The sequence below is a fragment of the Lycium barbarum genome, chromosome 8, assembly GCF_019175385.1.
Source record: "Lycium barbarum isolate Lr01 chromosome 8, ASM1917538v2, whole genome shotgun sequence".
In the NCBI taxonomy this organism is placed as follows: Eukaryota; Viridiplantae; Streptophyta; class Magnoliopsida; order Solanales; family Solanaceae; genus Lycium; species Lycium barbarum.
This window is the reverse complement of record NC_083344.1, coordinates 95,127,150-95,199,238: the sequence shown is the minus strand read 5'-3', so window position 1 is coordinate 95,199,238 and position 72,089 is coordinate 95,127,150. Positions and strand designations below refer to the sequence as shown.

The window sequence follows — 72,089 nt, the reverse complement described above, 5'->3', positions numbered from 1 at the left end:
TAGATAATTGAAATATCTTTCCAACCGTAGGTCGTGGGCCCTCACACAACATCGGGATTAAAAGTTATGGCCATTTTAAGATCAAGACTATAAGCTGCCAAATGGCTCTGCGGGCCCCACTTGAGAAAGTCGGTGAAACCGACCTAGGAGGGGTATAAATACCCCATCAACCCCATTCTTTTTAGAAAAATAACATTCCAAAGAGTCCTAGAAATTTCTCCACACTCCCCCAAACATTATAGTCTAATAAATCAAGAATTTAACAAGATTACGCCAAACTAGCCCACGAAAGGTGATTGTTCTTGCTTCTACTTAAGTTTTGCGTTGGAGAAAGTTTTTGTGGCTACGTTTCTTCAAGTATAAGGTAATGTTTTCATCCTATCTCTTATGTTAAGTTTATTTGAAGGTTTAGCAAGCCGGAAAAGTGAAAATAGTTATGGAGGAAAGGTCATAAAGTGTTATGTCGTAGTTGTTTTGTTTATGGGCTATTTTGAACATGTTGTGGCCGTGTTGTTGGGCTGGTTTATACGTATAGAAATGGTATCTAACATTTTTGGTGCGTTGATGAGATTATACTCCTTGATTGGGATGAAAGAAAGTGTATATTGTTGTTGTATGTTGAAAAACATCGTGTGGGATGTTTATGGAATATATTGGTATAGATAATACTGTTGTTGATGTTGGTATTGTTGTTGTTTTTGATTGGTTGCTGAATTGTAATTTTGGGCTAGGCATATAAACAGGGGAGATGCTGCCCGATTTTCGGCAGAATATAGAATAGTTTGATTTGAAACTTGGAACAAGTGTACAATAAAGAGTCTAACGCTAGTATAACTCCTCTTAAATGTAGACTTGCCGGCTCGGATGAATAAGCGTAGCTAGTAGGAGGTCGAACAGGTATGTTAAGGCTAAACCCTTTCTTTCTAAAGGCATGATTCTTTTGTTATAATCCTTTGTGCCATATCCGTAATATCCTTGCCTCCACAAATACTAGAAGCCTATGAATCTCATGATCCTTATGATATTATTGAGCTCATTCATGATCCTTGAGACTATTCTTTGTGATTGATCTCGCCTCATGATTCTTGTTCTATCGAGGTGAGATATAGCGATGACAATTCTATTTCTAATGCTATCTAAGTTCATGGCTCTAGATACTCTCATGATATTATCTATTTTGATCTTACCATGGTTGATCCTTCAAGGAATGATATAGTGATAATGGTAATGCTAATGATGATGTTGATTTCATTTATGTATTTTTATATGTATGTATGTATGTATGTATGCATTGCATCCAACTGATTACTTGGGTATGATATCGAGTCCCGAAAGGGCCGGGTAAGATACCACCGAGTCCCGAAAGGGCCGGGTAAGATACCATTGAGTCCCGAAAGGTCCGGGTAAGATGATACCGAGTCCCGAAAGGGCCGGGTAAGTTACCACCGAGTCTCCAAAGGGCCGGGCAAGATGATACTGAGTCCTGAAAGGGCTGGGTAAGATAACACCGAGTCCCGAAAGGACCGGGTACGGATAACACCGAGTCCCGAAAGGGCCGGGTACGGATATGATAGATGTATGTATAGTAAGTGTAAATGTATGTGAATGCATATGTGTGTATGTTATATATGGATATGTGTTATACCCCATTTTAACCGGGTTAAATTAGAGTACAACATATTGGATATTCCTATTTTTTGTTTTATTTTAAGGAGTCGCCACCTAATTGATTTTAAGGTGAATTAGGGCACCTAATTATTAACTAAGGTAAAGCTGGCTAAACCTGCGTTAATAGTCTGCTTAATCAGTATGATTCTAGGTAAGGGTTCTATATTATCCTAAAGGGAAGGGGTTAGGCATCCTTTAGAATCCGTTAACTACGGTTATCCGGCCAAACTTAGGTTAATTAATTAATGCTAAATAAGATGCTTGAAATTTTAAGAAAAAGGGCTACGAAATGTTGCTAAGTTTTTTAAGAAAATATAAGAATGTTGCTTAAGATAAGATTTAGAGAAAATATAATAATTTGCATAAAAGAAGATTTTAAATGCCATTTAAAATAAAAACTTATAAAAGTTGATAAGGCTTTAAATAAAAATGCTATTTAGAATGAGATTTGTAGATAATATAATAATTTGCATAAAAGGAAACTTCAAATGCCATTTAAAATAAACTTATAAATGTTGCAAAGACTTTAAATAATAATGCTATTTAAAATAAAATTTGTATAAAATATATAAGTAGAAGAAAACGCGGTTTTGTGCAATATTTTAATAAATATTTGAAACAACTCAAATGGTGAGATATTAACTGACTTTGCATTTTTAGAAGTATAAACAAAATTAGGTTTTATTAACTACATTCGGCTAAAAGTATGCATAATTTAGATAAACCTTAAAAGATGTCTACAAAATATTCTTTAGTTCCTATTTGCGTGTTATTGGCGTTTTAAAATTCCCAAGATAATAAGAAGAAAATATGATTCCTTTAACTCAAAAGTAATGAATTTGCACTGTTGAAAATCAATTATTCTAAAAGTGAATATTATAGATACTATAAATAGCTTTAATATAAAAAGAAGAAAATGGAACTAATTATTAGTTTTTCCTTAAATTAACTACCCATTACTAAAACTAAAACCCCACTAATTTCACTAAGGCTCGTCTAAATTAACAAAACAAAGTGTTAGTCATACAATATAAATTAAATGCACAAAAATAACATAGAGGAGGGAATAAGTTAAATGGGCTCAGCCCATTTTCTAGGACGGCTGCGATCTGCTACTGTTGGGCTTTGGCCCAGTAATTTCAGATGGACTGATGGAGGATGACTCGAGGAGATTATGTTGCAAATCTAGTGGCAGTGTCGAGTCTCAAAGCGAGACTACTTGGGTAGTGAGAGTCTTTCTCGAAGACTCCATTTTGCTTGCGAAGTGTACATGTAAAAAAAAAAAAGGATTAGGAAAGGAAAACATATGCAGTCGATTAATAAGAATGAATTCGTGTAACAATTAAAATGAACACATGACTGAGAAGGAAGGGGATCGATTCCATGCTTTACACATATAGCAACCAGACAAAAAGCGAAAACAAATATGAAATTGAATAGACTAAAAAAATGCTCGCAGACAGCACCTGGACAATCTTAGTAAACAGGAAAGGAAGACTAAACTAATCTACTCAAACAACACTAAGACTAAACTAATCTCCATGATATTGGAAATATAACAAAGAGGAAGATAAAAAAAAAAAAAAAAAAAAAAAAACAGAACCCAAATTTGATGCAATTTTAAGAGAATTTTTGAAACAAGCTAGTTCAAACTTCTCATCCAACTTTCTTATTTCTCCAATACCGCAGCAGCCCTTAAACACAAACACAAACAAACGAAGCCCTCACACTTTCAAATCTAACAATCTTTCTCTGTAACAATGGGGCTTCGCTTTCTTCAAACAAATCGTTAAGTCTTTACGAGACTAAGCAGTACAAGAAAGGACTAAAAGCTACTGATACGATTTTCAAGAAATTTCCTAATCATGGAGGTAAACCCAATTCTATTGTTGCATATCCAGAATGAAAGTTAAAAAAAAATATGTTGTTCCTTTTCACAGTTCCATTGAACATACACGTCAGTTGTTCAATTTAAATTCTTTGAAACATCTATATGCATGATGATTTTCTCTTTACCAAAACAAATATGCATGGTGACTTTAATGAGCGCTAACAGGACTTATATCTGAAAACACAAACATTAGCTCCAACCAAACATGGAACCAAATTACTTTTAAAAGATCAACTCCATCAGGCAACAAACGGTGATCAGTCTCTTAATATTCAAAACCAAAACAATGGCCTTTTAACAGGGAATCAATCAACTTGTTTCTAGCAAGAAGAAACTTGATCTCTAGGACCAATATCTATTTTTTAGTTTTAAAAGAAGTGAAATTGAGTTAGGTAAACAAAGAATGCATCCACCTTTAAGCTAAAATAGTTTTAAACCTGATTCACATAGTCCAAATTAATTCTAACTGAAGCAGACTGAATGGAACATATACAAGGCCTTAATAAGGCTTTACATGCGACTCGAGGACGATGATTTGTTCCTAAAGCTGTGCATTTTGAAAAGATAGGTACTTTTTCTTACAGGAAAACCAGCAGCCTTTCAAGATTTTGAAATTATATGACTTTAAGATTTAATCAGACTCCAAAACTGGAACGCGACATATTGAATAAATCTAGGCGTATTCTTATTAAAGAAGACAAGTAATCAGATTTTGACTTCTCAAAACTCTAAACAAGGCACTCAACTGAACTGCAACTCACATTAGCACGGGTATACTCATAGACTAAGTAAAAACACAAAGTGAGAGCATAATATAAGTTAGCCTCATGCTGTGATCACACGAAAAAATGAAAACACATAAAACTGGAAAAGAAGGAATCTCGACATACTTTTTTCAGCTTAGACAACGCGACATAGGAAATGCAAACAAGGCCAACAATAATCCATAGATGAAATGGTTCCTAGCAATTCTACTTGATTCAAAAATGAGGTTTCTGATATCAAAAAGGGTACTGGACTACTGGTTTTGTCGAAATATATTGAACGAGATCTTTACACTTAAGAGATGTATACATTTATTCATTCACCATAATTCCGACTCTATTTCAATGCTCAAAACAAAGAAATGTCATTTTCAGCATTTTAACCATATGTCCACTTCCCAATCCTTTTCGAAATTGAACATTCAAATTTTAAAACACTTAATTCGTGATTCAAGCCAGGGCAGGACCAACATCAGTAGTTATAGCTAAACCACGTCTAGCTAGGCGCATGTTAACTATCATTAATCCTAGAACAAGATATATTGATTAATACTAACCAAATAATCACCTAAACTAACAAATACATGAAAAACGAACTATCAATCCTAAACTAACTAACACAGCAAGGGCAAAATATCAACCTCAACTAACAAATACAGGACAAAGAACTGCAGATAAACACGAAACATATCTTAAACTAACACAGAAGCATACCCAACTAAACGTAAACCGAATGTAGCATGTAAATACATAAACAACTCTTAAACTGCTAAAACAGAAATCAATTAAATAAAGAAGAGCTGTTCACATACTTAAACAAGCCAAACTACATTATCACGTAAAACAATGCTTAGCCACGCAAACGGACCAATACAAGAAACAAACTTATCCGATCAAACTAAATCAAATGAACCATACTAACATGCTTAATCACAGAATGACAAACTACAATAATACAGAGCAACCAAAATGCGAAAGAAATATAAAAAAAAAGAAATGGAGAATTACCTTCTTCGGGTGTAGCGAAGTGGGTGCGGGGTTTCCAATCTACACTCGAAAACTATTAAATCTAAGCTTGCGATGCCCGGATTTGAACCAATACCCAAGGACGAAAGAGGGAAAAAATATGATCTGCTATTTAAAGCACAACCGACGCAAACGAAAACAAAAATGACGGGATTTTGACTCGATATTCAGAAATAAAGCTGATGCACTAATATTGCTTAGGATTTTTGGCCGCTGGAAAACTTGTCGGGGATTTTGGCTGTTGAAGAAACTTAATATTTTTTTAGAAAATGGCGACTAGAAACTCGTTTTTAGGGGATTTCTGGGATTCCAGCTTCGTCCCAAATGACTCAACTCGCCCAATATTTATAGGGTTTTGCTCTTTTGTGTTGAAGAAAAGCGAGACGGAGGAGCGGGAGAGACAGAAGAGCGGGGGACAAAGGGAAGTGGGGGACAACGGGGAACAGGGCGAAGTGGGGGGGCGATGAGGGGGAGAAGAGGGAGAGAAGAGAGGAAGGGAAAGAGAGACGAAGAAGAGAAGGGATGGGGCGGCTGCAAAATGGGTAGGGAACCCTAGTGGGTTCCCTTGTTTTGAACGTAAGTGGGTCAGGTAAGGGTTAATGGACTGGGTCCATTTTCTTTTGGGCTGGGTTATTTTAAGATGTTGGGCTGGTTGTTTAAAAATGTTGGGCTGGGGTGTTAAAGTGTGGACTGATCTGAAAATTGGGTTGATGGATTTAAAATATGGGCTTCATAAATTTGAAGTAAATGACCCATTTTAATTAATTATATACTAAGCGTGCTAAAATATTACTTAATATAAAAAATGCCAGGTAATAAAATTATATGATATTGTACTAGCCGTGCAACAATATTTTAACAATAAATAAACGCTATCGTTTAATTGTATGAAATAAATGCGATGCGTATGCATAAGGTGGTAAAAAATGCTGAAACGCAAATTATGACAATACTGGTAATAATAATGATCATAACAAAATAATAATAATATTAATAATAATAACAATGATGATGATGATAATAATAATAATAATAATAATAATAATAATAATAATAATAATAATAATAATAATTATAATAATAATAATAATAATAATAATAGTAATAATAATAATAGTGGTAATAATAACAGCAATGACTACAACAGGAGAATGAATGTCTGTATTAATAAAAGCTAATAATTATAGTAAAATATAAATAGTGATTATTATTATTAATAATTTTTTTTTTGCCACAAATATTGGAAGCGTAAAATAGGTATTTCAGAGGAAAGGTGGGACAAAATTGGGTGTCAACAACTTGTCCCTCTTTGCCCGGTAATAATGAAAGAATTTTCGGGCAAAGACGTTGACTTAGTAGCCTCTTTTGTCCCGGCTAAAGGATTTTGGGGGACTAAGAGTAAAGAAAATTACGGCCGAACTCGGGTCTCCGAGTCGCCTACATATCTCGGGCTGCATGAGAATCAGGCCGTGTGTAGTTCTGATGACTACGACCCTTATGAATTACAAATCCCGATCGGTGCGAATCTTTACAAAATATTGTCCCAGTGTCGAATTAGGATGGCACTGGGTATTATGGTAGAACTCGAAAATTCTGCTGGATTGTGAGCGGGATATTTGGAGTTGGAGGCGAGTGTTCGAGGTAGATCTTTGACCCTTGTCGGGAAGTCTGCTTTCTTTCCCGACGCATTGCCCCAGTTCGCTGCCGAAGAAATAGTTCCACGTTACGCTAAAGCTCCTGCGAAGCATAAAACTAGATAAAAATAGTCAGTAAAAATAAATATCGAAAGTAAAGTGATGTAAAATAAGCTCATAAAAAGCTGCAATGATTTAAATAAATGATAGCCTTTGCTGAGGCTAATGCAAATGAGATTCTAGGCCGATGATTCATGAGAATGACGCCATTGGCGATGATTAATGAGGCCTTAAAACCGGATGGGCTATTTAAGCTGAATGATTCATGATAAATGAGGCTTTTAAAGCTGGCATGATGAATGCGTTCGCAGGGTAGCTGAAAGTAATAGTGCAATGTATGTGCGATGCATTTGCGAGCATTCGCAAGGCATTTGAAAGTAATAATGCAATGCAGGTGCGGTGCGGTGCGTCTGCGAGCATACGCAGAGCATTTGAAAATAATAAAGCAATGCAGGTGCGGTGCGATGCGTCTACGAGCATACGCAGGACATTTGGAAATAATAAAGCGATGCAGGTGCGGTGCAATGCATCTGCGAGCATACGCAGGGCATTTGAAAATAATAAAGCGATGCGGGTGCGGTGCAATGCGTCTGCGAGCATACACAGGGCATTTGAAAATAATAAAGCAATGCAGGTGCGGTGCAATGCGTCTGCGAGCATACGCAGGGCATTTGAAAATAATAAAGCGATGCGGGTGCGGTGCAATGCGTCTGCGAGCATACGCAGGGCATTTGAAAACAATAAAGCAATGCAGGTGCGGTGCAATGTGTCTACGAGCATACGCAGAGCATTTGAAAATAATAAAGCGATGCAGGTGCGGTGCGATGCGTCTGCGAGCATACGCAGGGCATTGGAAAATAATAAAGCAATGCGGGTGCGGTGCAATGCATCTGCGAGCATACGCAGAGCATTTGAAAATAATAAAGCAATGCAGGTGCGGTGCAATGCATCTGCGAGCATACGCAGAGCATTTGAAAATAATAAAGCAATGCAGGTGCGGTGCAATGCGTCTGCGAGCATACGCAGATCATTTGAAAATAATAAAGCAATGCATGTGCGGTGCAATGCGTCTGCGAGCATACGCAGAGCATTTGAAAATAATAAGCAATACAGGTGCAGTGCAATGCATCTGCGAGCATACGCAGAGCATTTGAAAATAATAAAGAAATTCGGGTGCGGTGCAATGCATCTGCAAGCATACGCAGAGCATTTGAAAATAATAAAGCAATGCAGATGCGGTGCAATGCGTCTGCGAGCATACGCAGAGCATTTGAAAATAATAAAGCAATGCATGTGCGGTGCACTTGCGAGCATTCACAAGGCATTTGAAAATAATAAAGCAATATATATGCGGTGCATTTGAAAATAGTAATGCATGTGCAGTGCGGGGTATTTGAAAGCAATAGGAAAAATTTGTGCATCGATACGTTTGAAAGAATTTTCGCAAAACTCAAGCATTAATTCATTGGAAATCTTGAAAATTGTCGATACTCGAGAAGCATAATTGTTATAAGAAAGCTCAAACCGTTCGACGTGCCATCCTTGCAAGGCGGTACATATTTTAGCTTCCGCAACTTGGAAATCTGCATCCAAAGAAAATTTGTAAGTTTTGGGAGGGGGTTGATTCGCGTTGACTTTGAAGATCTAGCTCTTGGCACTTCATGCCTCCAACTTTGTCTGGACTTGTAACCTCCGCTCATTCTTAAGTCTTGACCAACTAACAAAACGATTTGATTGAAAATCATATTATTTCAAAAAAAAAAAAATATGCATAGTAAAATATGTATATAGTGATAAATAATTTCTGCTGAACTTGAAACTGTGACACATTGTGAAACAAAGCGAATGCCTTTTCCCCGAAGTTTTCCTCTGTCTGCTGACCACAACTCTTCACATCTCTCGATGTCACTTGTGATGATGCTCTTAAAAATTTGTCCCAATTTCTGGCATAGGACGATGTGGGACTTTAAAAATGACGAGACCGAGCCTGACATAGGCTTCCTACGTATCCCACTAAGGGAATCAGGTCAAGCGTAGTTCAAAATACAAAGCAGAATAAAATTGAGATAGAAGACGGTGTTCGGCCTTATGCAGAAGCATCAAGAGGGCGGTGCTCAGCCCATGCAACAGATAGAAAGCGGTGCTCAGCCTTATGCAGAACTATCAAGAGGGTGGTGCTCAGCCCATGCAACAGATGGAAGGCGGTGCTCAGCTTTATGCAGAAACATCGAGGGGGCGGTGCTCAGCTCATGAAATATATAGAAGGCGGTGTTTAGCCTCATGTAGACGGACGAACCTATAATGTCCTATTAAAGGCGAACTAGCCTAAAATGTCCTATTAAAGACGGACGAACCTATAATGTCCTATTAAAGGCGAACTAGCCTAAAATGTCCTATTAAAGGCGGACGATCCTAAAATGTCCTATTAAAGGCGGACTAGCCTAAAATGTCCTATTAAAGGCGGACTAGCCTAAATGCGGTGCTTGATTTATGATTACTAAAATTGGTGCGGAGTGAAAAGCTTGATGCGATGCTTGATTTGTAGTAGCGAGCATTCATATGTGGTGAGACGAGCTTGCGGCAATAAATACTCATAATGCAGTGCCAATGATTGGGGACCTTTTACCCTGCCAAAATTTGCATCTAAAAAAAAGTTCCTGCACTCAAAGAGATTTGTGATTTTCAAATTTAATCAGTATTAAGTTGTCTTTGCCCTTTGCTTTATCTGAATCTTGCAATTGCCGACTTGACACTGTGCGATATCTTTCAAAATAGCTAAAATATGCCCTTGCGTTACTCAAAGAAAATTTGTTAGTGTAAAATAAAATGGTTGCCTTGCATTGAACACTGAAGCTTTGGCGTTGAATCTGCATTTCTCGTGGTGATGGCATTGTAGCAGTCTGGCGATGCTAATATATTGCTCGGGATTTCAATTCATGCTTTTGTCGAATAATGATAGGCCATTTGCAAAGTTGCCCCAGTGTTGCTTTATGGGGAAGATGGATTTTTTTCACTATATTAAGACCGTGTCCAAGAATGGGCTGCCTACCTATCGCGGAGGAATCAGGTCAAAAGTAGTTCATACAAAGCTTTAGCAAAATTACGAGAAAGAAAGCTGATCATAGGGCGGGTGGGTGGAGAATGCTAATGACGGTAGATCCTTTTAACCATCCTACTTAGTTCCACGCTTCCTTTTCAAATGTCTCGGTGCCAATCTTGATGGATCACCGGTAACAATAATTGCATTTGCAACTGGAGGGCCATCATTGTCGCACAATTTATTTTGTTGCACGCTTATCTTATCCTTTTCAATCATGTTCTGGATCTTATGCTTAAGTGTTGGGCAATATTTTGTGTCATGACCTGGAATATTAGAGTGGTAAGCACAACTCTTAGACCAATCAAAATCTGGCTGTAGGCTTTTAGGGATCCATCCTTTCTTTGGCTTCAGGAGTCCATTGACTTTCATTCTCTCAAATATGCTGGTTAATGACTCTTCAAAAGGAGTAAAAGTGCAAAATTTTACGTGCTCTGACTGTCGTAAACTAGATTGTGCTTGATCGGGTTGATATTGAAAGCCTCGTTGCTGAAGAGATATATGATCACGCGAAACTTGATGGTTCCGTCGTGATTGCGGCTGATATGTAGACCTGACAGCTGAGTCGGTTTCTCTCTTTTTACCTTGTAAGTTGTTGAATGTCTCAGCTTGAAAAGTTGCTGGTACTGATGAAGTGTCAACAATTCTTCCTGCCCGAACGCCCGCTTCTACTTGCTTTCCAACTTCAATTAGATCAGAAAAGTCACGTGACCGTGCACATAACAACTTTTCATAATATATGCCCTTTTGCATTTGGGTGAAAGTTGAAATCAACTCATTTTCGGGCAATGGAGGGCGTATTTTTGACGCTTCCAATCTCCATCGGATGGCATATTCCTGAAAAGACTCCTGTGGCATTCTTTCTATCTCACGCATATCATAAAGATTTGGACTAACCCCGATGTTAAACTTGAATTGTTCTACAAAGTCGTGGGCCATGTCCTCCCATGCATACCATTTGTGAAAGTCTTGTTCTGTGTACCAATCTAATGCTAACCCTGATAGGCTCTGAATGAACAATTTCATTCGTATGGCTTCATCTTGTCCAATTCCCATTAATCTGCTACAATAGTCCTTCAAGTGCGTAACAGGATTTCCTCTGCCATTGAAGGTGTTGAATTTCGGCACTTTGAATCCTGGCGGCAACTCAACATTTGGAAGCATGCACAAGCTTTCATATCTTAAACTTTGGACGTTTCTTGCCCGCATCTCTTCTTCGACAATTATCTTTAAATTGTGAAGCTCTCTATCCGAGTCATCCCAATTGATTGCATTCGTTTCATTTCTCAATCTCTTGTATGGGCATACCGCTAACTGATTTTGCTGGTTTTCTGTGAAGGGTGCTGCAAGTGCAGGCTTTTGGACATTAGGCATCAGCGTGACTTGCAAAGCTTCTGGTTTAATAGAGTATCTTGGCGGTATATATGTAGGAGTTGGGTGAGGAGAAATAGTGAAGGAAATGTTTTGAGTTGAGCTGGAAGCTGAAGTTGTGTTAGGAAGAAGGCTGAAGGTATTCCCTAAATTGACCAAAATGCTTCTTTGAACCACATTCTTTTTGCTATCATCATTTTGTTCTCGCACCAACCCCATGCCAGTGTTGAATGATTCAAATCTCTTTGCCATTTGTAGTCCCGTTCTCAATGCAGATGCGCAGCCAAAACCATGTTCAATGCTAGGCAACCTCTAAAGAATGCAACAAAACTAAGTCGTAGCACGAGCAGAGGAGAACGACTTATTGGCTAGTAGGCTCTAACGCTTGAGCAAAAAAGCTGACTTATTTGAACACTAAAGCTTGGCTCTAACTTGATTTTTATCCTTTGCTAACTCTTTGCCCCTGAATCATTCATATCGCTGGATGCTCGTGGTTTGATCTTGCGCAATACGGGTGGTCTGCCAGTTCGCAGTCAACACGAATCAACCTTTGGGGGAATAATCAAAAGAAAATAAAACCTTTCAAAGATGAAGAAAACTGCGTTAGTATAGTGCGAATGATTAGTGATTAAAATAATGCGGACATTGAGCAAACAACGTTGAAAGAAGCACATATTGCATAGCAAACAAAACACATATTGCATAGCAAACAAATCACATAGTAAAAAGGGAGATATAGCAAACACAGTGCGACCTATTATGCGAGGGACCTCTTTTGCGCCAGAGGTAGGCCTAACGCGGATTTGAAGGATAAAATATGTGATTATATGTCATCCCAATGTGCTATTTATTAAAAACCCATACAATGTTTGAAAATCTTGGTACAAAGGAAATTATTACAACTTGACTTTCATAAGCTAATTAACAATGAGGAAAGTCCTTCGTCATCCTTGAACCTCTTGGTTGCTTGGATATATTCACCGATCTTTCGGCAATTTTGGATAATGTATGACATAGCCAAAACTCCTCCCATTTTGATACCTTCTTTGACGCAGATGTCTCCTTGCTCAGCTAAAACTGTATCTAATTCTTGCATGCTTTGCTCGTAACTAATTTCCTGCTGCTCGTATTGTACTGACTCATGGCTACCTACGTTCACAAATGATTAGTTCTACCTAAATAACACATGGTCCACATAACACACATGTTTATCCTTCAAATCAATGCACATAACGTGATAACCGTCGCTTGGGGTCATAGACCCACTCGGACATTTGGACAAGGCTGACTAATGGACTTAATACACCTTGGGTATTAAGCCTCCTAGGTTCGTGCATGTCCTTAAAAAGGGTTTTGGTTTAGCTCTATCTTAGGCTGACTAGGAGTTGGCTTCCTATGATGCAAGGTTCCCCCTAAGCGGATAACTTGGGGGTGGAAAGTCCGTGGTCGTCGACTGCACCGCCGATCGACTAAATCCACAAGATCGATCCAACTAAAGGGTAATTTTAGTAGTGCACGGCCGCGAACCGCGAAACCGCTTTAAGTGTGTGAATTTGTGTGAATTTTCCAGGAATGGAGGAAATATGAACGGAATGCCAGTTTAAGGAAAGCAGTAACATAGAAAATTTCACATAATAAAAGCTATTTGAAAGCACATACGAAAACAACAAAGCAAAAAATAAGGCAAAACACCCAAAACATCCAATTAATTAATTATTAATCTAAGTTGTTATGGTTAAGAATCTAAATTCCCCAGCGGAGTCGCCAAGCTGTTATACCCCATTTTAACCGGGTTAAAGTAGAGTACAACATATTGGAGATTCCTATTTTTTGTTTTATTTTAAGGAGTCGCCACCTAATTGATTTTAAGGTGAATTAGGGCACCTAATTATTAACTAAGGTAAAGCTGGCTAAACCTGCGTTAATAGTCTGCTTAATCAGTATGATTCTAGGTAAGGGTTCTATATTATCCTAAAGGGAAGGGGTTAGGCATCCTTTAGAATCCGTTAACTACGGTTATCCGGCCAAACTTAGGTTAATTAATTAATGCTAAATAAGATGCTTGAAATTTTAAGAAAAAGGGCTACGAAATGTTGCTAAGTTTTTTAAGAAAATATAAGAATGTTGCTTAAGATAAGATTTAGAGAAAATATAATAATTTGCATAAAAGAAGATTTTAAATGCCATTTAAAATAAAAACTTATAAAAGTTGATAAGGCTTTAAATAAAAATGCTATTTAGAATGAGATTTGTAGATAATATAATAATTTGCATAAAAGGAAACTTCAAATGCCATTTAAAATAAACTTATAAATGTTGCAAAGACTTTAAATAATAATGCTATTTAAAATAAAATTTGTATAAAATATATAAGTAGAAGAAAACGCGGTTTTGTGCAATATTTTAATAAATATTTGAAACAACTCAAATGGTGAGATATTAACTGACTTTGCATTTTTAGAAGTATAAACAAAATTAGGTTTTATTAACTACATTCGGCTAAAAGTATGCATAATTTAGATAAACCTTAAAAGATGTCTACAAAATATTCTTTAGTTCCTATTTGCGTGTTATTGGCGTTTTAAAATTCCCAAGATAATAAGAAGAAAATATGATTCCTTTAACTCAAAAGTAATGAATTTGCACTGTTGAAAATCAATTATTCTAAAAGTGAATATTATAGATACTATAAATAGCTTTAATATAAAAAGAAGAAAATGGAACTAATTATTAGTTTTTCCTTAAATTAACTACCCATTACTAAAACTAAAACCCCACTAATTTCACTAAGGCTCGTCTAAATTAACAAAACAAAGTGTTAGTCATACAATATAAATTAAATGCACAAAAATAACATAGAGGAGGGAATAAGTTAAATGGGCTCAGCCCATTTTCTAGGACGGCTGCGATCTGCTACTGTTGGGCTTTGGCCCAGTAATTTCGGATGGACTGATGGAGGATGACTCGAGGAGATTATGTTGCAAATCTAGTGGCAGTGTCGAGTCTCAAAGCGAGACTACTTGGGTAGTGAGAGTCTTTCTCGAAGACTCCATTTTGCTTGCGAAGTGTACATGTAAAAAAAAAAAGGATTAGGAAAGGAAAACATATGCAGTCGATTAATAAGAATGAATTCGTGTAACAATTAAAATGAACACATGACTGAGAAGGAAGGGGATCGATTCCATGCTTTACACATATAGCAACCAGACAAAAAGCGAAAACAAATATGAAATTGAATAGACTAAAAAAATGCTCGCAGACAGCACCAGGACAATCTTGGTAAACAGGAAAGGAAGACTAAACTAATCTACTCAAACAACACTAAGACTAAACTAATCTCCACGATATTGGAAATATAACAAAGAGGAAGATAAAAAAAAAACAGAACCCAAATTTGATGCAATTTTAAGAGAATTTTTGAAACAAGCTAGTTCAAACTTCTCATCCAGCTTTCTTATTTCTCCAATACCGCAGCAGCCCTTAAACACAAACACAAACAAACGAAGCCCTCACACTTTCAAATCTAACAATCTTTCTCTGTAACAATGGGGCTTCGCTTTCTTCAAACAAATCGTTAAGTCTTTACGAGAATAAGCAGTACAAGAAAGGACTAAAAGCTACTGATACGATTTTCAAGAAATTTCCTAATCATGGAGGTAAACCCAATTCTATTGTTGCATATCCAGAATGAAAGTTAAAAAAAATATGTTGTTCCTTTTCACAGTTCCATTGAACATACACGTCAGTTGTTCAATTTAAATTCTTTGAAACATCTATATGCACGATGATTTTCTCTTTACCAAAACAAATATGCATGGTGACTTTAATGAGCTCTAACAGGACTTATATCTGAAAACACAAACATTAGCTCCAACCAAACATGGAACCAAATTACTTTTAAAAGATCAACTCCATCAGGCAACAAACGGTGATCAGTCTCTTAATATTCAAAACCAAAACAATGGCCTTTTAACAGGGAATCAATCAACTTGTTTCTAGCAAGAAGAAACTTGATCTCTAGGACCAATATCTATTTTTTAGTTTTAAAAGAAATGAAATTGAGTTAGGTAAACAAAGAATGCATCCACCTTTAAGCTAAAATAGTTTTAAACCTGATTCACATAGCCCAAATTAATTCTAACTGAAGCAGACTGAATGGAACATATACAAGGCCTTCATAAGGCTTTACATGCGACTCGAGGAAGATGATTTGTTCCTAAAGCTGTGCATTTTGAAAAGACAGGTACTTTTTCTTACAGGAAAACCAGCAGCCTTTCAAGATTTTGAAATTATATGACTTTAAGATTTAATCAGACTCCAAAACTGGAACGCGACATATTGAATAAATCTAGGCGTATTCTTATTAAAGAAGGCAAGTAATCAGATTTTGACTTCTCAAAACTCTAAACAGGGCACTCAACTGAACTGCAACTCACATTAGCACGGGTATACTCATAGACTAAGTAAAAACACAAAGAGAGAGCCTAATATAAGTTAGCCTCATGCTGTGATCACACGAAAAAATGAAAACACATAAAACTGGAAAAGAAGGAATCTCGACATACTTTTTTCAGCTTAGACAACGCGACATAGGAAATGCAAACAAGGCCAACAATAATCCATAGATGAAATGGTTCCTAGGAATTCTACTTGATTCAAAAATGAGGTTTCTGATATCAAAAAGGGTACTGGACTACTGGTTTTGTCGAAATATATTGAACGAGATCTTTACACTTAAGAGATGTATACATTTATTCATTCACCATAATTCCGACTCTATTTCAATGCTCAAAACAAAGAAATGTCATTTTCAGCATTTTAACCATATGTCCACTTCCCAATCCTTTTCGAAATTGAACATTCAAATTTTAAAACACTTAATTCGTGATTCAAGCCAGGGCAGGACCAACATCAGTAGTTATAGCTAAACCACGTCTAGCTAGGCGCATGTTAACTATCATTAATCCTAGAACAAGATATGTTGATTAATACTAACCAAATAATCACCTAAACTAACAAATACATGAAAAACGAACTATCAATCCTAAACTAACTAACACAGCAAGGGAAAAATATCAACCTCAACTAACAAATACAGGACAAAGAACTGCAGATAAACACGAAACATATCTTAAACTAACACAGAAGCATACCCAACTAAACGTAAACCGAATGTAGCATGTAAATACATAAACAACTCTTAAACTGCTAAAACAGAAATCAATTAAATAAAGAAGAGTTGTTCACATACTTAAACCAGCCAAACTACATTATCACGTAAAACAATGCTTAGCCACGCAAACGGACCAATACAAGAAACAAACTTATCCGATCAAACTAAATCAAATGAACCATACTAACATGCTTAATCACAGAATGACAAACTACAATAATACAGAGCAACCAAAATGCGAAAGAAATATATAAAAAAAAAAAGAAATGGAGAATTACCTTCTTCGGGTGCAGCGAAGTGGGTGCGGGGTTTCCAATCTACACTTGAAAACTATTAAATCTAAGCTTGCGATGCCCGGATTTGAACCAATACCCAAGGACGAAAGAGGGAAAAAAATATGATCTGCTATTTAAAGCACAACTGACGCAAACGAAAACAAAAATGACGGGATTTTGACTCGATATTCAGAAATAAAGCTGATGCACTAATATTGCTTAGGATTTTTGGCCGCTGGAAAACTTGTCGGGGATGTAGGCTCTTGAAGAAACTTAATATTTGTTTAGAAAATGGCGACTACAAACTCGTTTTTTGGGGATTTCTGGGATTCCAGCTTCGTCCCAAATGACTCAACTCGCCCAATATTTATAGGGTTTTGCTCTTTTGTGTTGAAGAAAAGCGAGACGGAGGAGCGGGAGAGAGAGAAGAGCGGGGGACAAAGGGAAGTTGGGGACAGCGGGGAACAGGGCGAAGTGGGGGGGGGCGATGAGGGGGACAAGAGGGAGAGAAGAGAGGAAGGGAAAGAGAGACGAAGAAGAGAAGGGATGGGGCGGCTGCAAAATGGGAAGGGAACCTTAGTGGGTTCCCTTGTTTTGAACGTAAGTGGGTCGGGTAAGGGTTAATGGACTGGGTCCATTTTCGTTTGGGCTGGGTTATTTTAAGATGTTGGGCTGGTTGTTTAAAAATGTTGGGCTGGGGTGTTAAAGTGTGGACTGATCTGAAAATTGGGTTGATGGATTTAAAATATGGGCTTCATAAATTTGAAGTAAATGACCCATTTTAATTAATTATATACTAAGCGTGCTAAAATATTACTTAATATAAAAAATGCAATTATTAATGCTCAGGTAATAAAATTATATGATATTGTAATAGCCGTGCAACAATATTTTAACAATAAATAAACGTTATCATTTAATTGTATGAAATAAATGCGATGCGTATGCATAAGGTGGTAAAAAATGTTGAAACACAAATTATTACAATACTGGTAATAATAATGATCATAACAAAATAATAATATTAATAATAATAACAATGATGATGATAATAATAATAATAATAATAATAATAATAATAATAATAATAATAATAATAATAATAATAGTAATAATAATAATAGTGGTAATAATAACAGCAATGACTACAACAGGAGAATGAATGCCTGTATAAATAAAAGCTAATAATTATAGTAAAATATAAATAGTTATTATTATTATTATTATTATTTTTGCCACAAATATTGGGAGCGTAAAATAGGTATTTCAGAGGAAAGGTGGGACAAAATTGGGTGTCAACAATATGTATGGAAAAGTTCTTAAAATGCTAAGCATGCACGACATTCGCCTTAAAAGGGCATTCAGAGGCACAGGTTGATCTCTTTTATATTACTTTATCCCCATACGTCCACTTTATTATTTTCCATGTTCGGTATTTCATACTATGTCACTGTTTATGCCTTACATACTCAGTACATTGCTCGTACTGACGTCCCTTCTTGTGGATGTTGTGTTTCATGCCACGCAGGTGTATACAGATGAGTAGAGGATATTGCTAGAAGATGTTCCAGCTGGATTGGCGAGCTCCATTTCCTTCCGGAGTGTTGCCGAGTCAGAGTATCTATGTTATGGTATATTGATTTATGTTAGAGACTTTGCAGATAGAGTCACGTATATAGCATGTCAGTCTTGCAAGCGGCTCTGCAAGCTGATGTATCATTATGCATTATGTTACAAATTTCATATGATTATAGATTTTACTTGAGTTGAGAAAGACGAAAGGAATGTTTTTGAAAAGCTTTCATTATGCATTTCATTTTGTGATTTAAGAGTCCAGTGAGACTATGAATATACTAAGAACCAGTGGGTTCGCTCGGCTCTAAGTAAAGGGTCGGGTGCCCATCATGCCCTATTAGGACTGGGGTGTGACAAATTGGTATCAGAGCAGTTCGTCCTAGGGGTTGTCTACAAAGTCGTGTCCAGTAGAGTCCTGTTTATGGGTGTGAAGCCGGCCACACTTATGAGCAGGAGGCTGCATGTTACACCTCGGAAAAATCTACCGTTGGTACGCAAGTGAATGAACCAGTGAAATACGAGTATCGGGTTAATGATGACTTAAGGGAATTTTGGGAAAGAGTTATAACGTCCCTTAGATTGCTAATGAAGTGTTAAACAAGTGTTAAGAAGGTTCCATAATGATTGGAGATCAACGAAGGGACGAGAACAAGTTCAGTGGACTGCTGAGTTTTACGGCACATTAGACGGACCGTATAATGTTTTACGGACCGTATAATGGACCGTAAAACCATCACAGCGAGGGTTGCTCACTGGTGCAATTTTACGGTCAGTTATACGGACCATATAAATTTTTACGGCCCGTATAATGAACCGTCAAATGGTCACAGTGAAGGGTGAAGGAAAGGCACGTTTTACGGTCAATTATACGGACCGTATAACGATTATACGGACCGTATAATGGACCCCGACAGATCAGTGATGGGTTATTTAATAAGGGACCAAGTTCATGAAATCATTTCCACATTTCATTCTTCTCTCTAAAACATCTCTCTACATTTATTACACAAGTTTTCAAGGATTGTAAGCCATCAATAACATAAACCAAGTGAATCAAGAGTAAGGAAACCCATTAAAGGCCATTCAAGTCAAGAAATCCAAATGGAGGAAAACTAGGGTTTTTGCTCAAGTGGAGTATTATCAACTAAGGCTTGTTCCTACAACTTCTAAGGTAAGATTCATGATATTTATATGTTGTTTGAGGTATTTGAGAGTTAAAATGCTTGGACATTAGAAGAGTATAGCAAAATGGGTCATGAATGATGAATAGTGATGTTTTGAGAAATAGTTCGAATTGAATCATGATTGTTGTTGTGTCATGACATGAATGTGTTATAAATGACGTTAAGACCATGAAATAGACATTGTAAATGAATGGACGAAGTTGGGTGTTGTGACCATGAATATGGATAAATGAAAGTGAATTGAGAAACCTAGATAATGTGGATGATTAATGGCCATTGTTATGATATTGTGAATGTGTTGTTGACATTTGGGAGTTGAATTACGATATGGAGGAATGTCGTATAAATAATGAAAATGCTGTCCGATTTTCTCTAGCTTTAGCCATGTGTGCTAATTGTCGATTCTAATGATAGTACGACTTTAATGAAGGTAGAAACGTGAGCATCCAAGGAGTACGTGCAAGTGTAGAATAGTTCAACGAAAAGGTATGTAAGGCTAACCCTTGTTTCATAAGGCATGGTTCTTTGGCCAAACCTCAAATCCTCTATAAGCTTACGATGTCTTCAATGACTTATATTCCGAGCTAGTAAGCTCACGATGCTTGATATGCACTACGATTGTACTAAGTTCCTCACATGACGAATAAGCCTATAATATAGATGTAACGGTAATGGTGATGATAGTATGATGATGAGAGAAAAATGATGCCAAAGGTGCTTATGAGCTATTATATATGTATATGTGCCTATGAAGGGCTACAGTGGGACCCCGAGCTTATAATGCCGGGTAGAATATATGTATATGAATATGTATAGAGTATGTATATGATTACGTAACGCGCGCACACATCTGCAGATGGTACGGATAACCCTGAAGCCTTGGTAGGGCCAGGTAGATATAACCCTGAGCATTGGTTGGCCAAGTATGTATGAAACACCGAACCTCTATGGTCGGGTACGCTATGTATGCCTGTATATATATATATGTATATGCTATGTAGATGACATCATTAAGAGTACGAATATGTTATGTATATGAGATGTAAATGATTATGAGGGTAATTAAGTACGGATATGGATGTATGTATGCGGATACGCAATAGAAACGGAATGTCTCTATGAAAAGCAAGTAAGTGCCATGATGATGATATTATTGCCCCCCCCCCCTCCTATGCTACTTCACATGCGGTTTTTTATGCTTCTATATCGATGTTGATCATGCTTTACATACTCAGTACATTCTTCGTACTGACGTCCTTTTGTTTGTGGATGCTGCGTCATGCCCGCAGGTGCACAGGGACACAGACTTGATCCATAGCAGCTTTCTCAGAGATTACATAGCAGAGCTCCATTTCATTTGGACCCATAGCTTTTGGGTACTTATTCTTTTGTGTATATAGTTATGGGCATAGCAGGGTCCTGTCCCGCTCATGTGATATGTATACTCTTCTTAGAGGCTCGTAGACATGTGTATGTGGGTAGATATGTTTGGCCTTTTCGGCCTATGTTTTGTATATCATTTTGTTGGCCTCGTCGGCCTTGTACATTTGATGTGCCATAGATTCCTATGATTCTATCCAAGATGATTGTCGCCCAACGGGACTAATATGATTGATGACTAGAATGCATGACTTGATTTATGAATCGCCTAGATATTATGTGAATGTGTGTTAAGGGGAGCCCGGGTGGGGTATCACCGGGTGCTCGTCGCGGCCCCCTAGTCGGGTCGTGACACTGCAGGGCATCTAGGAATTATTGACCTTCTTTCTGTCTTAGATCGTGCGATAGATCCAAGTCATAGGAAAGGAGATTTTCTATGCTAACCTTTACCTCAGCAGAAGCACAGTATCGACGGGAGAAAGTGAGTGAGGATATGAGAAGTCACAGAGATAAGTCACTTCGTTGAGGTTACATTATCAGAATATATATATATATATATATATATATATATATATATATATATATATATATATATATATATATATATATATGAGGTAAGTTTTGATATTTTTGTTCTTTTACCTGAAATTGGGAGCCCTGGGTGGCTGGGATATGTCGTATACATATATATATGCCCTGTGAGGCATTGCTGGTATTTTCTGCTTGCAGGTTTTGGATAGTAAGAATTGTAAAGGAGACTCTGCCAGAATTTCTCAAAATCAGGTGATTTAGTTAGGTACACATAACAGGAAGAAGCGTGGAAAGAAAATATCGTAAATAGACAATAAGTGGGATGCGTTACGAGAATGTTTTGGAATCTGTCAAGACTTCAACTTGCTTTAGATTGTGTGGTGAGGGTCATGTGGTAAGGTGGATACGATTATACCAGCATTAACGCACAGGATTTCATCAGAGTTTCGAGGTTAATCGTGCTGGGGTGAGAGAAATATTAGGATGGGAGACCCCCTGGGAAGTGTACAAAAAGTCCTGTAAATTTAGATATAAGAGGCAAATGAGAAGCTAGAGCAGCCTAAGGGATATTGGAGTATGCGGAGTAGTTGGAGACCATAAGAGGTCGCGTAGGACGAGGCGGACTAAACCGATGAAGAGAAAGAAGGCGCATCACAGCTCTAGAATTAGGGTGAGTTTGGATAGCGTTTGGAAATATTTGTAAGCGAGATGGTAGTAATTATGTATATCCGTACGCATATGATATCCCGTACGTGGCTATATCAGCGGGTATGTGTATTCCGGCAGCCAACGTTGCGGTATATGGAAGGCATTAATCGAACTAGGTAAAAAAGTTCAAGTGACAAAAGAACGTTACCAGGTAAGCTAATTTACCTTCATTACCAGATAGGTTTAGAGTTAGATCTACCTCCAGATTTGGAGTCAGTCCATCCCGTTTTCCATGTCTCGATGCTTCGGAAATGTGTTGGAGATCCTACGAGGATCGCCCCAGTAAATGATGTTCAAGTGACAGAAAAGTTAACTTATGATGAAATACCCATTGCCATATTAGATAGGCAAGTACGGAGGCTTAGAAACAAAGAAGTGGCCTCAGTTAAGGTTTTGTGGAGAAATAACAATCGAGAGGAAATGACATGAGAAGCGGAAGAAAATATGTGATCCAAATACCCACATTTATTTCAGCCTTTGGACGAGGGCCAAGATGAGACGTCAAAATCATAATGTATGTATGATTTCGTTTTTATGCTTTTGGGTCGTGTGTGGCCAAATTTTAAATGCTATTGTGTTGTGGCCCTGTGAGGCATCGATATTATGGGTTGTTGTGACAGGTTGGTAGTGCCATATTATAGGGGTAACTCTGGCGAAATTTCTATAGAATCCCCGAGTGCTTAACATTCGAGGACAAATGTTCTTAAGGGGGGAAGAATGTTACACCTCGAAAAAATCTTCCGTTGGTACGCAAGTGAATGAACCAGTGAAATACGAGTATCGGGTTAATGAGTACCGGGTGCTCGTCGCGGCCCCCTAGTCGGGTTATGACAAAAGTGGTATTAGAGCAGTTCAGTCCTAGGGCGTGTCTACGAGCTGTGTCTAGTAGAGTCTTGGTTATGGGTGTGTTGCGCGCCACACTTATAAACAAGAAGCTGCGGACATTTTAGGAATAAATGACCTTCTTTCTTCATAAGAATCGTGCGATAGAGCTATGATGTAAGAAATTCTTGTTCCTTAATAGTGTGTTGTGTATTTCAGAGAATGCCTGTAAACAGAAAGGCTACAGCGGCCCAAAAGGGCAAGACGGTGGCAGAAAAGCGGGCTGGAAAAGCACCGCCACCGGTAGTAGAAGAAAATGAGGCCCAGAGTGCGGCTCAGTCCCAGTCCTCCCAGACAATGCCTGTTACTGAGGAGCGTGAGGGAGATCTAGCTCCTCCCCCGGATGCTTCAGGCCAAGATGTCAAAGAGGCCATACAATTGCTTACACAGTTGGTTACTGCTCAGAGTCAGCGGCAAGGTACGAGGCAGGGTGACAAGGTTGTTAGTACAAAGGCCCGTGATTTCATTACTTTAAACCCTCCGGAGTTCTTTGGATCAAAGCCGGAGGAGGATCTTCAGGACTTCATTGATGGTATGTTGAGGACGCTCCGATTGATACACGCTTCAGACACCGAGTCGGTGGAGTTAACGTCATATAGATTGAGAGATTTCTCGGTCCAATGGTATACGGTTTGGATGGCTTCACGGGGAGCCAATGCACCTCCCCCTGTATGTCAAGAGTTTGTTGATGTTTTTCTCCGACACTATATGCCTCCGGAAGTTCGGCGAGCTAGAGCCGATAAGTTCTTGAATTTGAGGCAAGGTAGCATGAGTGCTCTAGAGTATAGTCTCCGCTTCAACTCCTTGGCTAGGTATGCTTCAGCCATGGTAGCGGATATGGGTGATCGAGTGCACCGGTTTGTGAAAGGCCTAGGACAACACTTGATGGATAGATGTTTGACTGCGTCCCTTCAGGACGGTATGGATATTGCACGCATTCAGGCCCATGCTCAGAACTTAGAGGAAAGCTTGCAACATCAAAGGAGTGAACGTGAGCAAGATAGGGGCCATAGCAAGAGGGAAAGATCGTAGGGTTCGACGGGTGAGTTTAGAGGTGGGAATAGGCAGCAGTTCCCCAGACATTCAGGCTATTCTATGACCAGTGCACCTCCACGATTTTCCGGCCAGAGATTTGATAGATCTACTCGTTCAGGGCCAAGTCAGAGTTTCTCAGGGTCTCAGTTTAGAGGTGATTCAGGTCAGGCGAGACCACCCGTACCACGATGTTCCCAGTGTGGGAAGTTGCATTAGGGTCAGTGCCAATCAGGCTCAGATGGTTGCTATTCATGTGGTCAACCAGGCCATATCATGCGTGATTGCCCCTCAGTACATGGTAGAGGTAGGACCCAGCCATCAGGGTCGGCAGCCGGATCATCAGCATCTGTACGCCCTACGGGGCCAGGTTCACATGCGCCAGTCGGCCATGGTAGAGGTAGAGGGAGAGCTCCCACTTCTAGCGATCCTCAACACCGTATTTATGCTTTGGCTGGACGCCAAGATCTTGAGTCTTCTCCTGACGTGGTCACAGGTATATTATCGGTATTCTCTCATGATGTATATGCTTTGATTGATCCGAGCTCCACATTATCATATGTTACACCATATATTGCGGGTCGATTTATAGTCAAGCCGGAGTCGATCAAACCTTTTGAGGTGTCAACACCCGTGGGTGAATCAGTAATAGCTAGCCGAGTATATAGAGATTGTGTAGTTATGATTTGTGATCGTCGTACCATGATTGATTTGCATGAACTAAAGATGGTAGATTTTTTATGTCATTATGGGTATGGATTGGTTGGCTTTTTGTTATGCCAATGTTGATTGCCGGATGAAGATAGTTCGTTTCCAGTTTCCGGGAGAACCAGTTTTAGAATGGAAAGGAAATACGGCATCACCAAAGGGTGGGTTTATTTCCTACCTAAAGGCAAGGAAGATAATCACAAAAGGGTGCATTTATCACCTAGTGCGAGTTCAAGATGTAGAAGCTGAGTCGCCAACTCTTCAGTCAGTTCCCGTAGTGAGTGAATTTCCGGATGTATTCCCGGAAGAGCTTCCAGGCCTTCCTCCCGAGCGGAAGATCGATTTTGCTATTGATGTGTTGCCAGACACTAAGCCTATATCTCTTCCTCCCTATAGAATGGCACCCGCAGAATTGAAAGAGTTAAAGGAGCAATTGAAAGACTTGCTCGAGAAAGGCTTCATTAGGCCTAGTTCATCCCCGTGGGGAGCACCCGTATTATTTGTCCGAAATAAAGATGGCTCTTTGAGAATGTGCATTGATTATCGGCAATTGAATAAAGTGACGATCAAGAACAAATATCCACTTCCGAGGATTGATGACTTATTTGATCAATTACAAGGTGCCAAATGGTTTTCAAAGATTGATTTGAGGTCCGGGTATCATCAAGTGAGAGTTAGGGAGAAAGATATCCCTAAGACAGCTTTCAGAACAAGATATGGCCATTTTGAGTTCCGAGTAATGTCGTTTGGGCTAACTAATGCGCCGGCAGTATTTATGGATTTGATGAACAATGTATTCAGGCCTTTTGTGGATCTATTCGTGATTGTATTCATCGATGATATCTTGGTGTATTCTAGATCTGAGGTCGAGCATGCGGATCATTTGCGTATTGTCCTCGGAGTTCTTCGAACTCGAGAGTTGTTTGCGAAATTTTCTAAATGTGAGTTTTGGTTGAACTCAGTATCATTTCTGGGTCATATTGTTACGGCCGATGGTATTCGGGTAGATAGCCAAAAGATTGAGGTCGTGAAGACTTGGCCAAGGCCCATAACTCCTATGGAGGTTCGTAGTTTTCTGATTCGTTGAGGGTTTTTCTTCTATTTCTGCACCACTCACAAAGTTGACCCAGAAATCGGCAAAGTTTCAATGGACAGATGCTTGTGAACATAGCTTCCAATAGTTGAAAGATAGGTTGACTTCCGCACCAGTCTTGACACTTCCAGAGGGATTGGAAGGAGATGTTGTTTATTGTGATGCCTCAGGTGTTGAGCTAGGCTGTGTATTGATGCAGCACGGTAAGGTGATTGCGTATGCTTCAAGGCAATTACGGAAACATGAGCAGAATTATCCAACACATGATTTAGAATTGGCTGCGGTGGTCCATGCATTAAAGATATGGAGACATTATTTATATGGTGTCCATGTGGATATTTATACAGATCATAAGAGTCTCCAGTATATTTTCAATCAGAAAGCGTTGAATTTGCGGCAACGACGATGGTTGGAGTTGCTAAAAGATTATGATGTTGATATCTTGTATCACCCCGGAAAGGCCAACGTTTTGGCTGATGCTCTTAGCCGCAGATCCATGGGAAATCTATGTGAAGTGTGACAAGAGAAGAGAGAAATAACCTATGAACTCCAACAGCTAGCTAGCCTAGGAGTCCGAGTGATGGACTCAGGTAGCCGGGGGACCACTATTCAGAATTCAGTAGTTTCGTCACTAGTAGCGGAAGTGAAAGTGCGGCAATATGAGGATGCTATGCTAGTGCAGTTCAGAGATACACTCCCTCAGAAAGAGGAGTCAGCATTTGATGTTTCAGGATACGGAGTCCTTCGATGTCGAGGCAGATTATGTGTTCCCGGTGTGGCGGGGCTACGCCACCAAATATTGAGAGAAGCTCATTATTTCCATTATTCTGTCCACCCCAGAGCGACGAAAATGTATCTTGATCTCAAGTTTGTATATTGGTGGAATGGGATGAAGAGAGATGTCGCGGAATTTGTGGCTCAATGTCCTAATTGCCAACAAGTGAAAATCGAGCACCAAAAGCCGGGCGGATTGTTGCAAGCTATAGAAATCCCAACTTGGAAGTGGGAAGTGATTAACATGGATTTCATTACATGCTTACCCCGTACTCGACGTAAGTATGATTCCATATGGGTGATTGTGGATAGACTCACTAAATCAACTCATTTCTTACCAGTCAGAACGACGTACGTGGCAGAAGATTATGCAAAGCTTTACCTTAAAGAGATAGTGAGACTCCATGGTGTTCCAGTATCGATTATCTCAGACAGAGGAACTCAGTTTACAGCTAATTTTTAGACGTCTTTCCAAGAGGGTCTAGGGACCAAAGTGAGCCTTAGCACGGCATTTCACCCACAGACCGTTGGGCAAGCCGAACGTACTATTCAGACTCTTGAAGATATGTTACGGGCATGTATGATAGATTTTGGAGGTAGTTGGGATGATCATTTGCCACTCATTGAATTTGCTTACAATAATAGTTATCATTCTAGCATTCAAATGGCACCGTATGAGGCTTTATATGGGCGAAAATGTAGATCCCCAATTGGGTGGTTCGAGGTAGGCGAGACTAAATTGGTCGGGCCAGACTTGGTCCAGCAAGCCATAGAGAAAGTCAAGCTCATACAAGATCGGTTGCTAGCGGCTCAAAGTCGCCAAAAGTCCTATGCGGATAATCGTCGAAGGGACTTAGAGTTCCAAATTAAAGATTGGGTATTCTTGAAAGTGTCGCCAATGAAGGGCGTTATGAGATTTGGCAGAAAGGGGAAGCTTAGTCCCCGGTATATAGGGTCTTATGAGATTGTGCGCAAAATAGGCAAAGTGGCCTATGAGTTAGATCTACCTCCAGATTTGGAGTCAGTCCATCCCGTTTTCCATGTCTTGATGCTTCGGAAATGTGTTGGAGATCCTACGAGGATCGCCCCAGTAAATGATGTTCAAGTGACAGAAAAGTTAACTTATGATGAAATACCCATTGCCATATTAGATAGGCAAGTATGGAGGCTTTGAAACAAAGAAGTGGCCTCAGTTAAGGTTTTGTGGAGAAATAACAATCGAGAGGAAATGACATGAGAAGCGGAAGAAAATATGTGATCCAAATACCCACATTTATTTCAGCCTTTGGACGAGGGCCAAGATGAGACGTCAAAATCATAATGTATGTATGATTTCGTTTTTATGCTTTTGGGTCGTGTGTGGCCAAATTTTAAATGCTATTGTGTTGTGGCCCTGTGAGGCATCGATATTATGGGTTGTTGTGACAGGTTGGTAGTGCCATATTATAGGGGTAACTCTGGCGAAATTTCTATAGAATCCCCGAGTGCTTAACATTCGAGGACAAATGTTCTTAAGGGGGGAAGAATGTTACACCTCGAAAAAATCTTCCGTTGGTACGCAAGTGAATGAACCAGTGAAATACGAGTATCGGGTTAATGATGACTTAAGGGCATTTTGGGAAAGAGTTATAACATCCCTTAGATTGCTAATGAAGTGTTAAACAAGTTTTAAGAAGGATCCATAAGGATTGGAGATCAACGAAGGGACGAGAACAAGTTCAGTGGACTGCTGAGTTTTACGGCACATTAGACGGACCGTATAATGTTTTACGGACCGTATAATGGACCGTAAAACCATCACAGCGAGGGTTGCTCACTGGTGCAATTTTACGGTCAGTTATACGGACCGTATAAATTTTTACGGCCCGTATAATGAACCGTCAAATGGTCACAGTGATGGATGAAGGAAAGGCACGTTTTACGGTCAATTATATGGACCGTATAACGATTATACGGACCGTATAATGGACCCCGACAGATCAGTGATGGGTTATTTAATAAGGGACCAAGTTCATGAAATCATTTCCACATTTCATTCTTCTCTCTAAAACATCTCTCTACATTTATTACACAAGTTTTCAAGGATTGTAAGCCATCAATAACATAAACCAAGTGAATCAAGAGTAAGGAAACCCATTAAAGGCCATTCAAGTCAAGAAATCCAAATGGAGGAAAACTAGGGTTTTTGATCAAGTGGAGTATTATCAACTAAGGCTTGTTCCTACAACTTCTAAGGTAAGATTCATGATATTTATATGTTGTTTGAGGTATTTGAGAGTTAAAATGCTTGGACATTAGAAGAGTATAGCAAAATGGGTCATGAATGATGAATAGTGACGTTTTGAGAAATAGTTCGAATTGAATCATGATTGTTGTTGTGTCATGACATGAATGTGTTATAAATGACGTTAAGACCATGAAATAGACATTGTAAATGAATGGACGAAGTTGGGTGTTGTGACCATGAATATGGATAAATGAAAGTGAATTGAGAAACCTAGATAATGTGGATGATTAATGGCCATTGTTATGATATTGTGAATGTGTTGTTGACATTTGGGAGTTGAATTACGATATGGAGGAATGTCGTATAAATAATGAAAATGCTGTCCGATTTTCTCTAGCTTTAGCCATGTGTGCTAATTGTCGATTCTAATGATAGTACGACTTTAATGAAGGTAGAAACGTGAGCATCCAAGGAGTACGTGCAAGTGTAGAATAGTTCAACGAAAAGGTATGTAAGGCTAACCCTTATTTCATAAGGCATGGTTCTTTGGCCAAACCTCAAATCCTCTATAAGCTTACGATGTCTTCAATGACTTATATTCCGAGCTAGTAAGCTCACGATGCTTGATATGCACTATGATTGTACTAAGTTCCTCACATGACGAATAAGCCTATAATATATATGTAACGGTAATGGTGATGATAGTATGATGATGAGAGAAAAATGATGCCAAAGGTGCTTATGAGCTATTATATATGTATATGTGCCTATGAAGGGCTACAGTGGGACCCCGAGCTTATAATGCCGGGTAGAATATATGTATATGAATATGTATAGAGTATGTATATGATTACGTAACGCGCGCACACATCTGCAGATGGTACGGATAACCCTGAAGCCTTGGTAGGGCCAGGTAGATATAACCCTGAGCATTGGTTGGCCAAGTATGTATGAAACACCGAACCTCTATGGTCGGGTACGCTATGTATGCCTGTATATATATATATGTATATGCTATGTAGATGACATCATTAAGAGTACGAATATGTTATGTATATGAGATGTAAATGATTATGAGGGTAATTAAGTACGGATATAGATGTATGTATGCGGATACGCAATAGAAACGGAATGTCTCTATGGAAAGCAAGTAAGTGCCATGATGATGATATTATTGCCCCCCCCCCCCCCTCCTATGCTACTTCACATGCGGTTTTTTATGCTTCTATATCGATGTTGATCATGCTTTACATACTCAGTACATTCTTCGTACTGACGTCCTTTTGTTTGTGGACGCTGCGTCATGCCCGCTGGTGCACAGGGACACAGACTTGATCCATAGCAGCTTTCTCAGAGATTACATAGCAGAGCTCCATTTCATTTGGACCCATAGCTTTTGGGTACTTATTCTTTTGTGTATATAGTTATGGGCATAGCAGGGTCCTGTCCCGCTCATGTGATATGTATACTCTTCTTAGAGGCTCGTAGACATGTGTATGTGGGTAGATATGTTTGGCCTTTTCGGCCTATGTTTTGTATATCATTTTGTTGGCCTCGTCGGCCTTGTACATTTGATGTGCCATAGATTCCTATGATTCTATCCAAGATGATTGTCGCCCAACGGGACTAATATGATTGATGACTAGAATGCATGACTTGATTTATGAATCGCCTAGATATTATGTGAATGTGTGTTAAGGGGAGCCCGGGTGGGGTATCACCGGGTGCTCGTCGCGGCCCCCTAGTCGGGTCGTGACACTGCAGGGCATCTAGGAATTATTGACCTTCTTTCTGTCTTAGATCGTGCGATAGATCCAAGTCATAGGAAAGGAGATTTTCTATACTAACCTTTACCTCAGCAGAAGCACAGTATCGACGGGAGAAAGTGAGTGAGGATATGAGAAGTCACAGAGATAAGTCACTTCGTTGAGGTTACATTATCAGAATATATATATATATATATATATATATATATATATATATATATATATATATATATATATATATATATATATATATGAGGTAAGTTTTGATATTTTTGTTCTTTTACCTGAAATTGGGAGCCCTGGGTGGCTGGGATATGTCGTATACATATATATATGCCCTGTGAGGCATTGCTGGTATTTTCTGCTTGCAGGTTTTGGATAGTAAGAATTGTAAAGGAGACTCTACCAGAATTTCTCAAAATCAGGTGATTTAGTTAGGTACACATAACAGGAAGAAGCGTGGAAAGAAAATATCGTAAATAAACAATAAGTGGGATGCGTTACGAGAATGTTTTGGAATCTGTCAAGACTTCAACTTGCTTTAGATTGTGTGGTGAGGGTCATGTGGTGAGGTGGATACGATTATACCAGCATTAACGCACAGGATTTCATCAGAGTTTCGAGGTTAATCGTGCTGGGGTGAGAGAAATATTAGGATGGGAGACCCCCTGGGAAGTGTACAAAAAGTCCTGTAAATTTAGATATAAGAGGCAAATGAGAAGCTAGAGCAGCCTAAGGGATATTGGAGTATGCGGAGTAGTTGGAGACCATAAGAGGTCGCGTAGGACGAGGCGGACTAAACCGATGAAGAGAAAGAAGGCGCATCACAGCTCTAGAATTAGGGTGAGTTTGGATAGCGTTTGGAAATATTTGTAAGCGAGATGGTAGTAATTATGTATATCCGTACGCATATGATATCCCGTACGTGGCTATATCAGCGGGTATGTGTATTCCGGCAGCCAACGTTGCGGTATATGGAAGGCATTAATCGAACTAGGTAAAAAAGTTCAAGTGACAAAAGAACGTTACCAGGTAAGCTAATTTACCTTCATTACCAGATAGGTTTAGAGAGTTATAATGCAATGACATTTGGAAAAGAAAGAAAGTGATTGTATGGAAGGTAAGGAGATCAAAATGTCAAAAGTGAGAAATATGAGTGAGTGGAGCCTCCAAGAGAGACGACGGGCAAAGCACGAGACTATTTGAAAAAAATTCGAAGGTAGGCGTGTGAAAAGGATAAAGTGTGATAGTATGGAACAAAAGAGGAATGTGTGGGGTCAGATAATAGGCTTTGATAAGTGGGGCCAAAAGGATAGTGACAACAACGAGGAATGTGAAGTAAGAGAAAGAATGCTTTGGCCTTGCGACGATGCTAAGAGATTCCCAGCCCTTGAAAGGTATATTAAGGGATAAATGTGTGGTTAAATTAACACGGTTGCCTCGGACATGGAGAAGCTTTCCAAAAGGATGACTTAAGAATAGAACGAATTTGCGCGTTTAAAGGAATATTTCACGAACTTCAGAGCCAATACTACAAATAACAAGAGAAGAAAGGTGCTCGGGGAGGAAGAGACCCAAGGGGGGTTAAGGATGAAAGTAGGGAAGGTATACTAATGGGTTGGTCGAAGGAAGAGGAGAGCATTTAGGAGTAAAGTAACTGGAAATCTTTAACCATGGGAGTAAGAAGGATACTTTAACGAGTTCGCGGTAGGAAACCGGTTACTCATTGAGGAAAGAACGAGGATGATGAGTCGACACAATTGATTAGAATATTAATGACATGGAATAGGAATTCATGAGAAGACCAAGAGATTCGATCATAGAGGAAATGGAATGAAATGTAAGGAACGTGCATGGGAGACCACCCGGCCGTAGCATCAGAAAGATAGATAAAGGTTCGGTGAACGAGGATAGAGAGAGTGTAAACTGTAAGAATTCTGTGCTGAGAGCAAAAGTAGCAGGACACTCGAAAAACTTGGATGCACAACTGCAACACAAACGCGTAATTAAGGAGAATTATGAGTGAATGAGCGAAATGAGTGAAAAGACTAGCAATGGATGGAAAGGTATAGAAATATTGACAAGAACGACGGTATAGACATAAATCGAAAAAGAACTTAGGTAAAAAAAAAAAACTTAGAGATGTTATAAGAAAGTCGGGAAGAGAGATAAGGATTTAGGTGTAACCGTAAACTTCATAAAAGCCGTGGAGAATCTCGATGTCCCCATTAACTTGTGGGTCCAGGACACCGTTGGTCATAAAATACAGAGGTATGAAAAGACGAAAAAGGAAGCATCAGAATTGGATACCCTTATGAGTACTCCAATTGAACACAAGAGTTTAACTAGCAAGAGATGAATAAGGCAGACCATACGATGACAGAACCCCGACCTTTAGAAGGTCGTGAAGGGCGGCAGGAAATTATCGAAAACGGTGGGTACTCAAGGGTTAATGGCGTATAAGGACCTTCTTAATAAGGCGGGAAGAACACACTAGAGTTGAAAGGAGCTATGACGTTTCAAGCTCCAGAGAAAGGAGATTTATTAGCTCGGGGCCAGAGCTCGAAACATATCGGCATATCAAGAAGGTATCAAAAAGAAGCAGAAGCGAACGAAAAAACATGTACCATGAGGCAGACATAGGAAGAAAGTCTGAAAGGCACCGTAAGAGAATGCTTCGTGCCAATATGAACTACGATATTTCTAGACCATGATTTGAATCCCTCGTATCGGGGAAAATGGTGTCGTACCTAAGTATGTAGTGATACGCCTAAAAGGGTAATAGAGAGAGCAAGAATGGGTTCCAAGTCAAACTCACAAGGATGACGGACCCAAGGACGGCTTGCACCGGAAGGGATAACAATTGTAACAAAAGAAACAAAGATTAGTAGTCTGGTAATTTCCGGAGAAAGGAAGAATGCTGCTCTTATGAATGGAAGTAAAAGAGTTCACCGAATATTAGAAAAAAAAAGTTCATGGATCACTAATTATACTAAACGTGAGATCATATGCTACGGAATTGTATGAACTGTCAACGTGAAGCTATGCCCAACTATCATTGCAAAAAGGTTATATCACAAAGTTAATAAGGAATAACGACATATAAAGCGACCGCCAGTACAAGGAAATCGAAGCTAGATATATGTTGTAAGAGAGTAGTAATGGAGTGAGAATTATTGTAGCCCTATGCTTCTAGGTTATATTGCGAGACACGAAAGAACTCAAAAATGGAGGAGGTAAAGAAAAAAAAAATAGGAGCTCAAAGATGTTGCGAGCTATGAAATTAGTTGAACTCGGACTATGAGTTTGTCGTAAGTGTAACTGGACTGTGAAAGAACCCTATGTGCATAAGTATTTTGGACATTGACACAGCTGGTCTTGGAAAGGAGCTAGGGAAAATAGCTTAAAGAGCATAACCATTATACTCACTAGCGACAAGGTCATGTTGGATAAACACTTGGAGTGTATGGGTAAGAGAAATGGTGACAAGGACTAGTGAACCTGCCAAATGAACTACAAGGAGTCAGTATAGTGGGTATACAAGGCTAACAGCTATCAAAGGAGTAGCCCGAGTTGTACCGAAAAGATAAACGCAGAAAGGGCACCGTATATGAGGAAGGAAGTGGGTCACTAACAAAGGAACAAGGAACGAGAAAAATAGAAATACTTACGGGCTGATGAATAGTTATGGCGCGATAAGTCAAGATTACAATAATGGAGACAAAATGAGGGCGAAATGCTAGTTAATTTCCAACCATGTACATGAAGGTGACGAAGCGAAAGAAGCTGACTAAAGGCAATGAAAGAGTTAAGGGAAGACGAGAAGAGACTGAACCAAGTTATAGTCTAAGCGAACAGTAATCGGTCCCTAAGGGAAGAATGATTGTTCTAACAAATCAAAAGATGTCGTGGATTGTAAACCACAACATTCGAGGATGAATGTTTCTAAGAGGGAAAGGATGTTACACCCTGGAAAATTTCGCGTTATCAAGACTGTGGACGGCTTAGTATGAGCTCAAGGGAGAGCAGAGTTATACAAGGATTAGGGATGAAGATTATATTATCTGACCATAAGAACATATATATGACATTTGGAGATTGTATGGAGTAAATCAGTTAACATGATTACTCGATGATAGCCCTCGTAGCCATAAGTTAAGGTGAGGCCCACATGTCGGGATTTTGTAAAGGACATATGAAAAGTGATATGAGTAGTACATGAAAAGTTGAGAAAATCTTAAGAAGGACCCTTAAGCCAAATATGGGCATAAGCCCTCCAACAGGATGATTTAAAGATACGTTTTCGGATGGCCTGACTTGGAGGGGCCAAAACTCTATTATACGTTTGGAATTTGGAAAAACACCAAGAATAAAAGTTGTAGATAATTGAAAGAGCTTTCCAACCGTAGGTCTTGGGCCCTCACACAACAGCGGGATCAAAAGTTATGGTCATTTTAAGATCAAGACTCTAAGCTGCCAAATGGCTCCGCGGGCCCCACTTGAGAAAGTCGGTGAAACCGACCTAGGAGGGGTATAAATACCCCCATCAACCCCGTTTTTTCAGCAACATAACATTCCAAAGAGTCCTAGAAATTTCTCCACACCTCCCCAAACATTATAGTCCAATAAATCAAGAATTTAATAAGATTACGCCAAACTAGCCCACGAAAGGTGATTGTTCTTGCTTCTACTTAAGTTTGGTGTTGGAGAAAGTTGTTGTGGCTAAGTTTCTTCAAGTATAAGGTATTTTTTTCATCCTATCTCTTATGTTGAGTTTATTTGAAGGTTTATCAAGCCGGAAAAGTGAAAATAGTTATGGAGGAAAGGTCATAAAGTGTTGTGTCGTAGTTGTTGTGTTTATGGACTGTTTTGAACATGTTGTGGCTGTGTGGATGGGCTGCTTTATACGTATAGAAATGGTATCTAACATTGTTGGTGTGTTGATGAGATTATACTCCTTGATTGGGATGAAAGAAAGTGTATATTGTTGTTGTATATTGAAAAACATCGTGTGGGATTTTTATGGAATATATTGGTATAGATAATAGTGTTGTTGATATTGGTATTGTTGTTGTTGTTGATTGGTTGATGAATTGTAATTTTGGGCTAGGAATATAAACAGGGGAGATGCTGCCCGATTTTCAGCAGAATATAGAATAGTTTGATTTGAAACTTGGAACAAGTGTACAATAAAGAGTCTAACGCTAGGTGAGATATAGCGATGACGATTCTATTTCTAATGCTATCTAAGTTCATGGCTCTAGATACTCTCATGATATTATTTATTTTGATCTTACCATGGTTGATCCTTCAAGGAATGATATAGTAATAATGGTAATGCTAATGATGATGTTGATTTCATTTATGTATTTTTATGTGTATGTATGTATGTATGTATGTATGCATTGCATCCCACTGATTACTTGGGTATGATATCGAGTCCCGAAAGGGCCGGGTAAGATACCACCGAGTCCCGAAAGAGCTGGGTAAGAAACCACCGAGTCCCAAAAGGGCCGGGTAAGATGATATCGAGTCCCGAATGGGCCGGGTAAGATACCACCAAGTCTCGAAAGGGCCGGGTAAGATGATACTGAGTCCCGAAAGGGCCGGGTACGGATAACACCGAGTCCCGAAAGGGCCGGGTACGGATAACACCGAGTCCCGAAAGGGCCGGGTACGGATAACACTGAGTCCCAAAAGGGCCGGGTACGGATATGAAAGATGTATGTATAGTAAGTGTAAGTGTATGTGAATGCATATGTATGTATGTATGTTATATATAGATATGTATGGAAAAGTTCTTAAAAAGCTGAGCATGCACGACATTCGCCTTAAAAGGGCATTCAGAGGCACAGGTTGATCTCTTTTATATTACTTTATCCCCATATATGGTCACTTCAAGTTTCTTGTAATGTCTTTTGGGTTGACTAATGGGCCAACAATATTTATAGATTTGATGAACCATGTATTTAGACCGTTCTTTGATCTATTCGTGATTTTGTTTATCGTTGACATTCTAATATACTCTCGATCAGAGGCTAAACATGTGGATCATTTATGTGTTGTACACAGGGTTTTTCAGGATAAGAAATTGTATGTGAAGTTCTCCAAATATGAGTTCTGGTTGAACTCCGTGTCTTTTCTTGGGCATATTGTATCAGGTGAAGGCATCAGGGTTAACATTCAGAAGATAGAGGCCGTAAAGACTTGACTTAAACCCACGAAACTGACAGAGATTCGTAACTTTTTAGGGTCAGTAGGATATTGCAGGAGATTTGTTGAGGACTTCTCCTCTCTTTCAGCACCATTGATAAAGTTGACACAGAAGGCAACTAAATTCTAGTAGACAGAAACGTATGAGCGGAGTTTTCAGGAGTTGAAGAACTAACTGACTTCAGCGCCAATGTTGACACTTCCAGAGGGATCAGAGAGTTATGCTTTCTATTGTGACGGTTCGGACGTCAGATTGGGTTGTGTGATGATGCAGTGTAGTAAGGTTATTACTTATGCTTCGAGACAGCTGAGAAAGCATAAGAAGAACTATCTGACCCATGATTTGAAGTTAGTTGTGGTGATTCATATGGTTAAGGTGTGAAGCCATTGTTTATATGGTGTTCACGTTAATGTTTACACAGAAGATGAGAGCCTTCGGTATATCTTTAAGCAGAAAGAGTTGAATTTACGTCAGAGGCAATAGTTAGAGCTATTGAAGGATTACGATATGGATATTCTATACTATCCAGGGAAGGAAAATGTAGTAGTCGATGCCCTTAGCCGCAGATCTATGGGTAGTTTGTCTTACTTGCTAGCAGAGGAAAGGGAGCTAACTCATGAACTTTATCAGTTAACTAGCCTAGGATTTTGACTATTGGACTCAGGTGATGCAGGAGTTACAGTTCAGGATACAACGACATTATCCTTAGTAGCTGAGGTTAAGGAACACCAGTATGAGGATCCTTTTTTGATTCGGTATAGGGAGACGACCCTTCAGAAAAAGAAGTCACCCTTTGAGATTTTCGAAAATGAAGTGTATTGGTATCGAGGAAGATTGTGTGTTTTGGATGTTGCAAGGTTACGTCAACAAATTATGGCAGAAACTCATTATTCCCGCTACTCTATTCATGCATTGTCGACGAAGATGCACCATTATATTAGAGAGATTTACTGGTGGAATGGTATGAAGAAGGATATAGGGGAGTTTGTCCTAATGCCCTAATTATCAGTAGGTAAAGTTTGAGCATCAGAAGCTTGGTGGATTGATATAGAGTGTATACCAGGGACATTTATTTAAAATGTCGTGATATATGAAAAGGGGGACACAATTTTAAAAACAATTAGGCTGACCTCGGTCCAACTGGACCGACCCGGCGCAAGTCTCTATATCTTTAGCAATATGCATAGGAAGGGTCTAGAATGAACCTCATTTCATTTCATTTTTCTTTTCTCAAGGAGCTAGGGTTAGGGGTAGGTGGTAGGTGGCGGGATGGAGCCACTTCAACCACGCACTCGCTAGTCCCATCGCCACCTCGATGTCACCATGGTGACGATCACCCTGAAACCCCCCGGTAAGTTTTCTCTTATTTTATGTATTTCTTTGTTCCTTTTTTTCTTGACAGTCATGGATTGACCCAACGTTGTCGATCTCCTCCATGGTGGAGGAGATCTTGACCGCACGTTGTTGTCCCACATCGTTCATTCTCGTTTCAAGCACTGCTTGGGGTTTCTATAAATACAAACCCCTAAAACCATTTTAAAGGGTTGAAAAATCTTAATAAAAATAGAGGATTCTGAAATACATAGTCTATAAGTTGAATTCTTTCTTGAAACTTTCTAAGGTTTTTTGTTAATTCGAAAACCCAAGTCTAAAAAAAATTGTCTTGGTTTTTTCTTTTTTTTTTGGTTTTTTTTGCATTGTTGATCGAGTTTGGGAGGAGGTTATCTTCTAATACTAATTTGGTCTTGGCTGTGCAAATAAAAGATAATTTTTATACTTGTTATTGCTTTTCATTTATTTTTTGGTATTTTATTTTCTGTTATTTATGTTGTCTTAGTTATTTTTTATGAGTTTTCTGTGATTGTTGTTAGTTAAATATATTGTTGTCTTGATTAGTTAGGTTTTGTATGTAGTGTCTTCGTTATTTGTAGTTAGTTGCTGATGAGTCAAGTATTAATTTAGGGATTTCATGGTTTGACTGTTATTTAGTGTTTTATGGCACATTTCAGTTTGATCTAAGTGTCACTAAGTGTTTGTTGCTGGTCAAATTATCACGTCTTGCTCTCATTCATTCTTAACTTTTCTCATAAACTAAATAGATTTTGATAAGTAAAATGAGCTAACCTAAGTATATGTGTTTTTACTTGGACTATTAGGGTCTGTGCTAGTTTAGGGAGATCATAATGTGATAATATCCCTCTGTGATGCTTGGCTAGTATTGTTTGCTCATGTTGGATTGAGTTTTTTCAGACTGTGGCTTGATCCAATCTTACTTTGATGTCTTGTTGAGATTCCCTATCTTGCTTCCATTTTAAGTGGTTAATTATGTCATAGTTAGTGTTATAGTCTCCTCACCTAGTAAATCATGCTTCTGAAATTAGTCATGTGTTAGTTTGATTTAGTTTGAGCTCATGTGTGCTAAATTTCAACTCATTTGATTAACTTGTTTGTGGAGACAATGAGTTCTTGGTTCATTTTTGGTATAAGTTGACTTATGTGATCTGCATGAGTTAGTTGAATTGATCCTGGATTGATATAGTAATGGCTTTTGTCCATTTCTTCAAAAATTTGTTTGGTACTTACTTGTTTCTTTTCAAAATTAGACTTGTCTATTTTCGTTTTATTCTTTTTGAAACTGCTTGTGCCCTTTAAGTATTTTCGGATTCCTTTTGTTTGTGAGTTTATAATTTGGGCTAAGATAGATGTGTTACTAATCATTAAGTGTCTCTTGATTCTTAGTTTCTTGGTGTTTGATGTCTCAAAAAATGATTTCCTCAAAGTTCATTTTAAGAGTAAAAGATTTGTTTAAAACTTGCTTTGTCTTCTTTAAGTGACTGTAGTGTGTTATTTATAAGAAAAGGATATTTTTAAACTTGGTTTTTACTTCACCTAGGCATAATGTAGTCCAAAACTGAAGGAAAAAAGATTTTGAAAGGTATAAATAAAGTGCTATTTTTGCACTGTTTAGCTTACTGATCAAACTGATCCTTATTGTTAAAATATGTGAAGTTTGTCAAGTTGTTTTCCGGACTCTCTTGCTTACTACGTGTTGCAGTTTTTTTTTTTTTCATAAATTGGTATAGATTGGTATTTGATTCTTTTGAGTGTCTAGGATAGTGGAATGATGAAAGGTAAATGATTTTCCAATAGAAAAAGAGGAGTTTTAGTTCATTTGTGTTGAGATCACTTAAAACAGTTGGTATTTTCACTTAAAAGGGTGAAGATGTGTGTGATCATGAGTTGTTAAATCAATGTTCTTTGTTTGTCTCTCCCAAACTTGTCTGAACACCAATAAGATAGCTTGTTTGATTATATAATTACCTTAGTGTACTGTGAGTTAATAAATTGTCTAGGACTATGTAATAATTCACTTCACCCTATCTTAGTTTTCCTTTTAGGTGATCATATAGTTAAATAAATAACTAAGAGTTAAGAAAAAGTGATAGTTTGTGTCATGATTGTCTCATGGCTATTCCTGTCCCTCGTTTTGTGTCTTTCCACCTTGGTGTTTTCTGCTTGTGACATGATTAGGTGTTCAAATTTTTTTTTATCAAATTGAGAAGTTCGAAGTGGGGAGGGGTTGGGGGGGGGGGGGAGCTAACCTTAGACACTTGCTCACCATGAAGTTTCCAGAAAAGGAAATTATTTTCCTATTTGAGTTTGTTATTGGTTTGATAAGTCTGTGTGTACTTAAACCATGCGATGTTTACAATTAAGCTATAGACTGCTTTGCATACCTTTTCCCCCCATAAAAACTTGGTAAAAGAAGCAATTTTTTTAGACTTAGCATGAGTCATGGTTTTGTTTCTTCCTTCTCTGAAAATCTGTAAGTGTACAGTTCTATATTTAATCCAAGTTGTTTTTTTTTTTTGTGTATATGAAGGGTTTTGTATTTTCTTCTCTTCATATTTGGTCTAGCTTCACTTATAGGAACAAATAGTGAGTTAAGTTGAGGTCTATTTCTTGTTTGACCATATCTTGTTTGAAGCGGAATGATGCTTCATGAATGTGCTTGGTGTGTGATTTGGACTTGGAAACTTCTCGACTTCATGAAAATTATTCACTTTGTCTGCACATTTGTCTGATTTTGCCTACTTGTTTTACACTGTATAGCTTCCAATTCACCTGATCTCATTTTTTGAAAAACTTTGTTGATTCTATAAATTTGCATTTTCAAAAACTGGGCATTGCTTTCTTTACTTGACTTCTTGTGTCTTCAAAACCTTCTTGATTGTTTTTGTACAATACACACTTGTCTAGTATTATGATCATGCATTTTTCCTCTAAAAAACATAGAGATTAGACTGTTTTGGAATCAAGATTCCCAGGAACTGTTGACCCTTTTTTAAAAAAAGTTTTTGAAACTGGCTTGGTACTTTTACTTGAGTATTGATATTTGGCTTGCCCCTGTATCATTCTTAGGCCATACTAGAGATAGGATATTCCTGCAAATTTTCTCTTATTTCAAAACTGTATATATAGCAGATTGCACATAATTTGGACCTCATTTGTTTGCATTCTCCCTCATTTCCATTAGATCATCTCCATTATGTTATTTAGAAGCCCTTTACTTGAATTTCTGAGGAAGAGTTGATTGTGTGAGTGCCTCATGTCTAAAACAGTACCATTCAAACCTTTGCTTGAGATCTATTTAATACTAGAGTACTTACGTCCTTTTGACAGTGTCTATATGACTTAAGGTCCCTAACTAAATGTTTACTCGAATTCTTTTGTTAATTGAAAATACTTGATACATGCTCATCCCTATCCCTTGCCACTGGGTTGTGTAATATTTTGATAATCATGTAGACCAAGCTATCTAGCGCTCAACCTCTTTCATAATTTTTTCCTGAAAATGGGCTATGTACACCTGAGGATATCATTCAGTGATGACAGTCTCTTTTGTAACAAAAACTGATCAAAATAGCTTGCATTGAAGTGTTGTTTGTCACTACTTTGAGTTTCTTTCTACATTTGCTTCTACTTATTTGGGCTCGTGTGATGTTCTGTAAATTAAAAATTAGCCCATTGATTTATGAGTCGAACTAGTTTGAGTTGAGAGGTCTGGGCCATAATAAAAGTAACAGTGCAGGAGTTCAAGCCATTTCATTTCTCTTTCAAATTTGGGCCTGGCTCAAGAGTGTTTTTTCCAACAATTGTATTTGTGCTTTTTATTTCCTTTTCCTTTTATGTATGCTGCTTGTATCTGTGTATATTGTAGAGATACACTTACATTGAGTTATTAGTTCTTTCTTCATCAGTGATTGATCTATATAGCTATCTTTACTTGATTTTCTTATCTTCACATACTCCCTTGCATGTAGTGGGTTACTATAGCGATATTTTGAGGAAGGTTTGGTAATTCAGGGTTGTCTTATTCTCCCCGGTGTTAGCCATGCCTGGGGTTCATGAAACCCCTTGGAACTTGTGCGACATCAGGATTATGGGATTAAGACCCAGTCCCCATGCCATATCTGACTCCAAAATTAGACTAAAAATGGTAATCCAATGCACGAAAGTAGCAAGTACGTGCACTGCCCTATGTGATTTTGTTATCTTCATGTGGTTTTGTATATTATGTACATGTGTTTAGTTATATTAGTTATAAGGACAGCTATTCCCAAACTAACCGTCTCCTTTTTTCCCCCTTGTCCACCTCCCTTCACATGACCACTTGAGTCCCAAACGAGCCTTTGTTGGGCCAAAGGCCCAACGAGATATTCTTTCATCGAGTCTGTTGGAGCAAATGGCAAGCAAGGCGCGAGAAAGGCCAAGAAATGGGTGAATGGTCACTAGGGGCTTGGTACGCCCCTAGTTCAAATTTATTTTACTTCTATCTGTGTATGTCATATATGTATGTAAATGTATGCAACTCAAATTGTAGTGGACCTAATGGGTTAGATGTCCTAGGATAATAATTTTAAAACCTCAACAACCTTAACATTTTCTTAAAATTTGCTAATGCGAACCACTGATACGCTCGAATTACACCTTTTATTAGCATAAAGCGGACGATATCAAATATAGTAACCCAACAAGTTTGGGGTTGACTCCCACAGGGAATATGGTGTGAAAATTTTACTAAACTCGTAGAATGCTTAATTTAGGTCTAATGTCTTAATCCGATAATTTTTGTAAAACTTGGTTGTTTATGACTAATGGCTAACTAATTTTTTTGGATTGTAATTTATAGTAAAAGAGACCAAGGTTGTGTCCCCTTCAGATAAAGTGTATGATCATGGGTATTGATCTTGATATACTTCAAATGGATCGTTATATGAATGCATTTTACCTCTATGTGAATCTTTACTATTTCCCAATAAATAAATATTATCTCTTTCTATGATTTTCCCAAATATAAGAAAGTTGATATGAAGAACGGTTAATTATGCCAAGTAAATTCTTCTTATTCCTAAGTAAATTTATTAAACAAAGTTTAAAGCTTTGGGTTTTTGTTATTTATTTTTACCAACCCTAATTATTTTCCCAAACAAATCAAGGTTTATGGCTGTAATCAATGTTTGCAACCATTAGTTATGAATGAAGAATGAAGAATAAATAAATCCTAAAAATTCATTATGCGTATATCATTTACAATCCCCAGTCACAAAATACTCATCCGTGGGTTCACAACCTTAGTAAAGAAATATAGCTAGTCATAGAAGAAGAAGAACAATAAAATATAATTGAAATAAAAATGCTTATGTTGATTGATTGGAATTGAATCGAAGATAATTGCAATTGTTTGTAATCCCTAAAAAGACTTCAAAATCTATGAGTATTCAATGCTAAGGAAATAAAACTGAAAATCTGGTGAATTGTAGACTACAAGAGACCTATATCAGGTATTTATAAGAGTCTAAGTCGTGAGAAGTAAAAACACAAAATTGCTTGTCGGGCTCATTCTGCGAACCATCAAATATTCTGCGCTCCGTCAAATTTCTGCTCTTCAACTGTCAAACAATCTTCTGCAACTTTCTACGCTACCACTTTGATGGACCGTCAAATGTTTTACGGTTCGTAGAACTGATCAGCAAGATTGTCGTTCAGTGAGCTGCTTTCTGTGACACATACGCGGTAAGTTTAACGTTCCGCAAAAAGTTCTGCGGTCCGCCTACTTGGTCCATCAAACTGCCTTTTTTATTGACCTGCTATTTTCTCCACTTCTTTCCGCGTTTTCACAACTTTCTCCACTTTTGCCATCATAACACTTAATACCTGAAACACGACAAAAATCAAATAAAAACGACACGAAGTTGCTTGAAAACAAGTAAAACTCTTCGCTAAAAGCGTCACATATGCTGAAATTACGTGGTACATCAACACCCCCAACTTAAAGTCTTTGCTTGCCCTCAAGCAAGTCACACAACCCAACGACTCAACTAAACTCAGATATCACAAAGTAATAATGTCTACAATGGTTTTGACTCCGAACTATAGGCATGCATGTTTTCATACCAAGGATCACCTTTTTTGCACTCTCAAAATATGATGCGCAACTCAAGAATGCTATGACTCACAATGAGGCTTCAATTTACGACATTATATTATCGAACATATCATGATGCACGCACACGTCACTTTAGGCGGTCACTTTATTTTACACCAATTTCCATCCTTATGCCCTCAGATAGACCAAAGAACATCCCAGACACACATATATACAATGAACAAGGGACAACAGACTAAAGAAAAGAGAAAACACTCACACTCAAAGAATTTCAGATCTACACATGCGAATATCATAGGCTTGCCCTTATTTTCTATGCTTTCATCCTTGGGTTATTCAGTTGTGATCAAGTTAGGATTTGTTTCGGCTTGTAGTGTAAGCTTGGGGATGGGTAGGATCCTTTTTGGGTATTAGTGACTCACCCTCCTTGACACTACAAATTTTACCTTTATTCACCTCTTCTTTTCTCCCTTTTTTTTCTTTTCAAATATTTGAGCTCGATGTGGCTTATTTCTAATCTAACTTCAACTTATTTTTGCGTTGCAATTTTCTGATTTTCTTGTTCTTTTTTTTTAAATAGATATGTACAGTCACCACCTCAAGTCTCAACTAACAAAACATACACCAACCCCAAAATAGATTCTCAACCTCTACTCCACGCTTATCTCACCCCCAACTTAGGCTTTTAGCCTTTTTTATCTCGCAGTATCAATGAGGGAACAGGTGCGAAGCCGGAATACTTTCACTAAGGGTACAGGTTTGTTACCAGCTAGCCAAGAAAAATGTCAAAGTCTCAAACAGGGAAAACTAGGGATATTTATATCATATGGACAGGCTTATTTAGGCAACGTGACTATTCACACAAAGAAAGCCTAAGATCATCTTATAACAAAACAAACTGTCGGATTCAAACATGACAAACCGGGCAAGTTCTAGATTACACATGTATAGACTGAAAAAACCTAACAACTCACTCACATATTGGCATAAGGACGATTATTTATACATTTGTGACCTCCTAAGAAATCACTCAACACACACAATACCTCAATACTTGTAATGTCATACAAAGAATCGATCACGTCAATCAGCAGCTATTTCTAAGTATGCATTTTTCAAATCTTTTCGAGGGTCATAATTTCCAACAAAATCACACAACATGCCACAAGTTTTAGAACACTACCAAATAAGTCAAAACTATACTATCCTATCAAAGCGACAATCTACATGCCAGTTTCAACAAAATAAAACCCCTCAGGAAAAGAACTCGAGCAAAGAAAAGCCAAGGGGGTCCTAAACACATATATCCATATTAACAAGAACACATATCCCACTCCCAACTAAAGATCGTGCATTGCTCCAAAGGCATGGAAATAAGCAAAACAAAGAGTCAGGACTACCTGAAACACTTTAGGCGCTCTGCACGTCCTAAGGTGTGGTCACCTCAGTGGTGGTATCCGGTGCCTGGTCCGTTGCTGGAACTGTAGTACCAACAGCTGGTTCTATCTGGCTCTGAGAGCGCGGTTCGTCCTCGAGACCCATGGTAATAACCTCTGTCGGTATCACAATGCTAGGCACTGTCACCTCAACAGGAGGAGCATGGCTGGATGATGCCCCCGTAAAATGGGTCTCCTCAAGAGAGCGTCGCTGCACCTTTCGACACTGTCTTTCCTTCTCACTTTCTTCCTCATCATCATCATCATCCTCTCTTACATCCCTAGGCCTTTTTCTCATAGCCTGGGGTGGTGAATCATCCCCCATCAAGTTAAAACCTAGCAATAGAGAAGCCAAGTCTAGAGTCTGTGCTGGTGGCGGGTTTGCGATCGCAAGTCCCTCTTTAACCTTCAATGCTAGCACATTTGTCTTTAACTGGGTCAAATCAGTGTGAATCGTCCCCAAACTAATTATGAGGCTTACCTTATCTAGCTCAACAATCCGCTACTCAAGTCCATCAATCCCATAATGGATAAGGCTATAGGACTTCTCCCAAGTCTTCTTTGCGGGTTCCAAGGCTGCTATCACCCTTTTATCTATATACCCCTGCAGCTGAGCCATTAAATTAGCAACCTGGCGGTCTGCTCTGTTGGCTTTCACAAACGCATCAGGGAAGTTCTGAGCATTGAATTGTACCGTAACGCCTCCTGGCAATGCTGTGGATGCCGAGGCCACACGGCTACTCGGGATGGTCGGAGCACTATGAACGGTCGGAGCACTATGGGAAGATGGCCCTGTGGATGAAATCGGGGTACCAGAAGTGGACTGAGCTGCTGTGCCAGTGTCAGTTGTATCTCCTGCGAAGTCTCCGGGGCCGCATGCTCATGAATGTGGGACGCTGGAGTAGGCTGTACACTGTGAACTCCGTGGCAACATCCGTCGCAGTATGAACATCCGCATCTCTGCTTTTCCATAGGTCATACACACTCTTGGCCTGTAATCGATAATCTCGGTGCGTATAGTGATTAACAACTGCCTTTAATTTTTCGAGCTGCACTTGGACAACACCCCTAGCTCGGGTGACTCTCGATGTCAGTGGTACGTTATCCCCAGCTTCATTAGCCCCTTGGTCAGGCTCGTCACGGAGTCCCCTATGACCTTATGCTCTGTCCCAACCTCTGCCTGAGCCAGTTGTTAAAGCACCACCTTTCCTCACGGGGTTTTTAGGAGCCATACCTGTGGAAAGTACATTAGTACCACTATCAAATTGTATTTCAGTGCAATGTTTTGTAATACACAGAAGTAAACCGTCAAATGTTCTAACGGACCGTAAAATTTCACGGTTTGCCAAAGTGGCCGTCAAATGGTAACAGTAAACAATTTTATTCCTAAACATTTGACGGTGAAGTTTAACGATCCGTATAAAATTCGGCGTTGTGTCAGACCTACCATCAAATGGTTACAGTGAACTAATTTATACAAAACCTTTGGCGATGAAGTTTGACGCTCCGCAGAAAATTCTGCGGTCCGTCAAACCTATCATCAAATAGTCACAGTATACCATGACTGCGTTGAGGAACTTTAACGACACTTTTGATGGACCATCAAATTTCTTAGGGTTCGTCAACCTTGTTGCAAAATTTCTTCAACTCAGTTCATGTTCTATTTACCAATCATGGGTTATACTCGACTTTTCAAGTCACAACACATGTTCATACATCCCGCACTATTGTCAACTCATATAACGCCCGAGTTACTCAGACTTCACCCTTTTTTTTGTCAATTATCTTGATTTAGGTATTTCATTGAATGGTTGGCGGGCATAAAGAATTTTGAATTCAAAATTGAAAACAACCATCGGAATGCCCTCCAACCCAACTTAGTATCGATTTATGAGTTCAACAATATGGTTCCTTTGCACATACCCTACCCCCAACCAAGACTATCAACATGGACTACTATCCGATTATTTTCTCATTCAAATTGATCCTCAAAGTGATAGCATGCGTATATCTTACCAGTAAAAGGGTTCACTGGCACTTGAAGACTAGAGAGTGAGAAAGTAATGGGAAGAAAGATCACATACCTGAAATTTCGCTTGGAGTGGAGAGTTAAGCAAACACAAAACAACCAAAAAACAAAAACAAATCTACACAGGTAACCGTTTGTACACTTTTGAGCCGGCTAGGGTTTTATTGGGGATGTAAGGGATAGGAGTAATGGGGAATTTAGACGTGATTGTAAGGAGTGAAAGGGAGGAAATTTAGGAGTTTGTGTTTGAGTGGGAGAGGGAGGTGGAGGAAACGGTTTCAGTTGTGGTTGAAAAGAAAAGTCCCCTTTTGTTTTTAAATGTACCCAACCGTCTATTCTGTGTTTACACGCATCTCATAAAAAAATTAACTTATACGGACCCCAAAAAGTTTTGTGCACTTTTGTACGGTCCAGGCACTTACTTAGATTAATGAACTAGCAACCATTATACTGTGGCATGTTTACGCTTCATTTGACGGACCGTAAAAAGTTTTACGGTTGTCAAATCTTGGCATAAAAGCGTCACAGTGAGCTGGTTTCTCATGTGCCATTAAACGCTCTCATTTTACGGTCCGTAAAATGTATTGTAAAACAGGAACAGTGAGTGATGTTTTTCACCTCTATTCTATGCTTAGTTTTACGGTCCATAAAAACTGGCGTGAATTTCCATAGGCGTTTTTTTGCAATTCTTTCTTCCAACTTGTTCATATCCTACACCAAAACAAACGTTACCCTATACACACCCTATCTAAGTTACAAAAATTTCACATGGGTTGCCTCCCAAGAAGCGCTTGATTTTACGTCGCAGCACGACGGTGTTACCAATTTACTCCTAGTCAGGACTCGCTGAGTCAACATTCGTTCCAAAGTGCTTCAACCGGTATCGGTCAACAATTCTAACTCCATCAACCATCCCATTGTTACGCCATATTTTGAACGGGTCTAAGATAGTTTGCAACTTCCCGGTTCTTCTAACTGGTTTAAAAAAAGGGGTTAGAGTCGCTACCTTATTTTTAAGGAAAAACAGAAAACCTATATGTATTTGTGTGTCAACTCCATTTTAGTCCACGAAACCTATGAGATTCTAGCTAAGGGTTTTATTTACCCCGAGGGGAAGGTATTAAGCATCCCTCAGAGCCTGTCCGAAGACAGTCCTTAGATTTAGTTCAACTGAACACTAGAGGGGGATTATCTATCTATTTATCATTATTAGTACCTGTTTTCAAAATGTGATGACTTCATGAAAAGCTACACTAGGTGATAATATACTAAGTATATACAGTGTATAAAAATGTATCAAGTATCAAGTATTCATAAAGAATGTATAGTAAAAAGAATATATAAAAGAGTACAAAAAGAATGTACCTCGTAAGTATAAAAGTATATTGTTAGTACAAAGAGTGTATATATATATTTATACTCTTTTATATATTCTTTTTACTATACATTCTTTATGAATACTTGATACTTGATATAAATACATTTTTATACACGGTATATACTTAGTATATTATCACCTAGTGTAGCTTTTCATGAAGTCATAACATTTTAAAAACAAGTAATAATAATGATAAACAGATAGATAATCCCCCTCGAGTGTTTAGTTAAACTAAGTCTAAGGACTGTCTTCGGACAGGCTCTGAGGGATGCTTAATACCTTCCCCTCGGGGTAAATAAAACCCTTAGCTAGAATCTCATAGGTTTCGTGGACTAAAATGGAGTAGACACACAAATACATATATGTTTCCTATTTTTCCTTAAAAATAAGGTGGCGACTCTAACCCTTTTTTAAACCACTTAGAAGAACCGGGAAGTTGCAAACTATCTTGGACCCATTAAATATAGGGTGTAATAGAATGGAGACTCTGCTGGGGATTAAAGAATTAACCTGGGTTGTATGCCCGAGGTCTCGATGCTAATTCTGGGTTGTATGCCGGAATGTGAAAAATAAAAAGGAATAACGGATTGTATGTTCGAGATCCTGAATGACTGATTGTTTTTTTAGGCTCCTTCTTGCTTTGGAGGTCGTTCTTCGTCTTTGTTTTTCTGGGACTTTTGAATCTTTTTTTTTTTAAGCTTCACCTTGGATCTCTATCCGTGGTTGCACATTTCTAGTGCACTCAGAGAGGTTGGGCCAAAAGAGGGATAGTGTGTGTAAGCACTCAAAAATGGTATAGGCTTATGATGTGGATGTTACACCTCGGAAATTTTTCGTGAGCCAACAATGAATAGACCAACGAAGGGCATGAGTGTGCGATGTTTTACTAAGTAGGGGATGACTATTTATGAACTTTGGAAATAAGAAAGTTGCAGAATTTCATTTCAGCCCAGTGGTCATAAAATGGAATACGGCCTGTAAAGTGATTTACGGACCGTAAAGTGCCATCGTCCTTCAACATTCCAAAATTTCAACTTTCTGTCAAATGCTTCAAATGGTTAAAAATGACTTGGAATACGGACCGTAAATTGAAATACGGCCCGTAAACTGAGTCGTAAACTGCCATGATCTTCAGCCAACCTTTCTGTTTCTGATATGCTTAAATACGGTTGTGGAGGACGGACCGTAAACCAGTATACGGCCCGTAAAGTGGGGTTTACGACCACTTTACACCCCGACTGTTGTTCATTAAAAATCAGATTTTGAGTTATTAAAAAGGGACCCTAAGCTCATTTTATTTCATTTCTCATCTACACAACTCAAGAGAACTCTAGAACATTCCAAACATTTCATCCATAAGAATTTAAGGGAAATTAGTGACCAACAACACTAAAACCATGAAATCAAGAGTGTGAAACTCATCAAAGTTCATCTACACCAAGAAATTGCAAAGGAAGTGAAATAGGGTTTTTGGCATAGAAGAGTATTGCTACTCAAGGCTTGTTCCTACCACATCTAAGGTAAGTTTTATGACTTTCTCATGATGATTGAAGTATTTATAAGTTGAAACACTTGGATTATAGAAGAGTGTAGTAAATGGGTCATAAAATGTGAATAGTGTCATAGTTGAATTGAATTATGAATGTTGATGAGTGGGGAGTATAAATATGTTATAAATGACGTGTAGACCATAAAATAGGTGTGATGTATGAGAAAATGTGATGATGAGATAAAACCCATAAATGTGGAGAAATTGGAGAAAAAAGGTGGAATGTGGTAAATGTAGATAAATGACGATTTTTGATACGATATTGTGAGTGTTGTTGTGAATGTTTGGTAGTTGAAATGAAACATGGGAAAATTAGTAGGAACAAAGGAAATGCTGCCCAATTTTCCCTAGAAAATAGTCACGCGTTCTTACAGTCGATTAACTGACGTTGATGCGAATTCTCTTGAAGGTAAAGACGCGAATATTGAAGAAGAACGATCAAGCGGTGGAATAGCTAAAGGAAAAGGTATGTAAAGCTAGTCCTTTCTTTCCAAGGCATGAATCCTATGATATGATATTATTCCCTACATTTCCATGGCTTCCTTATATTCCGGAACCAAGAGACTATGTTCATGGATAGCCACGTGAGATAAGGATAAGAGACATGTTATGAGCATGATAACGGAGATGATAAGCTTAAGGCTAAAGATTCTAGAGTTCATGGTATAATGTTTAAACAAAGCTAAAGACATTAACTATGATCTATTGGAAATGCTCGATGTATACACTCACCTTATATACTAATTCCTTCAAGGTGAGGCGGAATACCTATGAATTCCCCATAATGTACATTGTTATAGATTGTTCATAAGCCTCAATGCATGTCCTATGACCAATGTTTCGAGAAACTACGAGTTTATGTTCATAAAGGATTTCATGTGAGATAAAGGTAAGAGATACGCTATAGAAATAATAATGGAAATGATGAGCTTAAGCCTAAAGATTATAAAGACTATCATACGATATTTATACGAAATTCATGCTACGAATATTATGTGATTTTCATAGATTGTCTTTAAATTTAAATGTGTGCATTAATGAAAGGTTACGATAAGCTTATAAGATGTATGTGATGGCTATGATAATGATGAGACATATTGATCCTTGTATGATGCATGTGATATGGTCGAGCCACTACGTGGCCGAATATGGAAGATATGTATGTGATAGTGTCGAGCCACTACGTGGCCGAATACGGATACTGTCGAGCCACCACGTGGCCGAATACGGATATTGTCGAGCCCTACGTGGCCGAATACAGATAATGTTTAATGTGTATGATAAGCTACGGTACTACGATGATGAATTATATGACATGATGATGTATACGCTATGATGGTTCATGTACGACGATTATGTATATGTGGTATATGTATGAAATGTATTCACTCTTAAAGGTCGCACAGGTTTTGCCTTCACCTCATGACTTATGATTCCTCTATTATGTTTGTTTCATTCATGTCTTACATACTCAGTACAATATTCGTACTGACGTCCGTTTTCTTTGGACGCTGTGTTCATGCCCACAGGTAGACAGGGAGACAGTGCAGACCTTTAGGAGCTATCAGCAGATTTGCAGAAGCACTCCATTATTCCGGAGGTGCTAATCGGGCTTATACTTTTGTGTGTATACATATGTATAAATATTTTGGGCACGACGGGGTCTTGTCCCGTCCATATGTCTAGTACTCTAGTAGAGGCTCGTAGATACGTATGTGTGGGTTATATGGTCTCACAAGGTCACTACTGTATATACGTAGATATGTGTACATTATCTTTCGATAGCCAAAGGGCTTATGTTTATAAAAGTATTTATGTTCTTCAATGAAAATGATTTCTTATGATTATGAGTTTATGAACGAAAAAAGAGGCTTAATGATTATGATGAGTAGTAGAACGAGCGATGCTCGGTGGTCAGCCCCGGGTACCCGTCACGGCCCCTAGCTGGGTCGTGACAGTGGATGTCAAAGAAAAGGTTATAGGCTCAAAGGGGGAATACTAGGGATAATGTCATTTGGTAGACTAGAAAGGCTCAAACGGGTCAAAGAAGGCCTACGATCCTTTCCTATACCAAGTGTTACTCATAATTTTGCCCTAACAGACATTCAAGCCAAGTTCTAGATCACAATGCAATGTGATTGAACGTTGTCTAAAGCTCACCACACAATGCACATGAAACAATGAGATTTGTTTTGTTTTGTCTTACAAGCATGCAAGAGAATTTTTCAAGTGTCACTTAAGGTGTGAAGAGAGGTACCAAAAGAATTTATAGTTTACCTCGAAGTCAGTCCTCTCCATCATATCGATTGTTACTTGTTTCTTTCCTATGCACATTCCTAACTATGTTGGTACCAACCAAGTCAGAGATATGAATCTAAAAAATATTTTTATATTTTTTGAATAAGGGTTACCGAACCCAAGAAGGGTTGCCTACGTATCTCATCTTTGATGAGAATCAGGTGTGCGTAGTTCGTTCAAATAGGATAGAAAGAAAGAAATAAAATATTTTTGTGATTTTTCAAAATAAAGTTTTTTTCTTTTTTTGTAATTTTTTGAATAGGGAATACCGAACCCAAAAGTTCTGCCTACATATTTCATCAAAGAAAAGAATCGGGTGTGCGTAGTTTGTGCAGATAAGATATAAGAAGAGGTGCCGATTGAAAGCGAAGTTTTGTAAGTACTCCGACAGATGGCAGAAGGGTGTGTCGATCATAGGCACGGGGCCTTAAAAATTATCCAGGAAGGGACCAATCATAGGCTCAGAGATTTGACAATACTATGGCCAGGCGGCCGAAAGGCGGACTGATCGTAGCCAAGCTTTGAAAATACCTTGATAGACGGTCAGAAAAATGAGCTGATCACAGCCAGAGCTTTGAAAATACTCTAGCGGGCAGCCGAGAAGAAAGATGTCAATTGTAGATGGAGCCTTGACATTACTCCTGTACGTTGACAAGATTATGGAGGAAAAGGTTGGACGTTGGTAGAGCTTTGACACTACTCTACATCCATTGTCATGGTTGGCTATGAGGAAATGTCAACATCGGCGGACCTTTAAAAATAATCCGCGTCCGCTGGCAAGGTGATAAGAGGGGATGCGACCTTTACGGAGTTTCTAAAAATACTCCCCGCCCATCAGTAAGATTGCAATGAGTGGGTACCAAACTATTTGCGGAGTTTCGACATTACTCCTTGTCAGTTGGCATGATTATTGTATAGTTGAGGGGGGAAGGATTTACTTGTGTTGAACCCTTGGGGTGGAAAAATAAAGGCTAACAAGCCAAATTTCCATGGCCTGCTATGCTTGGGAGAAGAACAAAAGCTTATATCCCAGATTTTGGGACCAAATTCAGGTGATAGTTGGGGTAAGACTGGTATTGGCGTTGTTGGATTTTGGATTTCAAGGGGTTGATTGATGCTCTTAGAAGCCTTTTTGGAGAGCGTCTTTGAACTGCTCCAAAATAATTGTCCTAGTTTTTTATTCCGGTGAATTATTTGGAAACAGTGGGGAGACCGAACCCTTGTCTAGGGTTGCCTACGTATCTTGCCAGGACAAGAATCAGGTCAGACGTAGTTCAGGCGGATACGGTGTTGTATGTGATTTGTATGAATTGGTGACTGTATTAAACAGAAGTGAGGCTATGAACAAGAGTTTGAATCTGGAAAGTGTGTTCCAAAGATAGAAAGAATGTACAAGATTGTATTGTATTGTATTGAAAAAGATTGATAGAATCAAAATAATGGTAGCAAAGACCGAAAATAGGTAAGAAAAATAATTTGGCTGTGAGAGTGGTCGTAAAGACCAAAAATGGGAGTGAGGGTTTGGAAATGTTCCAAGCTCAACAAAAGTCAACAAAAATTGTCCGATAAAGCAGACGAGGCGGAAGAAGGTATGTCTAGTATATATGTACAACTAAAGAATGTCTAATAAATTTATTGTGTAAAACAAATAAAGAATATGTAAGATGCAAAGAGCATGTAACAAATAAAGAATGTGTGACAAATAAAGAATGAAACTAATCCGACTAGAGCAGTGATCAAAATTATACGTACAACGACCTAAGAATTCTAAGAGTAGATTCACCTAAGCTGATAAAGAGTATTTGACAACTGCGACATGGCAAGTACTAAGACTAGCCCACCAATCTCTGCAACTAAGGAGTTTGAAGAAGGTTCGGAGGAGCGCAAAGCACAACTCGCGTGTACAATATGTGTATGTGTCTGGCCAAAGACTCAACTGAAAGTGAGATGACAGTATAGAGAAATTGGTAACATGTAGTGTCTTCAAACAATTACGGAACACAAGTTTGTCTTTGGCTTGTGACCTTTCAAACATATTATTGTAGCAACTCATGACATATATAACAAGTAATAATAGTAAAAACAGATAAATAATCAAATATCCCTAAAGTGTTCACTTAAACTAAGTCTGCTAAGGTCAAAACCTAAGCACCACCCCAGTAGAGTCGCCATTCTGTTACGCCCTATTTTGAACTGGATCCAAGATAGTTTGCAACTTCCCGGTTCTTCTAACTGGTTTAAAAGGGTTAGAGTCGCCACCTAATTTTTAAGGAAAAATAGAAAACCTATATGTATTTGTGTGTCTACTCCATTTTTAGTCCACGAAACCTATAAGATTCTAGATAAGGGTTTTATTTACCCCGACGGGAAGGTATCAAGCATCCCTCAGAGTCTGTCCGAAGACAGTCCTTAAACTTAGTTTAACTGGACACTAGAGGGGATTATCTATCTGTTTATCATTATTATTACATGTTTTCAAAATGTTATAACTTAATGAAAAAACTACACTAGGTGATAATATACTAAGTATATACAGTGTGTAAAAAATGTATTTATATCAAGTATCAAGTATTCATAAAGAATGTACAGTAAAAAGGAATATATAAAAGAGTATAAAGAGAATGTACCTCGTAAGTATAAAAGTATATCTGTTAGTACAAAGAGTGTATATATATGTTAGTGTAAAGAATGTATAACTATATTAAGAATATATAAAAAAAAAATGTAAGACTAAAAAAAGAAATATATCAAGGATATAATGAATGTGCGTCTATGTAATGTGCATCTATGTATATAAAAAGAATGTATGTTTATTAAATATATAAAGAACATATTTCAAGTGTAAAAGAGTGTACGTCAAACCTAAAATTTATAAAGAATTGTATAACTAGGTATATTAGTGCATAAAGAATGTAAAAATAATTGGTGTAAAGATTTTATATAACCAAATTATTCAGAAAAGTGAAGTTTATTTGACTTGTTTCTACCGTTTAGTTAAAAAGAGTGTTTGTTTAATGAATATCCTACCAAAAGAATGAGGAACAAAATAATTGTAAAAAAGTATTGGTAAAAAATAAGTATAAGGAATTGTGGATAAAAAATGAATGAAAATGTATAATGCCTCTAAAGCATAAAAGATTTGTAAATAGACGACTTAATATTTGCCTAGCATCAAAATGTGAATTTAACTTAATTAAAATATGTATTAGTGTACACGAAACAATATAAAATGTAAGTTGTATTAAGAGTGTATAAAGAATATAAAATAAAGGATGGATTAGTATTTTTGCCTAAACGTCAAAAGTTTGAATTTATTTAACAAAATATTTATACCAAGTCAATTTAATCTAGTTATGAAAGTATTGACAGCCTAAGTCTTGCCTAAAGCGAATGACAATTTTAAGTTTAACAAATATGGTGACAAGTAAATAAATATATCAACCCGTCAATCCAAAAATAAAGTTTCCACTATACTATGAGTTTATGTTTTGTACAGTTATAAAAAAATGTGAAAAGTAAATATAAACAGTGATTCGATGAAATCTTCGGGTTCCTTCCGAGTGTCGTCTTCGGGATGTATCTCCGGGTACATGTATAAACACTTAGTAAAAGTATTAGTAAGAGAATAAATAACTATCGAATGAATTAAAGAAATAATGAATAAACTTAAAATAAAAAACCCGTCTTTTGTACATGGGAGGCCTTGGAAATCGACGGAAATTTCTTCATCGGCCATTTGGGTGTAGTATTTGTCCAAATCAATTTAAGCAACATTTCTTGGCAAAGAGTTAATGTAAAGTAGTCCAAATAAGCATATAAGTGCAATAGTAAAAAGAATGATACAAAACAAAAATAAATGCTAAAATATGAAAAGTCATGACAATAAACGACATTTACCACACTGGCCATTATTCATACATGGATATAAATATAAGAAATATCCTGTAAAGTGACTAAGTGCAAATGTTTGAGAAGGTTAGTACAATGCCATCAATAAGGCCAAACGAGTCAACACAATAGCAAGAGAAAAAACAAGTTTATCCAGTTGCAAACAGTGGCGAAAATGGAGCAAACATTCTCAACAAAGAGCAAGTCTTGAGAAAAGAACTTAGAGCAACCAGAATAATCAAATGTGGAGCAGCAACAATAGAGTTTTACCGGAAAATAATCTGGGCTGGTCTTTTTCGGTGTGACAGCGGCGAAAGAAGGGGAAAAGGGCGGCGGCGTTTCGACGGCATTACCGGAATGACACCATAACAGAAAGAATCACCAAGAAAAACACACGAATCTAACCATAAATCATACACCACAACAACATAAAATATTAACAGTTAAAACATAATTAAAATAAACGAGATCAGTCTAGAGGAAAACTAAAGCACAATAAAATGTAGCTAATGGTATTTTCCGTTCTGATCTGAAGGAAGAAATAGAGGGAGATGTGGGTTAGTGAAATCGAAAAATAAAACAAAGAAAAGAGCAAGAAGAGAAGAAGACAAGCGGAGCAGTGCTTTACTCGCCGTCAATGGCTGTTTTCCGGTAATGTGATGTATGTGGTGGCTGGATTTCGCGATGGTGATGTTGATGGTGTTTGACGGAGATGGACCAGCTTATCGGAGCTTCAACAATTATGGGAGGAAGAAGACGGGGTTGGTGTTGTTGGTGGGTTGGAGCGTCATTGTGGTGGCTATTTCGCGGCTGCTCCGGTTCGCCGGAGCATAAAGCGCCTCACCGGAGTAGAAAAAATGGAGACGAAGGGGGCTGTGCGGTGGTTGTAGTTGTTTGGTGGAGGTGTGGTGAGGAAGATGAAGGGGGGGAGCGAAGGGCTAGTGGTGGTGGTGTAGAATTCCGGCAAGCTCGTCGCCGGAGAAGATGGTGGAAGGGGGTAGGGGCAGCTGTTTATGGAGAAGTGAGGAGAGGGAGAAAAATGATTTTATTAGGTCTAGAAGACGGAGGGTAAAAATCTAAAAAAAATATTTGTATTGTGTGTCTTGTGTAAAAATGAGTTCATGAAAAAAATAACTCCTTCTATTCCTTTATAATACAAACTAACCCCTTCTATAGTCCAAAAAATATAAAGTCGTACCCCCTTGTCCCCTCAATGCTCATTTTAATCTTTGAGTTATTATCCAATGGGGATTTTACCCTTTCAACCAATGTATAAAAATCTATTAATTACTGGATGAAAAACCCAACTCATCACTTCAAATGTAATCTTTTTTAAAAGGTGACAAGATCTTGATTTGATCGAATTCTTTCTCCGCATTTAAATTTAATTGCTTCGATTTTTCTATGTATTGACGGACTGTATTAAAATATAGTTAACTAATATATGTATAAATGATAATGTATGTATAAAATTTAATTATTAATGTATAAGATACAAAAATATACTGCTATAAAATAAAAGAAACAATTATTAATTGCACAAAATGGTAGTATTACGTTGTACATGTGCAAAAATAATGATTCTTAAAAATGATAATAAATTTATAAAATTCCTAAAATAAGGATAATCATCAATAAATTGTCAAAAAATATAAAAATGTGTAAAAAGCTATTTGGTTCTCTTTAACGAATCATGACCACCCGAAACGTTAATTTTAAGCACGTCGAGCCAAAATTAGGTGTCAACACCCATGATAGTGCTTCACCCTCTGCCTGTTCACCTTAAATGACTGAGTTCCATCTCCAGACTTCAGTTCAATCCCCCTATGGGGTGAAACACTTACCACCTCGAACGGACCGAACCACCTTGATTTTAACTTACCCGGTAGCAGTTTCAATCCAGAGTTAAACAGCAAGAGAGGATCACCCTTGTAGAATTCTTACTTCACGATTTTCTTATCATGATACTACTTCATCCTCTCTTTATAAAGTGTTGCACTTTTATACGCCCGGTACCGGAATTCATCCATCTCATTGAGTTGAAACAACCTGAATTTGGTCGCCTCTTTCCAATCCATGTTCAGTTTCTTCAAGGCCCACATAGCCTTATGTTCAAGTTCAACTGGCAGGTGACAAGCTTTGCCAAAAATTAGCTTGAAGGGTAAAGTCCCAATCGGAGTCTTAAAAGTAGTCTGATAAGCTCGTAAAGCATCATCAAGCTTGCGGGCCCAATCAGTTCTGTTTACATTCACCGTTTTAGCTAGAATACTCTTGATCTCCCGATTGGAGACTTCAACTTTCCAACTTGTCTGAGGATGATAAGGCGTTGCCACCTTATGCTTGATGCCATACTTCTCTATCAATCTCGCGAAGGCTCTATTGCAAAAGTGGGAATCACCATCACTGATTATAGCCCTCGGAGTACCAAATTGAGTAAATATGTTTTTCTTTAGGAACCCCATGATACTCTTGGCCTCATTGTTCGGTAAAGCCACCGCTTCTGCCCATTTCAACACATAGTCCACAACAACCAAGATATACTTCATGCCTCCAGAACTTACAAAGGGTCCCATGAAATCAATCCCCCAGACATCGAACACCTCTACTTCCATCACAAAGTTCATTGGCATCTCTTGCTTTCTGCCTATACTCCCTTGCCTTTGACACTGATCACAAGACCACACTAATAGATTTGCATCATAAAAGATAGTCAGTCAGTAGTAACCGCATTCAAGAACCTTAGCAGCTGTCCAGTTACCACTATGATGACCCCCAACTAGAGAGTTATGGCATGCTTTTAGAATCGCCATAACTTCACTTTCGGGAACACAACACCGAATGATGTTATCAGCGCATATTCTGAACAAGTATGGCTCGTCCAATAGTATTGACGAGAATCCCTCAAGAACTTAGTCTTTTGGTATGACTTGATCTCGTCAGGAATTATGCCTGTCACCAAATAGTTGGCAATGTTTGCATACCATGGTGTCACCTCCATTGACACAGCCAACACCCTCTCATCTGGAAACGCATTATCGATATGTAGCTCATTTGAAGGTCTCTCAGCTTCTTCAAGCTGAGAGAGATGGTCAGCAACCTGATTCTCAGTTCCCTTGCAGTCTTTCACTTCGAAGTCAAACTCTTGCAAAAACAACACCCATCGGATCAATTGAAGCTTAGCTTCCTTCTTCGCCATCAAGTATCTCAATGTGGCATGATTAATGTATACCATGATTTTGGACCCCAACAGATAGGCCCGAAACTTCTCAAAAGCAAAAACTATTGCGAGCAGCTCTTGCTCCGTTACTGTGTAGTTCATCTAAGTAGCATTCAATGTTCTGCTTGCATAACAGATCAGGTGCATTATTTTATTATGTCTTTGGCCAAGCACAACACCGATAGCAAGGCCACTTACATCACAAATCAATTCGAAAGGTAGAGACCAGTTAGGAGACACAATAGGGGATGTGGTCAACCGCTCCTTCAATGCATCGAATGCCTTTCAACACTTCTCGTCAAATTTGAACTTAGCCTTTTTTTCAAGAAGCTTAGAAATCGGGTTGGTGATTTTTGAGAAATCTTTAATGAAATGCCTATAGAAACCAGCGTATCCTAAAAAGCTACGGACACCCTTAACTTAGATAGGCGGAGGAAGCTTAGAAATCACATCAATCTTTGCTTGATCAACCATAATCCCTTTTTCAAAGATTTTATGCCCGAGGATAATCCCTTCCTTCACTATGAAGTGGCACTTCTTCCAATTCAGCACCAGATTAGTCTCCTCACAGTGTTTAAGCACTTAACCCAGATGGCCAAGACAGTCATCAAAATAATCACCAACAACTGAGAAGTCATCCATAAAGACCTCGAGAAATTCTTCCACCATATCAGAGAATATCGATATCATACACTGCTGAAAGGTAGCCGGTGCATTGCAAATACCAAAAGGCATTCTGCTGAAAGAAAATGTCCCATACGGACAAGTAAAAGTCATCTTCTCTTGATCCTCTAGGGCGATGTTGATCTGATTATAGCCCAAATACCCGTCAAGGAAGCAATAGTAAGATCGCCCCGCTAGCCGATCAAGTATTTGATCAATAAAAGGCATAGGGAAGTGATTCTTGCAAGTGGCACTGTTGATCTTGTGATAGTCCATGCAAACTCTCCATCTGATTACAATACTCGTCGGAATCAGATTCTTTGCATTGGACACCACTGTGACGCCACCCTTTTTCGGAACATATTGGACTAGGCTCACCCATTTACTGTCAGCGATCGGGTAAACCACTCCAGCATCTAACCATTTGATGATTTCTTTCTTGATGACTTATTGCATGTTCTTATTCAGTCTCCTTTGATACTCCACACTCGGCTTGCTATCGTCCTCCAACTGATTTTTATGTTCACCGATCCCAGAAGGAATTCCCCGAATGTCTGCTATGGTCCAACCAATAGAATGTCTATATTCACGCAATACCTCCAAAAGTCTCTCAATTTGCTCCTCATTCAGTAATGCTGAAACAATCACTGGCAATATATTATTCGGACCAAGGAACTCGTACTTCAAATGTGATGGGAGCTGCTTAAGCTCAAGCTTCAGTGGTTCAATGATCGAAGGCTTTGCTGGAGGAGTTGTTCTATTTTCCGGATCAAGATTCAACTTCTTTAGGTAGTAAGAATATGAACCCAACCCAACAAGCGAATTAATCGTCTCCACATATCCCTCCATGTCGTTAGCATCAAAGTTTACAAGAATACCAGCCAGAGCTTCTTCCAAACTTTATTCTTCCATCTTTAACTCCACCGCTTCATCAACTACATCAAAAGAATCAACCACCGAAATGCTCTCATAAGCACATGGTAACTTTATCCCCTAACTTGCCTAAAAAGTAACTTCCTCATCATTGACTGGGAATTTGATTTTATTTTTCTCCGAATCCATTAAAGCTCTTCCGATAGCAAGGAAATGTATCCCCAGAATAATAGTAATATCTCGATCAACATCACAGTCAAGAATCACAAAATAAGTGGGCAACATAAATTTACCAACCCGCACAAAGACATCATCAACCATGCCAACAGGCTTCTTAATAGATCTATCAGCTATCTGTAACTTCATAGTAGTTGGCCTTGGCATCTCCAAACCTGATTGCTTGTACATAGCAAGTGGCATCAGATTTATACTCGCCCTATTATCACACAGAGCACGAGCAAAATCATGGTGCCCCACAGAACAAGGAATGGTGAACGCCCCAGGATCTCCTTTTTTCTGGACAGTAGTTGTTGAAATGGTGGAACTCATAGTGTGAGTTAAACTCACGGTTTCATGTTGCACTGTTTTCTTCTTAGTCAACAGGTCCTTCAAATACTTAGCAAAACCGAGCATCTCTTTGATAGCTCCCAAGAAAGGAAAATTCAGAGATAACTGCTTCAGCTGATCATAAAAAATTTCTAACTTAGAATGTTCCTTCTTCTTTACCAACCTCTGAGGAAAGCGAGGTTTAGATTTGAAAAGCTGAGTCAAAGGGCGGAGAGCCCCTTTCACAATGTGCTTGCTCTTGTCATCAGCCTCCTTTGAAATTTCCGGAATATCAACAACTTTCTCATCGTTAAGATTCTCATCAACAATAATTGGTGCTTCAGACTACACCTCTTCCTCTTCATTAATCGGCTTAAGCTCAGCAACCTTCTTTTCAGCACCTTGGAGTATTTTACGACTCTGAGTACTAATGGTAAACACAAAGTCTACACCGCCTCTCCCATTCTTCGAATTTGGAATAATGTCACTAGGATGTCCTCCCTTTTTATGAGGGTGATGCTCTCTAGAAATATCACACATCCGTGACTTGAGCTTTTGAATAGCTGTTATATGGGATCCCACTGTCTCTGTTAGCCTAGATAATATCCGTTCAGACTTGGTTTGATTTTCCAGAACCTTCTCAATAACTACCTTGCTCTGTTGATTACCCTTTCGGTGGAATAAAAGGATTGGAACTCTTGTTCCCAAAATTGTTGTTATTGTTGTAGCTCCCTTGGTTCGCACCACCATAATTATCATTATGGTTCCCTGGGATGTTGTTGTTGTAGGTACCTTGGCCCTGCTAAGGTCTCCATTGATTCTGATTCTGGTAACTACCTTAGTAGTTCTGTCTTTGATAACCTTCTTGAGAATTGTTCACAGAGTTAGCATCTTCAACCTGCATAAGAGGTCCCTCGTGAAATGGACCCTCTTGAACCTGGTACATCCCCTTCGGCATACCTGACATTTACCTTCTTGATCTGGGTCTCATCAAACTTTTTGGTTAGTAAGGAAATATTTGTTGCAAGCTGATCCAATGTTTGCTGGGTATCTTGATTCTCCTTCACTATATTCTGGATCATGACACTACCATAGGGCACAATATCGGCATTGTTCGAGTGCCAAGCCTGATTGTGCATAGTCATCCTGTTAAGTATGTTGGTCACTCGTCGGTAAGATTTATCCATGAAACAACCATCAACTGCGTTGTTTGCAATTGATTGCGTCACGGGATCCAGCCCTCGGTAGAACTTCTCTATTAATATGTGCTCCGGAAAACTATGACGTGGAAATTTCTGCAAATACTCTTTAAATCTCTCCCAAGCTTAATATAATTGTTCCCCTGGTCGCTGCTTGAATTCATAAATCTTGTCACGAATCTCAGCCTTCTTGCTAGGAAGATACCACTTCTTGAGAAAGACTACTATCCTCTCTAGACATATATTAATAGTGCATCTCCAGCTAGGGAATATTTGAAAAGCCTCAGCCGAGTAGCATCCCGTGGAACGTTGTTTTGTATGTGATGAGCACATACATCTACAAAATTCTGCAAATGGTGTTGAGGGTCATTCTCGGTAGAGTTTCGAAAGTAGCCCTCAAGCTTCAACAATTGGTAGAGAGAGGAGTCAATTTTGACACTTGCAGCCCCAATCCGAGGATGAACAATAGCAGATGCATAGTCCTCCTTAGCAACAAGATCAGCAAAGACATTCTTTTCATCTGTCTGATTTGCGTGATCATTCAATTGACCACCCTGGTTACCAGCTGCTCCACGTTGGTTTCGCTGATTCTGGTTCATGTTCACCTGATTGATATTTGGCACAAATATCTAAAGTTTCGTGTCACTTTCCCTCTAAAACTTAGTACTTTACTTGTTATCTTGAAGACAATATCATTGTATCCGGGCTTATGTCGTTATGTTTTGTGAATAGGTGCAATGCAACCATTTGGGGAGAAATGAGAAATTTGGTGGAATTTTTTTTTGGAAGCTTTGGCATCCGACTGTGGCGAAGTGAGAAGCAGGAAGAGTAGAGAAGAATAGATGAACTGAAGAATCTGCTATCCATCCGCATCACGGAACAAAAGCGGAGGAAATCTATCTCTGATCAAATTGCACAATCAGGCTTTTTATCCGCATCGCGGGAAGAAAGCAGACAAAACAAGCTCCTAACCAAAATTTACCATCAGGCTTTTCATCTGCATAGCGGAAGAAAAGCAGAAGTGCACCAGGCTAACCATCCGCATCGCGGAAGGAAAGCACAGCGACGGGCAGCTTTCCTGTTTTGATCGGGATTAAGTTTACTTATTTTCTCTTTTAACCCTAGGGTATATATAGACGCTTTATTAGGTGAAAACGGTGGGCGGGGATATTCTAAGACTTGTAAGCCACCGTTTTACTTTCTCTCTCTAGATTTTATTTTATTTTCATCTTTTTAACCCTAGATTATTCATGAATTCTTGTTGTTCATTGAGAACCATGAGTAGCTAAACTTCTTAATTCTAGAGTTGCGGTAAAAGACATGATAGTTGTTTCGGTGACTATTTCTATCAATTAAATTTTCATATTTTGGGTTGCTTATTTATTCTTGATCTTAATTGTTTGATTATCTGGCTAATAGTTAGACACAATTTGTGGTGCGTGAATTAGAATTGAGAAAGGGAGTTCACGTACGTAATAAGAATAAATAGAGTTTGTTCGATTTAGTCGTTTCGCTACTGAGGATAGAAATATACCCTTTAACCCTACTTAGTTGAATACAGAGAATTAAATGCGTTCTTATTACCTCTGATGACCATAGAGATATAGGCATTACAGTAACATCTATAGGCTTGTGAGTAGTTCGAGAGAATATCATAAAGTTATAATTAACCCGTCAACAAGCAACCCAGGAAATAAAATAGGTGGAATTGTCGGAAGATCAATTGGATTGTCGAAAGCCATGACCCTAGATCTTTCTCTCATCTGATAAATCTTATAGTCGTTGTCAAAATACTCTCAGTCACAAAAACACCCATCACAAATTATTTACTTTTCAGTCTTAGTTTAGTTACAACAAGTACCTTGATTTTCACTTATTTGAATAGCTTTATTCGAATTTGAATTAGTTCGACAGCGGAATCTAAGTTCTTGTAGGATCGATATCTGGACTTAACAGTCTATATTACCTGTACGACCACGTATACTTGCGTGTGCATTTGGGAGCAACACTGATTTACAAGGAATAGCAAACAAGGTGTTATGGAATAAGCAAAAGACTTCAATGAAAGCAGACACTATTTAGTAATTTCAAAACTGTATTCCCCGGCAACGACGCCAATATTTGATACGCTCAAATTATACCTTTTATTAGCGTAAAACAGACGATGTCAAATATAGTAGCCCAACAAGTTTGGGGTCGAATCCTACAGGGAACATGGTGTGAAAAGGTTACTAAACTCGTAGAATGCTTAATTTAGGTCTAATGTCTTAATCCGATGATTTTTGTAACAGTTGGCTGTTTATGACTAATGACTAACTAATTGCTTTGGATTGTAATTTATGGTAAAAGAAGACCAATGCTGTGTCCCTTCAGATAAAGTGCATGATCATGGTATTGATCTTGATATACTTCTAATGGATCGTTATATGAATGCATTTAATGTCTATGTGAATCTTTACTTTTTCCCAATAAATAAAGATTATCTCTTTCTATGATTTTTCCAAATATAAGAAAGTTGATATGAAGAACGGTTAATTATGCCAAGTAAATTCTTCTTATTCCTAAGTAAATTTATTAAAAAAAGTTTAAAGCTTTGGGTTCTTGTTATTATTCTTAACGACCCTAATTATTTTCCCAAACAAATCAAGGTTTATGGCTGTAATCAATGTTTGTAACCATTCATTATGAATGAAGAATGAAGAATAAATAAATCCTAAATATCCATTATGCGTATATCATTTACAATCCCCAATCACAAAACACCTATCCTTGGGTTCACAACCTTAGTAAAGAAATTTAGCTAGTCATAGAAGAAGAAGAATAATAAAATATAATTGAAATCATAATGCTTACGAATGATTGATTGGAACTGAAGAGAAGATAATTGCAATTGTTTGTAATCCCCAAAAAGACTTCAAAATCTATTAGTATGCAATGCTAAGGAAATAAAACTGAAAATCTGGTGAATTGTAGCCTACAAGAGACCTATATCAGGTATTTATAAGAGTCTAAGTCATGAGAAGTAAAAAGACAAAATTGCCCATCGGGCTCATTCTGTGGACCGTCAAATATTCTGCGCTCCGTCAAATTTCTGCCCTTCAACCGTCAAACAATTTTCTGCAACTTTCTACGCTACCACTTTGACAGACCGTCAAATGTTTTGCGGTCCGTAGAACTGATCCGCAGGATTTCTCTTCAGTGAACTGCTTCTTGTGACACGTCTGCATTAAGTTTGACGTTCCGCAGAAATTTCTGCGGTCTGTCAAACTGCCTTTTTCAGTTACCTGTTAATTTATCCACTTCTTTCCGCGTTTTCACAACTTTCTCCACTTTTTTCATCACAACACTTAATACCTGAAACACAACAAAAACCACATAAAAATGACACGAACTTGCTTGAAAACAAGTAAAACTCTTCGCTAAAAGCGTCACATGTGCCGAAATTACGCGGCACATCAACCACCCTCCCCTCTTTTACAAAAAATGAGTTTAATACAAAACGTGGCATTTTTAGGCAAACAAATAGGCAAAACTGGAACATTAAATTGGAAACAGCTTTTGAATAAATAGAGTATTAGAAAAATCCTCCACCATTTTTAGATAATTGACAAGTATGGATCATCGTTTTTCCTCAAAAAAATCAAATCGGGTCCAACGCCCATGAGCTTTTAAACCAACCAAAAACATGCTTTATTTATAAGTTTCCAGGAGAGGTCTTGACTGAGCAAAACGGTTTCAAAGTGCAAACTGGGTATTCTTTATAAACTTCTAAAACTAATGAGTATTCTTTCTTAATAAAAGAACTATCAATTGGTTTTTTCAAGTAAAATACCCCTCACTCATCCCCTTAAATATTTTGGGCCTGAAACGGCCAAAAAGGAATATATTCAGCCTGGATATACTGTCCCTTCTTAAATAAAAATGACTTTAAATATAAAACCATCATAATATAAAGAGTTCCGGATAAAGGCTGGATGTATTAAGACGGATTAACCGGAGACCGAGTATGAGTATAAGCATGAATCACTTCTTCCTTTTCATTTAAACTACCCCCCCCCCCCCCAACAAAATATATATTCCTTATATAAAGGAAGATTATTTATATTCAGATATTATAAATCCAAGACTACGATACCCTGTACATAAAGGGGATATATTCAAATTTCTTTCCAAAAAATGATATGTAATTTACAAAAATGACAGTTTCTTTGCGAGAATAAACACAAAATAGACAGTTTAGGCAAATACTCATACTTTGGAATTCGAAGGTCAACCGTATAGTACAGATCCTTAATACTGGGGTGCCTAACACCTTCTCCGGGGGATCATCAGAATCCTTACCTAGAACTCTAGATTATGAAGATTTTTTCACGGTATTTGAATAAACCCTTCAAAACTGGTTTTTCTAATTTCCTAAAAATTAGGTAGCGACTCTTTTAAAACAAAGTTCAAAAGAGCACCAACGAGTTCATAGTAGCCTTTTGCGCCCTAACCCCGCACAAAAAGGGAACTGCAACAAATAGTAATACATATGCAAGAGTATGATATGTCAGCCCACTTTCATAATAAGTTTACTTCACTGGTTAGATAAAACAACTAATGAGGATAGGACTAACAGCAGGAGATCAGAGATAACAGAACAGACTTTCCTCGTAGACAACTACTTCCATTTTTATACCTTTCAATTTAGGATTTTAGTTAACAAACTAACATGACTTCAAAAAGGAAAGAAAGGAAAAAAAATGAATTCTTCAAAGTACTTCACCCACACCTTTTCATGGTAGACATGGAACATTAGAATCACATGAACAAAACAAATCAATAGGAAGTCTAACCGGCCCACTTTCTAATGGGTTTCAACACAACATTCACATTGGTCCTTCTATGTCTGCCTCAAGTAAACCATAAGCTAAGCACACAACTAAATAAGGCAACCCTTAGCAGTAAGAACCACCATTAACGAGCATCAAACCACAAGCAAACTTAACTAATGTAAATACACTTAGACTAGGCAAAATTCTAAATAACAAAATAAATGAATTAAAAGTTACCTTTTGTGTGTGAAGCCAAGAAAAGAATGAACTTGGGAGCTTTGTGCTTCCAACCTCAATAACTCAGCCACACGAAAAATAAAATGAAGTAAGAAACTATTTTAGAACCAAGAAAACCCCAATTATTTTCAGTCGGGGCATTAAAATTCTTTACTAAGGAGTTTTTAAAAAGTTAAAATTTTCAACTTCTTCCACTTTCAAATTTTCCTCTATTTCTCTATCTACTATTTTTTTCCTTGTTTTCCCACCTCTATTTTTGTGAGAGTGGGATTCTATTTATAGAACCTCAAAAGTTCAACCAAGACCAACAATGAACGATGTGGGATAAACCCTTTTCCAAAACCCAATGTTCAGTAAACAAAATCAACGTCCCAGATCTAATGATGTAGCAACACATGTGGTCAGACCTGACCCTCCTTGGGTCGATTTGTACCAACAACCCTAAAGCAATAGGAAAATGTGAGAAATAATAAACAAAATAAATTAAAAGCAAAAGAAAATCATGAGTTTTGACTGAAAAATCTAAAAAATGAGTAAAACAAAGGTTTATTACCATATTCGGGTAAAAAGAACATGACATTTAACGCTTTCACCGTAATAAGCATATAACAGTTGTATTCATCAGCTAGGCTTTGCGATCTTGCCATTTTTGGCGGAGAGAGACGATGAGAAATCAAAGGCGGCGCTAGGGCTCCACGAAAATGGAAGAGAGAGAGACAGGGGAAGGGGGCGGGAGGGGGGGGGGGGGTTATTTTCAATTTGGAAAAAATGAAAATAAGAAGGGGGTTATACCCCTCTTATTAGTTTAAACGAATTGGGTCGGGTCTCAGCCTGGCTTTGGGCTGGACTCGGTCCAAATTCTGAATATTTTAAAAGATAAAAAATTAGGAACAATAAGAATACTTGCAAGAATTAAAATAGATGACTATGAAATAGAGACATTAGCATTAGTAGATTCGGGATGTACTAAATGTATAATAAATAAACGAATAGTTCCACCAAATTTAATAAAAGTTCTAGACAAACCAGTTGTAGCCATGAAAATGGATGGAACTCATAATATATTAAGATTATGTTCATAAGGCATACATTAGCTTTATCAACACTTGTTCAGAATTTTATAAACCTAGTTATAAAATGAATAAAATATGGGTAAGAGACTTGAATATAAATATAGACGTTGTCATCGGATTAGACTTTATGTTACATAACAATGAAAGTTGCATGATTACAAGAGATGGAATAATCTTTCTAAAAAATATTACTTATACACCAGTACAAGCTCATAAAACTGAAACTAGAATCAGACATAAGAAGATCTCTACTCCAGACCAAATAAACCTGCAAAAGAAAGAAGAGAGTTGTTATAACGATTGTCAAGACAACAATACATGCTGTAAAAGCAAAAGAGAAATAAAGAATTCAATTCTAGAAGAAGAAGAAATACTAGACGACGATAATCTAATAGGAAAAAATTATACTTTAATAGACATAGAAACAAAATTATATAATTTTAAAGCAGGGATAGAAAGGATAGGAGTAATAAAAAACCAAAAATATTTAGATAATATAATAAGAATACTAGATGAGATAGAAATTGTAGGAGAAAAACCTTTAAATCATTGGAAAAATAACAAAATTGTATGTAAATTAGACATAATAAATCCAGAATATATAATTAAAACAGCCTTAATAGAAGCAACTAACCAAGATGTGGAAGACTTTAAAGTACAAATAAAAGAATTATTAAATTTAGGAGTAATAAGAAGATTTACTTCTAAACATAGATCTGTCGCATTTATATTAAGAAATCATAGTGAGATAGTAAGAGGAAAAGCTAGAATGATAATAAATTACAAAAGACTTAATGATAACACCAGAACAGATAGATATAAGTTACCAGACAAAATAGAACTAATAAATAGAATACAAAGTACAAAGATCTTTAGTAAATTTGATTGTAAATCAGGGTATTGGCAGGTACGAATGCATGAAGAAAGTATAGAATGGACTGCATTTACCTGTCATGAAGGACATTTCGAATGGTTAGTAATGTCATTTGGATTAAAGACCCAATTTTTCAAAGAAAAATGGATATTATATTTGGAGACTATAAAAGATTTGTCCTAGTATATGTAGCTGATATATTAGTATTTAGTAAAGACATGAAAGAACATTTAGAACACCTATAGACAATATTTAGATTATTCGTAGAAAATGGAATAATAATTAGCAAGAAAAAGATGGAATTATGTAAAAACTATATAAACTTTTAGGAGTAGTGCTAGGAGATGGCAAAATAAAATTACAACCTCATATAGCTAAAAAGGCCTTAGAAATGCCAGATAAACTAGATAATGTTAAAGAATTACAAAAATTCTTAGGAATAGTAAATTATGCTAGAAGTTTTATAAAAGACTTAGGAAAAATAGCAGGGCCATTGTATTAAAAAATGGGATCAAATGGTCAAAAACACTTTAATACAGAAGAGATATTAGATTAGTAAAAAAAAATTAAAGAAACAATAAAAAATATTCCAGACTTAAATATGCCCCTAGAAACAGACTATTTAATTATAGAAACAGATGGAAGCTTCGAAGGATGGCGAGCAGTATTAAAGGCAAAACCAAATAAATATAGCAATAAAAGTGAAGAAAAGATATGTGCTATCAAAGTGGTAAGTACCGAGAAAAAGGAAATATAAGTAGTATAGACGCCGAAATTTTAGCTGTAATATATGGCTTAAATAGCTTTAGACTATATATACCAAATAAACCAAAAATATTGGTAAGAACAAACTGTGAAGTTATAGTCAAATTCTATCAAAAAAATTAATGATAAAATTAGCAGTAGAGGAAGATGGTTAAACTTTATGGATACTATTTTAATTTATAATTTAACATTCGAAGATATAAAAGGAAAAGATAATAACCTAGCAGACCAATTAAGTAGATTAAAAATCACATCTAACTGATTTTCTATTTGAATAGCGTGAGACCATCAAGTTCTCAGACAGTAGACAAGGGAAAAGGCATAACCTCAACCCAAGACAATTACAGACAAAAGGTACTAGGTAATCTTCATTTTAGACCTACACCTGCATTAGACAAAAACGCTTTAGAAAGAAGACATTTTGGAACCAATAATTAGTATTTTTTTCCGCCATCTAATTTAACTTTTAAGGTATTACCAGAATATGTAATAGACAAACAACAGACATGTTTAGTAGACAATTTATGGATATCACATAACAAAAAAGACTAGTGATTTCTTAGCCACTCTAGTGAGAGCTTTATTAAAAGCAACTTTAATAAAGCAGCCACAGTAAATAGACAGATCAGCTAACAGACAAGTAAATAAAGTTTTCTTTTGAAAAAGTTCACTGATTTATTAGATTTATAGTAGTAACTTTAGTTCCTATGGCTGACGACTGCTCTTCTCTATAATATCTATATAATTGTGTTGTTCTTGAAAATTGT

At 37.9% G+C, this 72,089-nt stretch overlaps 1 protein-coding gene, 2 long non-coding RNA genes and 1 other non-coding gene across 4 annotated transcripts; 3 read left to right on the top strand and 1 right to left on the bottom strand.

Moving 5' to 3' along the window:
- Window positions 1–37,540: 37,540 nt before the first annotated feature.
- On the top strand, window positions 37,541–38,035 carry LOC132607974 (uncharacterized). The gene is made up of 2 exons (XM_060322055.1): window positions 37,541–37,607; window positions 37,698–38,035. The coding sequence occupies exons 1-2, from the start codon at window positions 37,541–37,543 to the stop codon at window positions 38,033–38,035; spliced, it is 405 nt and encodes a 134-aa protein (XP_060178038.1).
- Window positions 38,036–38,148: 113 nt separating this feature from the next.
- Window positions 38,149–52,706, top strand: LOC132606341 (uncharacterized). The gene is made up of 2 exons (XR_009569695.1): window positions 38,149–38,384; window positions 52,405–52,706. It is a non-coding gene; the product is annotated as an uncharacterized LOC132606341 (long non-coding RNA).
- A 10,929-nt stretch (window positions 52,707–63,635) lies between these two features.
- Window positions 63,636–63,742, top strand: LOC132608462 (small nucleolar RNA R71). Its single transcript, XR_009570381.1, has one exon. It is a non-coding gene; the product is annotated as a small nucleolar RNA R71 (small nucleolar RNA).
- A 2,687-nt stretch (window positions 63,743–66,429) lies between these two features.
- Window positions 66,430–69,339, bottom strand: LOC132605152 (uncharacterized). Its single transcript, XR_009569062.1, has 2 exons — window positions 68,611–69,339; window positions 66,430–66,913 (listed from the first exon to the last, which is right to left on the bottom strand). It is a non-coding gene; the product is annotated as an uncharacterized LOC132605152 (long non-coding RNA).
- Window positions 69,340–72,089: the final 2,750 nt, after the last annotated feature.

Bases quoted from the DNA above. Each gene is read 5' to 3' on its own strand.
- LOC132607974 (XM_060322055.1), top strand. From the start codon at position 37,541: ATGGATATTCTATACTATCCAGGGAAGGAAAATGTAGTAGTCGATGCC. The intron at 37,608-37,697 runs GTAGTTTGTCTT...TATTGGACTCAG, and splicing joins CCTTAGCCGCAGATCTATGG to GTGATGCAGGAGTTACAGTT.